This window comes from Carcharodon carcharias, chromosome 2 (genome assembly GCF_017639515.1).
Source record: "Carcharodon carcharias isolate sCarCar2 chromosome 2, sCarCar2.pri, whole genome shotgun sequence".
NCBI classification, from domain to species: domain Eukaryota; kingdom Metazoa; phylum Chordata; class Chondrichthyes; order Lamniformes; family Lamnidae; genus Carcharodon; species Carcharodon carcharias.
Window position 1 is genome coordinate 184,230,069 of NC_054468.1, and position 72,089 is coordinate 184,302,157.

Here is a 72,089-nt window from a genome sequence, read left to right on the forward strand (position 1 = left end):
TCAACATGCCACTTGCCTTCCTAATTGCTTGCTGTACCTGCATGCTTTCTGTGTTTCTTGTACAGTTATACTTAATTCTCTCTGAACATCAACATTTACCATTTTCATGCCTTTTAAAAAATATTCTGCTTTTCTATTCTTACTATAAAAATGAATAACCTCACACTTCTCCATATTATACTCCATATGCCACCTTGTTGCTCATTCACTGAACCTGTTTATATCTCTTTGTAGCCTCTTTTTGTCCTCCTCACAGCTTACATTCCCCACCTAGCTTTGTATCATAAGCAAATTTAGTAACATTACTCTCTGTCTCTTCATCTCAGTCATTAATATAGATTGTAAATAGCTGAACTCCCAGTATTGATCATTGCAACATTCCACTAATCACAGTTTACCAGCTTGGAAATGCCTCATTTGTCTCTTTGCTTCCTGTCCATCATCTAATCTTCCAACCATTCTAATATATCACCTCCAACTTCATGAGCCTTTATCTTGCATATTAACCTTTTGTGTGGCTCCTTGTTAAATGCATTTTGGAACCCAAGTAAATTACATCTACTGGTACCCCTTTATTTACCCAATGAGCTACATCCTCAAAAAGCTCTAATAAATTTGTCAAACATTTTCTCCCTTTTGTAAAACTATGTTGACTTTTGTCTCTGCCATTTCCTCATTCCCCATGATAATTTCTCCTATTTCTGCTTTGAATGTACCAATGTTTACTTTGGCTACTCCCCTTTATATATACTTGTAAAACCTTTAACAATCTGTTTTTTATATTTCTAACTAGTTAACTCTCATATTCACTTTTTCCCCATTTTATCAACTTTTTGGTGGCCCTTTGCTGGTTTCTAGAACATTCCCAATCCTCAGGCTCCCTATTATTTTTTGCAACATTATCAAATATACTCCTTAACTTCCATGTGAAAACCATGGATGGATCTTTCTTACTGAGTTTTTAGTTTTAATGGAATATATTATTGTTGAACATTTTGAATCATTACCGCCACATCTTTTAGTCTATTTACCAAATCAAAATAGCCAGCTCTCCCCTCATACCTATGTAAATAGTTTTGTTGAAGTTTAAGATTCAGGTTTGTGATTGGAGTATGTTGCTTTCAAACTTATTATGGAATTCAATTGTATCGTGATCACTTTTTCCCAGACGATCTTTTACTATGAGATTATTCATTAACTGTGCCTCATTACACAATAACAAATCTAAAATAGCTTTAACCTTAGTTAGTTCCTCAATGTATTGTTCCAGGAAACTGTCATGAAAGCATTCTATAAACTCATATTCAAGTCGCCTTTGCTAATGTGATCAGTTGAGTCAATATAAAGATTAAAAGTCTCACACAATTACATGACTTTGCTACAAGCTCCAATGATTTCTTGTTTAATGCTCTAACTACTGTTAGGGGGCCTATAAACTACTCCCACCAGTATTTTCTGACCCTTGTTATCCCTAATCTCCACCTATACTGATTCTACTTCTTGATCTCCTGAGCTGAGATCCTTTCTTATTACTGTCCTTATGTCATCCTTCAAAATCAGGGATACTCCACCTCCTTTTTCATTCTGCCCATCTTTTCAAAATGGTGTGTACCCTGGAATATTTGTTTCCCAATCTTGGTTACCTTTTAAGCATGGGCTGGACTTTACTGTCCCTTTTCGGGACTGCACGGAGTCAGGAAATAGAAAAAAATGTTGTTGAGTGGCAAAGCTGAAGTTTCTGCCTCCATTTCCATCTCCAGCTAATTTAATCAGAAAAAGGGGGAATCTTACATGGTGCTGTTTAGAAGTTGCCGGCACAACTCTGCAAGTAGGCATTCCAGAACTTTTACAATTTGTAGCAGCATTTTGGAAGCACAGCTGGAGAGTGGAGATGTAAATTATGGATTAGAGGAAGAAAAATCTAAAAGGTGAGTAAAAATATTGTTGCCTCCTTTACACTTCATCATGAAGTACTATAATCCGAGTTATAGTATACTAAAGTGTATTAAAGTGAGTGATAACAGTGCTGTGATTGGAAAAGGTAATTGACCATTAAATAATGTGGTTGCCAGGTTGTTTCCTCTGATAACTGGCAAGCTGTCAAGTGAAAGAACAGCACTTAAAAGTGGGAGAGTTTTCAGAAGCATAGGACAGTTTATCCACTGGGGTAAAGTGCTATTCTGGATTGCACAATATTGAAAGGGTAGCCTAGTTGAGATCTAAATCTAATTTTTGCCATTGTTGCTATTCCTTCTTTGCAGATCAGCTCAGCCATCTGGTTGGTTGTTTTAAAATCTTGACAAATGTATGAGAATTTAGCTGCCTTCAATGGCAACAATAGATTCTATACAGCAGAGTTTGTTTACACAGCTGTCCTGTGGAATGGGAGTTTATTTATCTTGACAGATTTATGAGCTTCTGAGGAGGATAATGATTTTAAATGCCTATTGGAGTAATGTTTGCTTATATTGACAGATTAATGAGCTTTTCAAAGACTTCCAATTGTGATTATAGGGCTTGTGAATTCTGTTTATAAAATGGATACAGGGTGAGGGAATTAGGGGAGTAGGGAATATGGATGAATAAGAGGGTAGGGGCAACGGGGTGGGAAGAGGGTGTGAAGGGATGAGGGGTTTGAAGGTGAGGTAGGAATGAGGAGGGTGGGGGACTAAATAGGAGGAAATGGGATAAAGGCTTGAGAATGAGGGCGCTTTAGATTGATCTGAAGAACTGGACATTGTCTCTGGGAAGAGAGGCAGACCTTTTCACCTGGCCTCTTGGCATCAGCCTACCTTACTCTCCGTCTCAAGCCTGGCACCTCCAGGCAATCCCGCACTCCAGGAGGTGAAAATCCCACCTGCCAGCATTGCTCAGACAGAAGCACGATCACAAAGTCCCAAAAATTCCCGGCTCTATTCCCACCTCCATGATGAAAATCTGGCTCCCTAACTCTGTAATGGCAATTAGATGCAAACCATTTATCTCTATCTGTGCTACTAGATAATCTAACTTACTGTGAACGCTTCACAAATTCAGATGAAGGGCAAGGTCACTGGGATGACAATGGGGTCCACTCCTCATGGCTCAGAATGTCTTTGTCAATTCTCAGTAGGATGGAAACCTGGCTGATCTACATTCTCCATTCCAACTTACATCCTCCACCAAACTGCAAGGAGGACAGAATTATGTTCCTCAGAATCATGCAGCTTCTGAGCTCTAGGATTTGGGAGCAGAGACAGCCAGGACCCCAAAGTACTGAAATCGGCCAGCATAGTGGTTTTCTGACCACATTCCTAGTATTGTCTATTTTGATTGAGGCAAATTTTGGGCTGGAAATGGATCAAACTTCTGTTTCCCATTCCCAAAGTGAAAACTCAGCCCCCAATCTTTATCCAGTGCCACATCGTCACTAACTCTATCTAACCCCAGGTGAAAATAATTGAGCTGCTGCACGAGAGTGAAGAAGCAAATGACATGGATGGGGTTGGATAGAGAACCATGAGGCAGGAACTCATGGGTGGACTTCAGTCTTCATCTCCTTCTTATTCTTCCTTCTCGTCACCTAAATCATAAGGAGATAGCTGAGTCTAACTTCTTTCTCCTCATCAGCCTCCTCCTCTTGTTGCTGTAGTGGATCCAAATGGGAGGAGGATAGATGAGCATGTATTGTGATCTTAGGATTAAGGAGATAAGAGAAAATGGTGGTAGCTTATTTTTGTGCACTTCATTGCAATATTTAAACCAGATGTATTTTGATAAACGTGTTCTTCACAGGGATGCTTAGGTCCTGGCTGTCTCTGCTCCCAAATCCTAGAGCTGAGAAGCTGCATGATTCTGAGGAACATAATGTTTATGTTTGTGCAGTTCTTCACAGGGATGCTTAGGAACAGTGTGGGTGTTCAGTCCCTACCTGGTGTTGACCGTATGGCCCCAACCTCGCCATAAGCTTCATAGCCTTGTGTGGTGTGTGGTGTTTAAATATGCAGTTGTGCCCTCTAGTGCCCTGCCTCTGGCTGGCATTGTGAACCAATTTCTCCCCCAAGGAGACTGAGTGAATGACTGGAGAACATGGGATGAGAAAGTTGAAGTAAAAAATGTGGGGTCAATAGCTTGTTAAAGATCAGGAAGAGGGTTTTAGTGTACACTATTAAATATAATCAGGAGAGATGGGTAACCAATGTTAAATTTCATGAGTTCAAGCCCTGGGGGTGAGAGAGTTTTCACTCAGTGCCAGTGGCACCACTATCCAGGTGACACAAGTGACATTTCTGGTTGATTTGCTGCCATGAACAGTCAGCAGTCTGTGTCTCCTGATGTCAGTTTCCTTGAGGAGGGCTTATAGGCCTGAGCCTGTAACATTATTACATTTCCTCCTGTGTTGTACTGTTCTGTTTGGCCAGCTGCCCCTTTGATACATATTCTTACAAAGCATTAGAACAAGATTACAGAGATATGAAGTGAAGTGAGTTGAGAGTCAGTGCAGCAACACTAGCACAGCTCCTATCTAACTTGCTATTCCTCGATTGCTGCCCAGCCAGAAATGTCTTTTTAAAGGCTCCTCTCTGATTTTCATGGATTTAGCAAGATACGCACATTCTATATGGGATTTATGCTAAATATTACTCCAATAGAACTGAGCTGATCCAGGAAACTCTCCTGTAAATACATTTCCAGACCATCAACAAATGGTGCAGCTTACTACAGGGAAACTCACCCCACTTCCCTGGTCACAGAGTGGGGCAAGAATTGCGCTGGGTCGACTAATTGTGGTCAGATCTTTTGTGGATCCACTTACGATGTTCCACTAAAAGCAACCAGCCTTCCGTGCCCGGTGGGCACCGTGGGGACTGGGATGCTTTATCAACCCTCTTAATCACATTTTGATTTGATGTTTGTAAGTTTTCTTTAAACTTTGTCTTTGGTTTTACAGCTATCCTAACTTAGGGGCTGTGTTTACTTTATCCTCATTTTGTTAATTCAGTTTAATTGTTTGACTTTGAAAGAGTTATAAGCAACCAGAGCAATTGGTTTTGCAAAGGCAATGTTGTGAATTAAGAATGTTTTGAGAGTTGTGTTCACCATGGTTTTGGGATAGAGGTGGAAAAAAATGATGGTAAGTAAATTCTTTACATAGTATGTTACCAGTCCTCATGAACAAAAAAATACCCCTGATGTAAGAAAGCTTAACTCTCATAAAGCAAACACCAGCACCTCTCAAATACTGGAAGCTGCATGTTACAATAGAAAACGAAAAAGGAACCAATGAATCCCCAAAAGTACACTGTCTGCTCATACTCTGATAATGAATAACTCTGATGTTGAAACACCTTCTTTAACTCTTTGCGTACTGCGTATCTTTTCCACACTTTCCACCATATATTTGCGCACATAGTGCTGCATAATTCAAGTAGAATTAGAGATGTATAAAACCACAGAAGAGAAATTGGAGAATCAGTCTTTTTCTATCTACTCTGCCCTATCCCTTCATGAATTTAAATACATCTATCAAATTACCCAGGAATCTCCTCTCTAATGAAAACTGCACAGATTTCTCATGTCTTTCTTAGTTTCTTCCTTCAAGAAAAAAACAGATAAAAAAATTTTGGGCTGAATTTTCCGCTCTGGAGACTAAGGCCAGAATTTTTCCCTTTTTGGGTGGGCGGGCCCAACTGACTCGGAGGTGGGCGGGCAGCCAATTGCCACTGCCGAAACGGGCCACGCCGCTATTTTCCACGGGCTGGCCAATTAAGGCCTGCCCAGCGGGTTAGCGACTCCCATGGAGAACAGGAAAATAGTCGCGGAGGCGGGCATGCTCAGACCGTCAGTTCCAATGGGGAACCGGCAGTCTGTATAAAAAATGGCCAGGTAGCCTGCTTGAGGCAGTGCACCATGGCCATTCGGGAAAAAGAGAGAGGCAGCTGTCACAGGACAGGAGAATGAGCAGGAGGAGGGGGACAGGCTGCAGGAGAGGCCAGCAGGGGGCCAGTGTGCCCCTCGCTTCTCTGATGCCTGCCTTGCTGTCCTTCTCCAAGAGGTCTCCAGCTGTCGGGATATATTGTACCCGGAGGATGGGAGGAGGGGGGCCCCCCATGTCACCAGGCAGGTGTGGGAGGAGGTGGGTGACACTGTGTGTTGATGTGCGGCGCACAGGCACGCAGTGCTGCAAGAGATTCAATGATTTGCTGTGCTCTGGAAGGGTGAGTACCATGTTGGCCTTGGCCATTTAACCCAACAGGTAGCCTTAGCCTTTGAGCCCCCCCACCCCCACCCCCACATCTTGCTGTCGTTACTGCATTGGGCATTTGGCGCACGCTGGGTGGGCAAACAGGTAGTGACCATGCTTTCATCAGCCTTAGTGGTTGAGGAGAAGATGGCTTCTCCCCGCAGCGTATGTTGGTGTTTATTGCATTTGAGTAGTCTGGGGGCAACCTGCAGGGGATGCTGTTAGACACATACTCAGAATCCAACACATGTCAAATTGATGGTGATGAGATGGTGGAAGGGCCTCAAAGTGTCGTGGCCAAGTGCTATCTGCTGGCCTTGGCGCCGCACTTAGTTGCGCCTCCTTGCCATGGGTGCTAAGACCTGTTTGTTATTCCAAGTGATGGACGCTGAATGCGTCCAAGGTGTCCATTGGGGGAGGGGGTTGGGACCTGCCGTAATATCTTCTGGGGACTGATCACCAGTAGTATGGACAAGAGCTGCTGGAGGCCTCAGATGGGCCACTGTGGTTGGGGTGCGGCGTGCGCGTGCAGAGTACAAGAGTGATCAGCCCCAATAAATCTTCTTCTCTGTTCTGCAGGCAAAAACTGAACACAATCAGCGGGAGCGCCAGAGGACTGGTGGTGGGCACGCCCTGCTCCAGTGCCTCACGACCTTCGAGGAGCAGGCCATGGAGCTGGGGAGGAGGCAGGCGGCCAGGGCGGCAGGTGTCAGTGAGGCTGGGGTCCAACGGCCAGATATTTGAGGGCCACAGTCCCATCCACTCTGTCTCCCCACCATCCAAAGCACTGATGGTTGCTGCAATCATTAAAATTGCAACACTGCTCATTCACAGACTGAGACACTCTGACGTGTGGGTCATACACAAAGGTCCTTGAGCGCCTTGAGGATGCGGGTCTCCAGCATCTTCCAAAGTCACCTTATCCCATTTATGACCACTATCCCCATGGCCTAACATGCCATGGCATCGCTGCTGCACAGCCAAGGACTTATTGCATCTTAGGAGGGTAGGAACCTCCACCACTCTTTCAGCCAGTGCACCCCACATTAATCGGTCCAAAAGGTCCTCAGCACCTCACCTGTCAACCTCACAGCACTCAACTTAAATAAATGCCACCACGTTACTCGTCCCTGTGCCAAGGGGAAATGTTGCCTTCTGACCACCCATTCTATGTCCTCATAACGGTATGAAGGTCAATAATGTGACCTGTCAATCTCCTGTACTCCACGGCAAATGTCACTACTGTTTGCGATGTTTCCTCAGCCCCGCACCTATCCAGGCCAGCATGCATCCAGGTCAGGTACCTCTCCCCACTCCAATAGTACATAACATTCCATGTGGCATTCCTGAGGCCCTGTGACCAGCCTGTCTGTACGCACATCTAATGTTTGGGCATCCTCTTGACTCTTTTCCACCCCACCAATGTTCGTCTCCTTAGGGTCTTGAAGGGTGAGCGACTTATGAGGCTGGGGGGGCGGGGGGTGGGGGGGGGAAGGGATGAAAGGTTTAACTGACTGAACGCTAACTGATGCACTGTCTTTGTTGTTAATTTCAGTATCACCACTGCATGGCCACCCCAACAACACCGGAGCCCCCCCTCCATACCTGAGGCCCAAGACGTGCAACTTGCGGCACATCATTTCAGCCAACCAGGCACCAGTGCAGACACAAACACCTCAGTGGGGAATTTACAGTCGGTTAGTGTCCCGGGTCACAGTGGAGAGGGCACTTCACAATCGCTGGAGGAGATGGTAGGGACAGAGAGTGCCGATGGCACCAGCAGACGGAGGGCTGCAGGGGACCAGGCACATGCTGAGTCCGGCACTGATGATGTGCCTCTGGAGTTATCACCAATGCAGCAGCTGCAGGACAAGCGGCAGGAATCACGCTTGCATTTGGCAGAGTTGCATGAGGGTGTTCTTCAGTTGGTCTCTGTGGTGGAGGAATCCAGGCAAAGTGCAACTGAAGGCATGAACCTCAGGACAGAGCTTCACGCTTCCTCCACTGAGAGACTGGAGATTCTCATGGACAGGGGGTTCGATCGGATGGAGACTCTTCTGATTGGGTTATGCTTTGACCTGCAAGCCCTCACAGTGGTACTGGCCATGGGTGGTCATTCCCAATGTGGGAGATGTTCTGGGCACCAGGTGTCGGCACTCGGTGACCATGCATCTGCGGTGAGCAGGGAGGTCCAATGTGACCTCACATCGGCGCAGCAGCTGCTTGTCGTCACTGCGAGCTCCTCTCAGGGTGCTCCAGATGAGGGCAGTAGCTCCTCCGCCCCTCTGCCAGTCAACATTGCTTCCGTTGAGGCTGTGACAACTGAGGAGATGCCAGTTCTGGAACTGGCCGCTCCCTCCCAGGCGGGGCCATCACAAGCTCCAAGGGCCAGAGGACACCCACCAAGGTCACCGAGGCCAACAGGACAGCAGAGTCAGCAGGCTGCCTCACAAGCCACTCCGAGCGATGGGGTGGCACCTAGACGTAGCACCCACAAACGAAAGCATAATGCACGTTAGGCACTTAATGGGTATATCACTGGTGATATTGTGTTGGCCTTAGAATAGGGAAAAATATTCTTATGTTTGCAATAGAGATGTTTCTGTTATATGTTGGACATAATAAAGTCCACTTTTCTGACCATGGCTGAGGGTGTTTCCTTTGTGCTGCATTTGTCTTTTTCACAGACATATCGAGTGTTTGAGTGGACATTGATGTTTCTGTACTAAGCCCTTAGTTGCAGCTGATAAGGTGGAAGATGTAGCACCTAAGTGCCAGGCAATGCTGCTCCTGCTGATCCATGTATGTGGAGCTAGCTGAAGGTTTGTTGGATTAAATTGTCCTGGGTGTCCTTGCCTCCTTGGTGTAAATGCGGGTCGGCGTGCTGCCCCTCATAATCATCCTGTGCTCCCTCATCCTCTGAGCCACTGCTGGATTCATCATGTGCAGCCTCATCCAGGACGTCAAGGACTTCATTGTCAACTGCATCCCCCCTTTCCAGCGCAAGGTTTTGCAGAGCGCAGCACACTACCACTGTCAGAGAGACGTGACCTGGGAGGTACTGGAGTGCGCCCCCTGAGCAGTCCATGCAACAGAAGCACATCTTGAGAAGACCAATGTCTCTCTCCACTACAGCCCTTGTGGTGCCCTGGCTCCTATTGTAGCGCTGCTCAGCTTCTCTTCTTGGATGGCGGAGAGGCATCATGAGCGACCTTCTGAGGGGATAGCCCTTGTCACCCAGCAGCCAACCATCCAGCCGAACCGGAGCACTGAAGAGCCCCGGCACCTGGGAGTGTCTGAGGATGTAGGCGTCGTGGGAGCTGCCTGGGTACCTTGCACAGACTTACAGGATCTGCATCCTGTGATCACACACTATCTGCACGTACATGGAGCGGAAGCCCTTCCTGTTGACAAAGGCATCAGGCTCACCCGGTGTGCAGTCTTTTGCACCCTGTACACGGGGGAAGCCAGCAATGGCCGTTAAGCTTCTGGCTCGCTGTGCCTGACTTGCCTGGTTGCAGCGGAAGTGGAGGAAGGTCAAAGCTCGTCTGAACAGAGCGTTTGTGTCCTGCTTGACACAAGTGTGGACAGCTGATTGGGAGACACCACAAAGATCACCCACCGAGCCCTGGAAGGAGCCAGAGGCATAGAAGTGGAGGGCAGCTGTGACCTTCAGAGCCGCTGGCATTGGGTGTCCACCTACACAGTTAGGGGAGATCTCAGGGCCAATCATCTGACAGATATAGTTGACTGTCTCCCTTGACAGTTGGAGCCTCCTTCGGCACTGCACCTCAGTCATATTGAGGTAGCTGCTTTGCCACCTGTAAACCCTGGCAGTAGGATAATGGCATCTTCTACGGCTCCTTCCACCTTGGACAACCTCTTGGCCTTGCGCCCCTTGTGCCTGCACCTGGCCTCGCAAAACTAGCTCCCCTGGAGGCTTATTGTCCTGTCCTGGCCTCCTCCTTATTCTATCCCTCCCTTCCTCCTCAGAGGAGCTGCCTCCGGTGGAGATGTCAGAATCCATATCCCCAGGCTAAACAGAGGCCTCCAGAAAGCTCCAGGCCCGGGAAAGATAACTGTCTGCAGACTGGTTTCAAAGTACACAGAAAGTTCTTGGAAATCGATGTGAACTGCTAACAATCACAGACAAGTTTAAAACACTTTCTGCAACTAAAACTTTGTGGAAAACATGAACAACCCCTCTGAGTCCACATATCCCGCCAGTGCATGACTTATTAAAAAATCTCCTACCCGCCTTCCCGTTGGGACTATGCGCCAAGCCGAAGTTCGCAAAGGCCCCTCAAAATCCTGGACAATTGGCAAGTTAAGGGCCTTAATGAGGCCTTTAATTAATGGCAGGCGCGTGTCCCACTGCTGTGTGCGCCCGCCGACTGAAATATAGCGACACCGCGTGCTGATGTCCCGCCGCTCATGCAACATTTTAAGCGCTGACGTGCCGGCTCTGCCACCTGCACGTCAGCCAGAAAATTCTGCCCTAAGTGCGGTGGCGGACGGGAAGGCGGTGTGTGGAATCCGCCGGCCATCATAGTGGGTTTCTGTGCCAGATCATCTGCTTTTTAGCCCATTATATCTGCATGAATGTGAAGTATATCGTATCTGTTGGAAGAGCGGATTGGGGTTCATCTGCCCTGCTGTTACCTCATCGGCTCTCATTTCCGGTTGCCATGTTTAAATCGCAATCATGCACACATCACTCTTTGCAACCCAGGACTTGCTGTGCCGACCAATCGAATGGCCCCCTAGGAGAATCAAGCATGCTGCTCCGAAGTTTAACGCCATTGCACTTGGGGCACTCCTCCAGGCAGTGGAGAACTGGCAGGACATTCTTTTCCCCCATAATGGGAGCTGGAGGTTCACCAAACTCACCATATCCAAGGCTTGGGAGCAGGTCGCCAGTGTGGTCAGCGCTAATGTGCCCCAGAGGAGAACCAGCATCCAGTGCAGGAAGCAGATGAACTATCTCATCTGCTCTGCTCTCAACCCACACTTTCATAAGCCCATCAGGCATTTTTAGGATTACAGTCCTCAGGGATTTCACACACTACCACCACAAGGGACACCACCACTGATTCTCTCATATGCACTGCAAAATCATCACCTCTTGTCAGATCCAGCACAACTCCTAACCTCAGCCCTTACAGAGGTCCAGTCAGTGCACACAGAAGTCAGGCATGCTTATCATCTGCATTGGCATCTATCCTGTGCACAGTCTGTCCAGACCTCTTTATGCAGAAAAAGATCACCCACAACTACAGGGAGAGATCCCAGACAGGAGGAGGGAAGCCTGAGCTCTGGCCATTCACTAAATTTGAGGAACAAGTAGCACAGCTGGCAGCAAGGACCAGGACCGTGCCTGTGCCAAGGGTGAGATCAATGTTTCCCAAGCCAGTGGGGATCCATTAGCAGCTCCTTGGAAACTGTGAATGCTTTGTAATGTTGGTCACTACGCAGCCAATGACTCATTATCTCTTCTTTCTTTAATAGGCACACCAGCAGGAAGAAGATGGGTGTCACCAACAGTCAGTCCATCAGCCCCAGCTCCCAGACCACCTCGGATGAAGATCCTGAGGACCCACTAGATGTAGATCCTTAACTGCATTCACCTGCACCCTCCACCAGCACAGAGACACACACCTCGTTGAGACCAAATTTTAGAGCAGACCCGGGGTCACCACCTGGTGAGCACTGCACATATTTGGGTCAACAGCAGGTGGAAGCAGGGTCATCCAATGTCACTGGCACTTGGAGGACTGCTGGAGGCCAGGATTTTGCAGAGTCCGAGTCAGGTGACGAGCCTATGAACTCAGCCTTAACATAGATGTTGGCGCTGCAATGACAAACATGGGAACATCAGGCGGGGATGTCAGATGCCATCATCAGATTGCAATGGACGGTGAAGGAATCTGTCTGCATTCAGTCTGATGTCGTTGTGCCAATAAGCCAGCCCACTGAGGTCAATGTTGGTAGAATGGCAACCGCCATCGTGATCTTGGTCCAGGACTTTGCACCTGATCCATGCCAGGACCTGCACTCCATCACTCTAGGTATAGGTGGGATCCATCGGTGGCTGGGCAAGAGGGGATGAGGCACCTCGGCCTTTCTCCAACTGCCCTTTTTCTTAAGGAATCAGGCAGGGCCCTCGGGCACCCAAAGGGAGGAGGAGCGTCAGCTGGACACCCCAGGGCCATCCACCCAGGTGATTCAGAGAGTGTCCAGCCCCCTCCAATCCCTCTGCCTGTGCCCCATCACGTCCAGCTCCACAGACAGAGATGGGAGCACCTGCCTAACAGCAGGAGACTCAAAGCAGGCTGGGGCCCTCCAGGCCTCAGGCCTCCAGAGGACGCTCACCAAGATCATCCCAGACAACAGGGCATAGCAGTCAGCAGGCTGCCTCGCCCTCTCCTGGGATGTCGGGGATGCACATAGACTCAGTGGTAGGGTAAGGAAAATTAAGAATACTGAGAGCACCAAGGTGACATGAGTGTACACAATCTGTGTATAATTTGCACACATGTAAATAGAATTTGTTAGTGTCAGTTTCTCCTCTGTTAGATGTGTCTTCCATCTGATGATGTGCTCTGTGGTCAGTCAAGTATAAGATATGCCCCCCTCCTCACAGATTTCACATCATGTGCCTCAGTCTATGGGGTCTCATACCATCTCACCAAAATGCCTGACCAGTCTCTGTGCAGTGTCGACATGAATGAAGCCTTTGGCTCTAAGAACTTGGTGGTTGGGTGAAATGCATCGCTGAGACTTGCTTCAGAGGTTCACATAATGATACCTCATGAGTTTAGAAGCTGCAGGCTAGTTTAGTCTCCTGATGCTTCTGCATTGAAGAGTGCTCAATGTGGATCCTAGAGGATTGAATTTTGATGCACATTGCAGCCAATCACAGTCGGTGCATCTTTCATTGGCCTCCATGTAATGTCCATCAGCTTTGAGTGCGGTTTACATGTCCACCAAAACTCAGGCCTCTCATGCGCTCCTGGTGGCTGCAGCATTATCTCATAGCTGCCAGTAAATCTAAAGATCACCTCAATAGTTATCCACCTTTCCACCTTCATGCTGCAGAGCTATGGACCTCGTTGATACCTGTTGAGCCTTGGTGATTCCTGCTAAATGGTTGAAACTTTGGGCAGAATTGTCTCAGATTTGCACTAAGTGCGGTATTGGGTGGGTAAAATGACGTTTTATGCGCCAGCCATAATGGCGGGTTTTCAAGCCATGTTGTCCCAAACCCGCCGCATTAATTATACATTCCCAGGAAACACGTCAGCTCCATGTCAGGGGGGACTCTCATTTACTTGCCACACCATCACTTCGCCACTTCATCACACCAGGCACCACATTTAAAGTACAGCCACGCTCAGTGCTTCCAGCCCAGGACTGCAGCAAAGAAGGCATGGCCCCAAAAAGCAAGACGACAGCAGCCCTCAAGCACATTTTGGTTGCCGTGGAGGCCTGTGTGATGTCCTCTACCCCTACTCTGGCTGCAGAAGGGGCAGCTACATTACCACTGTGGCTTGGTAGGCGATCAGTGCCAATGCTGCACAGAAGAGGTTGGCCATCCAATGCAGATAGAGGATGAATGATCTCATCCATGCAGCCAGGGTCTGGCCTCATCTCCTCTGGAGGCTGCCTCCTCAGCCCTCACCATCTTGAGGCCACTTGTACAGATCAACGTGTGCCCCCACACACCCTGGGATACCCTCCTTCCCCAGTACCGCTCTGACCCTACAGCCCCTTCCCTTGCCTGAGGCCACTTCTCCCCCTTCCCCAAGCTAGCCCTAGCCCTGCAGCCATTGAAAAGCCACCCACATATGGCTGACCTGGTAAATAGAAACCTATCCGTGAGCTCTCCTAAAAGTGATGTGGTGCTGTCTGTGAAGCCTGGTCCTGATGACTGTGAGTGCTGACTGAAGCAAGGTAGGCAAACAAACCTTGAAATCCCAAGCTAAGTGCAACCTGCCAATTGCATGCCTTATATATGCTGTTGTGAAACATGTCAGCGTATTTTCCTGCCGATGTGGGTGGACGATCCTGTGGGAGGGATGAGTCCGGCGGGCTGGCCTTATAATGATACGCTGATGCATTACAGTGAGGTTCCTGATGTCTGATGGTGGGGAATGCGACCTACCATTAGCAGGCAGAGTGAACAATTGCAAACTGGTTTCACCACGTTGTGAAACTGATTTTTGGCCTTCTCACCATATTGTCCACTCACGCCACCAAAAACGCCTGACACCAGCTGGCATGGAAAATCCAGGCCAATGAGAGATCAGGGAGGAGGGGGTGGGTGGTGTAAAGACTACAGGTGCCAGACTTTGACATGGGAGAATGCTGTACTGGGCCAGAAGGTCTGGCTAGCATTTCTTGACATTAACCCTGTGCCAGCACTCAGATGGTCAGTCGACATGGTTATGTGCTCATTACAATGGCATTGGTGTGCCTGGTTTCAGTGTGGATATGTCAGACTAGTGGAATGAAAATGTGACCTCATATGGGATCAGAGTGAAGCTCCAATACACCTGATGTGTTCTTTTTATTATCAAAGATTTGAGTATTTAATGCCTAGATGGAGTGTCAGCATATTCAAGCCCACAAGTGCCAAGGATAGGCTGCACAGGAAGTTGGGAGACGCCAAATGGAACCGTGGTCATGAGTGCTTGATAAAGATCAGATATGATGTTGCTGAAGCTTTCACTGTCCACTGAAAGGTGAGCTGTAGTGCAGTCTCACATCCATTACTGAGATTTACAGATGGCTGGGTCCTGAAGATTGGTCTCACCATGTGGACTCAGTGTGATGATGAGGCTTGAACATTCGTCTTACATGGCCAATTGTCTGTGCACAGATACTGCACTCAGATTCAAATCAGGCCTCAGACATCAAGGCGAGAAGCATTGAGTGATGATTGTCCTCCTTAAGGCGCCTTGTAACACTATAGGAATACTGCCACGAGTGCACTGAGGATTGCAGTGCTGGTCCTGCCTCTTGACGGCATTTGAATGTTGGCAAGAGCTTAAAGATGCTGCACCATGTCTACTCTGTTCACAAAACATGCTGTTGGAGTTTTTATCCCATAACGAAAGGCCACAGGCTCCAGAGACTGCCTTACCTTCCAAGGATGAGGACATTGTGATGTGAGTAACTACTCATTCTGAGATGGATGTGCTTCACTGAGATGACTAGGATCGCAACAAGGGCATTAGGTGGACCCAGCATGGAAGGCACTGGTGAAAGAAGCTCGTATGAGCTAGTCATCATCATGCTCCTGGAACCTGATGACAGTAAACATCTCATGTGCCACACCTGCCTTGTCTGGCCCATCAGGAGCCTCAGCTTCCTCATCCTTGTCGAGCTCAGCCCTCTCGACATCCTCCTCATCGGGGAAGACATGCAGCTCCTCTGTCTCCCATTCTGCCAGGTCATCCCCATTTTGGAGTGACAGGTTGTGTAGAGTGCAGCAAGCCAGGTGATGCGGGAGAGTACTGGAGAGCACCACCTGACCTGTCCAGACATCAAAAATGCATCTTCAAGATGCAAACAGTCTGCTCGATCAATGAGAGTGTTGCAGAATGAGACACATTGTAACTCTCCTCTGAAGCACTTTACGACTGCCGAACAGGAGTCATCAGCCATGTCTTTTGCGGGTAAACTTTGTCATTGAGGAGCCAACCCTGGATTCACAGAGGGCCCTCCAAGATCTGCAGCACCTCCAAGTGACTCAAGATGTAGGAGTCGTGGGAGTTTCCAGGGTGTCTCACACATACCTGCATAATGTGCTTCTGTTGGTTGCAGACTAGCTGCACATTGAGAGAGTGGAAGCCTTTCCTGTTTATGAGTTGTACTGGCTGCTCCCAGGGAGCTCGTAAAGCCACATGTGTGCTGTCGATGGCACCCTGCACCTGTGGGAATCTGGAAATTGCTGCAAATCCCATTGCTCTGGCAGCCTGGCTGGATTCATCTAGGGAGAACAGGATGTAATTGTGCACCTTGCTAAATAAGGCGTTGGTAACCTCAAGCTGCATTTGTGAGCAGATGCTTGAGATGTTCCATAATAATCCGAGTGGAGCCCTGGAATGAGCCATTTACTAAAAAGTTCAGAGCGGCGGTCACTTTGAGAGGCACTGGCAATGGATTGCCCCCCCAATCCCTGCAGCATCATCTCCTCCCAGAGAATGTGACAGATGTGAGCCAAGGGAAGGCATCTACGGCACTGTCCCTAGCTCATCTGTAGATATGAGACATCAAGACGAGAAGCATTGAGTGATGATTGTCCTCCTTAAGGTGCCTTGTGACACTACAGGGTTCTGTAGGGTACCCTTGGTCGTGCAAAACGCCTCCGTTGAATGGGTCTGTCAGCCTCAGCTCCAGGGTTTTGAGGGTGCACTGCTGGTGCTTGTTCATCAGGGCGAGGCTCTTCCCTTTGCCCAGCCTAACAGCAATGGGCCCTTCTCCTCCTCCTCAGTTGCCAGGATAAATGCAACGCTGGTTGCTCCATCCATTACACACTCATGCTTGTCTCTGCAGAAGCATTAAACAGATACATAAATGCACAGAGGGCTGCAATGGTTACCTTCCTGTTGCAAGACAGGGAGTCATTGTGAAGCTCATGGATTGCATTCATCCCAGCCTTTCCATACCCTCAGCTTCCCTTGCAGTGGTATCACAGCCTTAAGAATCACTGGTAGGGCTTCCCCCCCACAGCCCTCCACAACTCCACAGGCATGACAGGACTTTCACACAGAGGCTTGGATCTGACTGAGTGCTGCCAGGTGATAGCAGCCTCAGTCAGAGCACTGTTAGACTCTATCCTTTGGATTACTCGGCAGCCTCAACTTGCATTAATATTATGACAGTATTCGGGGGGTGGTGGGATGCAAAGGCTGAACCTGGCAGCTACAAGGTCTACAGGTATTTGGGTCATTAGGCAAATGCATTTTGTCCCATTGCTCCTTTACAGTTGCTCCTTTACAGTTGGATTCTTCTGACACTCATGATTTCCTAAGAGTGGGTGAAAGAGTCTTTGGAAGCCAATCCAAAAATGGCCCCAAGTGAAAATAGGCTCTCACAAGAATGTACAACATGTGTTAAGGTGCCACAATCCCTGAATTGGCATTTTATTGTTCCTAATATTTCTTAGCTGTGCCTTCTTCTCCATTTGGAAAAGCAGTAATTAGTAGGTTACCCCTTCAATCAGCCCACAAGTGCGGTGGTCGACTAGTCCCACAAGCCCTAAGTGCCCTCCCCTCTTGCACTATTGCCAAGGACTAGCTATACTTTCTGGCCAGGACTAATTTCCCGCACCCACACCCCACCACCAACTCATGTGTCTCTGTGCTCTCTTCTTCAGTCATCCACCCTCTATCATGTGTCTCTGTGCCCTCTGCCCCAGTCAATATTCCCCAATCATGTGTCCGTCTGCACCCTTCCACTCAGGTTCCATTGCCACACACCTCCAACTACCCCCTCCCAGTCAAGCCTTCCGGCCCCTTCCCTTGCCTCTGTCTTATGTAACACCACCCCAGTCAAGCCTTTACCCTCCAACCCATCGCCCCTCCCCAGCCTTCCCCCTGGTCTCGCATGAGAAGCCTAGGCTCTGACCCCCCTCGCCTTTATGCTGGTCTTGTCTGAGCAGACTTGGCAGGGAGACGGAGCAGCGGTTACTGCAGTGCAGTGAAATGTAGGCGGGAGCTGTGCACACACCATGAATTGTGAGTGAAGTGCAGTTTGCCAGGTGAACATTACTTATATGCAGTCTAATTACCTGATGGCATGGCCATTTGATCTGGAGTGGGGGCGCGATTCCAGCGAGCTGAATTTTGATCCGCCATGAAATTTGGGATTGGAAAATTTCAAACAATTTTTATGCTGGTGGGAAACTGCCTTTTGGCCACATTCCGAATTTTCCAGTTCTGACCGCCATCATGCCTGCCACTGGCGGGATCGGAAAATCATGCCCTTTGTCTTTGTACAGGACATTGGTCGGCTCCCATATGTCTTGGTTTTCCCATGAGGTGGGTGACATAGAAACTTTCAAAAACATTCACAGGAAGCACACAAGAATGATTTCCAGCTTAAACAACCTTAGTTAGTCAGATAGGTTTAAGAAGATGGGCCTAGTCAATTTAGAGATTGGTAGACTTCAAGGTGATTTTATGAAGCATATAAAATAGCTACGGGTTAGATTATGTTCCTTCTGATAGATTAGTTTCGTATACAACCCTAATTGTCAATTTTGATTTGATAAGTTAGGGATGACGAGGGGTTATGTAGACAAATTACACAAGGCTAGGACTAGTTTAAGTGGTTTTTATTTTCCAAGAGCAGAGTAGAGCTTTGAAACAAGCTCCCAGCTAATGAGATTCTCTGATGACTCTCTGCACACCATTAAAAGAGAGTTGGAGAGCTTCAAGCTGAGTGGGAGGTGCCTTTAAGGATCATATCTTATAGGCAAATACTAAGTTTTGGTGTATTCGCCTATAAGTTTTGATCACTTAAGGAATTTTCCAGATTTTTTTTTCCTAATTGGTCCTGGGTTTTTAACCTTTTTTTTATACCTCTCCTAGGAGATGACATAGCTGGTATTAGGTAAATGTTGTCTAATCAGGTATCATGACTGTGTGCGCGAGGTTTGATTGACCAGGTGGTATTTTTGCTGCCCATCACTTTTGTGTGTTCATATTTGTATTCCCTCATACCAGGCAACATCATAGTGAGCCTGCACTGCACGACTCTATTGCCCCAACATTCTTACCTTGTGTGTTCCCAAATCCTTTTATCCTTCAGTTGGTAGTCATGCCTTCAGCTGCCTAGGTCCTAAGTACTAAAGACCCCCTGAAGTGACCAAGATGGGGCTTAAGCTGTAATGCTAGTATAGCCCACATTTAATGCAAGACACCATTTTGGTAAAGGAGTGGAAACCTGTGCTAAGAATGGCTGCCCAGAGGATCGTTAAGGAAAAGATTGACAATTCAATTGCCTGCTAGTGCCCATTAAGAAAGTGCATGCCATTTTGGTTGCTAATGCTTCAGTTAATGATCTTTCCTAACAACGACAGCTGAACTGGATTTTGTGCACTACTTAGAACCAGGCTCGATTTTCAACGCAAGCTCCAACAACTCATTGACACCAACACCCATCTAGGACCCTCCACCCCTGCCTGTCCCTCCGTCCCAACCCCATCTTTCAATCCCAGCCCCAGCCGTGTATTCACTATACCCCCTGACCTTCCCCTCTCCGATGCTGAACGTTCAGTGCTCAACAAAGGACTTAGTTTCATACCCTTACGCCCTCATCTCAATGAATTTCGGGCTCGGCACGATGCTGAACTCTTCTTCCGCCGTCTTCATCTCCAGGCTCACTTCTTTGGGCAGGAGCCCTCTCCCCGTTCAATGGATCCTTTTACCCACCTCCAATATTCTCCTTCCTCCTGGACCCCTCCCTCCGGATTCTTACCTTCTCTTGATCTTTTCATTGAGAAGAGTCGGCGCGACATTAGTCGTCTCAATTTCTCTGCTCCTTTTACCGATTCTAATCTGTCTCTCTCTGAAATTACTGCACTCCATTCTCTCAGGTCCAACCCTGACATTGTCATCAAACCCGCTGACAAGGATGGTGCTGTTGTTGTCTGGCGCACTGACCTCTACCTCACGGAGGCTGAGCGTCAACTCGCAGACACTTCCTCCTACTTCTCCCTGGACCATGACCCCACCACTGAACATCAAGCCATTGTTTCCAGGACTGTCACTGACCTCATCTCCTCTGGAGATCTTCCTCCTACAGCTTCCAACCCGATAGTCGCCCAACCTCGGACAGCCCGCTTCTACCTCCTACCCAAAATCCACAAACAGAACTGTCCCGGTAGACCGATCGTGTCAGCCTGTTCCTGCCCCATGGAACTCATTTCTCGTTATCTTGACTCCCTTCTCTCTCCCCTTGTCCAGTCCCTTCCCACCTACGTCCGTGATTCCTCTGACACCTTACGTCACATCAACAATTTCCAGTTCCCTGACCCCAACCGCTTCCTCTTCACCGTGGACGTCCAATCCCTCTACACCTCCATCCCCCACCAGGATGGTCTGAGGGCCCTTAGCTTCTTCCTCGAACAGAGGCCCGAACAATCCCCATCCACCAGTACGCTCCTCCATCTGTCTGAACTTGTTCTCACACTGAACAATTTCTCCTTCAACTCCTCTCACTTCCTCCAAATAAAAGGTGTGGCTATGGGTACCCGCATGGGCCCCAGCTATGCCTGTCTCTTTATGGGGTATGTGGAACATTCCTTGTTCCAGTCCTACTCCGGCCCCCTTCCACAACTCTTTCTCCGGTACATCGATGATTATTTCGGTGCTGCTTCATGCTTTCGTCGGGACTTGGAAAAATTTTATTAATTTTGCTTCCAATCTCCACCCCTCCATCATTTTCACATGGTCCATCTCTGACACTTCCCTTCCCTTCCTTGACCTCTCTGTCTCAATCTCTGGTGATAGACTGTCCACCAAATCCATTACAAGCCTATCAACTCCCACAGCTACCTCGACTACAGCTCCTCACACCCCGCTTCCTGTAAGGACTCCATCCCATTCTCTCAGTTCCTTCGCCTCCATCGCATCTGGTCTGATGATGCTACCTTCAAAAACAGTTCCTCTGACATGTCCTCCTTCTTCCTTAACCGAGGTTTTCCACCCACGGTCGTTGACAGGGCCCTCAACAGTGTCCAGCCCATCTCCCGCGCATCCGGGCTCACACCTTTTCCTCCCTCCCAGAAACATGATAGATTCCCCCTTATCCTCACTTATCACCCCACCAGCCTCCGCATTCAATGGATCATCCTCCGCCATTTCCGCCAACTCCAGCATGATGCCACTGCCAAACACATCTTCCCTTCACCTCCCCGGCGGCATTCCGTAGGGATCGTTCCCTCTGGGACACCCTCGTCCACTCCTCCATCACCCACTACTCCTCAGCCCCACCTATGGCACCTTCCCATGCCCACGCAAAAGATGCAACATCTGCCCCTTCACTTCCTCTCTCCTCACCGTCCAAGGGCCCAAACACTCCTTTCAAGTGAAGCAGCATTTCATTTGCATTTCCCCCCAACTTAGTCTACTGCATTCGTTGCTCCCAATGCGGTCTCCTCTACATTGGAGAGACCAAAAGTAAACTGGGCAACCGCTTTGCAGAACACCTGCGGTCTGTCCGCAAGGATGACCCAAACCTCCCTGTCACTTGTCATTTTAACACTCCACCCTGCTCTCTTGCCCACATGTCTGTCCTTGGCTTGCTGCATTGTTCCAGTGAAGCCCAACGCAAACTGGAGCAACTGCACCTCATCTTCCGACTAGGCACTTTACAGCCTTCTGGACTGAATATTGAATTCAACAACTTTAGATCTTGAACTCCCTCCTCCATCCCCACCCCCTTTCTGTTTCTTCTCCCTTCCTTTTGTTTTTCCAATAATTTATATAGATTTTTCTTTTCCCATCTATTTCCATTATTTTTAAATCTTTTATGCCTCCCCACCCCCACTAGAGCTATACCTTGAGTGCCCTACCATCCAATCTTAATTAGCACATTCGTTTAGATAATATCACCAACTTCAACACCTGTGTTCTTTTGTTCTTTTGTCTGTGACATTTTTTGATTATCTGCTCCTATCGCTGCTTGCTTGTCCCTACAACCACACCCCCCCTCCACTTCTCTCCCCCCCACCCAACCACCCCCCCACCAACTTAAACCAGCTTATATTTCACCCCTCTCCTTGGATTCACCCAGTTCTGCTGAAGGGTCATGAGGTCTCGAAATGTCAACTCTCTTCTTCTCTGCCGGTGCTGCCAGACCTGCTGAGTTTTTCCAGGTAATTCTGTCTTCGTTCTCAATTTTTAATGTTCACTTGCTGCTGAGGATCGACTGATGGCACAGAATTTCAATAGCACTTTTAAGACACGTCGGAGGACTTCCAGGGACATTTTGTCAAGACTTCATCAACTCTCTATCAAGATTTTCCAAAGAATTCTCTCAACTTCACATAAAAAGTGTAAGTGCTGTGCTGCTCTATCTTACTGAACACTGTGTCGGAGTCACCAGAAGAAAATAAGTATTTGACCATAGGGGTCTTGCTAGTGGTTGTCTTACTCTGCTGGAAGAACAGGAGGGGGAGATGAGACCAGTGGTGAAAGTGGGAATTCGATGCAGAGGGAAGGAAGTGCTCCTTCTTGCCTCCAAAACATGCAGTGGTTCATGTAAACTTTAATTTTCTTGTCCAGGACTTTCGTGCCAAGTGCAAGGTGGTGTACAGAAGTGAGAAAAAGAACTTACAACAAACTAAAAAGTAGATATAAATAACATACATATATCAATGATACTAAGACATGGCAGAGCAGGTTATAGGTTGTAGTATGTGTGGGTCTGTGAACAGTGAGGCTGACCTGTACAAATGCATTTGCAGTAAATGTCTCCGGTTCACAATAATTGAGTTGCAGACAATTTGACACATAAGGGAGGGGGAAATAAATTCTTGACAGTTTGCTCCAGATCTTGGTAGTACCTCCATAGAGAGGTGTAGGATCAGAAAACCGTTGGTGTGACTATAGTGTACATAGTAAGGAGAACTCTGGTGAGATAAAGAATGAGGAACCGCAGAAATTGATCCTATCCAACAGGTACAGCATACTTGCTACCTGTGAGGATAAGGATAAAGCCCATCAGAAGGACAGTTAGAAGACAGGCTATGGCATTTGCAGAGGCAGCTGTCCAAAGGCAGCAGTCCAAGGGTGGTTATGGGGAGGGGTGGGAGTATAATATGATAGTTGTAGGGGATTTAATAATTAGGGAGGCATATAATATAAGCTGAATCGAGAGTCCCACTTGTTACCTACCTCATGCCTGGGTGAGGCACATCCTGAAATGGTTTGAAAGGATATTGGAGATGGACGGGGAAGATCCAATCATTGTGGTCCAAGTTGATGGAAACAACATATGGAAGAGTAAGCAAGAGGTCCTCTTTGGAAAGTACCAGGGAATAGAAACTGTGTTTAAAAAAAAATAGGACCTACTGCAGCTCTTAAGCTAACTGCAGTAAAAGCAAATACTGCAGATGCTGGAAATCTGAAATAAAAAGAGAAAATGCTGGAAATACTCAACAGGTCAGGCAACATCAGTGGAGAGAGAAACGTTTCAGGTCTTCGACCTTTCATCCGCCCTGATATCCTGAAACAGTAAATCTATTTCTTTCTCCACAGATGCTACCAGGCCTGATGAGTATTTCCAGCACTTTCTGCTTTTATTAAGCTAACTGGCCTGTAATTACCTGGGTTAGCGCTGTCTCCCTTTTTGAAAATGGACGTTACAATGGTTACATGCCAGCCCTCTGGCACATCCTCGCTTAATATAATCATAATATATAATTTCTAGAGCATCTGCTATTTTTTTTCCATTTCTCTCAAAATCCATGGATGTATCCCATCAGGTCTTGATGCTTTGGCCTGGAGTTTCCATTAGGTTGCACTGGTTTTTTCAGCACAATTCTCTTGAAATTATGTAAAAGAGCAGAAAATGTTGCAGAATTTCAAGCACAAATTGTGCCCAATGCAAATAGAGTCCCCACAATCTTTTCCATTGGTTTAAAAAACATCATGCTACAAACTGGCCCTACCCACAAAACTGGCCATGACCCAAATTGAATTAATCACGATTGAGAGTTTCCACTACTTGAAGCCATCTGTGGACTTTCAAAGAGGATCTTAAATATAATCTTTTTGGTGCAAAAACACCAATAGGTGCATTTTAAAGCTTTTAACTATTTTTAAAAATAGTTTACTAAGAAATAGACACCAATGAAACTATGAAATGATTGTGTATAGTTTTATTTTAATGTAATTTTCCATTATTTAGAAGGGTTACCTACCAGTGGCAGACCAGATACTCTAATTAATAAATCTTATATTTTATGATAAACCTATTTTCAACTATATTAATAAAACTCTATCAGGTTACTACCCTTACAAAATGTTCCTTGATATATTAAATGCAAAATAAAGCTCAAAATTGCCCAATTGCATTAGTTCAAGATTTTAGTTTTGGTGCTATGCAAATGAATTTGAGGGGAAACTGGAGCAAAATATTAAACTCTGGCAGCTAGCACAATTTTGAGTACAATTTGCATTTGGATCATCGATTGAGCCCAAAAAGGAAATTCTTTTTTATTAATACAGTTGAAAATAGGTTTATCATAAAATATAAGATTTATTAATTAGAGTATCTGGTCTGCCACTGGTAGGTAACCCAACTTCTAAATAATGGAAAATTACATTAAAATAAAACTATACGCAATCATTTCTCCACATTTTCTTCTTTTAGTGTACTTAATTTTCAAAATATTTCTTTATTATTATAGAGTATAGAAATAGGAGGTTGGTCCCGATGAATGCGTGGCTGGGGAGATAGTACAGGAGGGAGGGCTTTAGATTTTTGGGACATTGAGACCATTTCTGGTGGCGGTGGGACCTGTACAAGGCCCCACAGGTTACACCTGAACCAGAATGGGAACAACATACTTGCGGGGAGGTTTGCTAGTGCTATTGGGGAGGGTTTAAACTAACTTGGCAGGGGGTGGGATGCTGAGAGGAGGTTCAGCAGGGTGAAATGCACAGCCAAAATTAGAAGAGAGAGCAAATGAGTTTGGAAGGCATAGAAATTATAGGCCAGTTAAGGCACAAGGGAGTTTGGCAAGGTTGGATGGTATTTATTTTAATGCAAGGAGTCTGACAAATAAGGCAGATGAGTTGAGGGCACAAATTAACACATGAAAGTATGACATCATTGCTGCCACAGAGACATGGTTGAGAGAGGGGCAGGATTGACAGCTCAATATTCCAGGATATATGGTCTTCAGGCAAGACAGGGAAGGAGGTAAAAGAGGAGGGGGTTTCGCAACATTAATCAAGGAATCAATTACAGCAGTAAGGAAGGATGACATCTTAGAAGGCTTCTCAAATGAATCCATATGGGTAGAACTTAAAAACAAAAAAGGAGCAATCGCATTGCCAGGAGTGTACTATAGGCCTCCAAACAGTCAGAGAAAAATAGAAGAGCAGATATGTAGGCAAATTTCAGAGAAGTGTAAAAATAATAGAGTAGTAACAGTGGGAGATTTCAACTTCCCCAACATTAACTGGGTTAGTCATAGTGTGAAAGGTTTAGAGGGAGCAGAATTCTTAAAATGCATCCAGGAGAGCTTTTTAAGCCAGTACCTAGCAAGACTTAAGTCCTGGACTTAATTTTAGGGAATGAAGCTGAGCAAGTAGAGGTTATCAGTAGGGGAGCATTTTGTAGATAGTGATCATAACTCCATTAGGTTCAAGGTTATTATGGAAAAGGACAAGGATGGGCCAGAAATCAGAGTTCTAGTTTGAGGGAAGGCCTATTTTAATAAGATCAGGTATGATTTGGCCAGAGTGGACTGGAAACAGCTACTTTTAGGTAAATCTGCATCAGAGCAGTGGGACTCATTCAAGAAGAAAATAGGGAGAGTACAGGGCCAACATATTCCAGTAAAGATAAAGGGCGGGACCAACAAATTCAGGGAATCCTAGATGTCAAGGGATATCCAGGATTGGATAAAGAGAAAAAGGGAGGGTTATGGCAGATACCGAGGGCTCAAAACAGCGGAAGCCCTAGAGGAGTATAGAATGTGTAGGGGGGTCTTTAAAAAGGAAATTAGGAGAGCAAAATGGGGGCATATAAAAACAATAGCAGGTAAAATAAAGGAAAATCCTAAGTTATTTCACAAGTGCATTTTAAGAGTAAGAGGATAACTAAGGAAAAAGTAGGGCCCATAAAGGACCATTGTGGTAATTTGTGTGTGGAACTGGATGACATAGGTAGGGTTCTAAATGAATACTTTGTGTTGGTGTTAAGCCTTAAGGTAGCGGGACAGGTAGATAAGGCAGTTAAGAAGCATGTGGGATATTTGCCTTTATTAGCCGAGGCATAGAATATAAGAGCAGGGAGGTTATGCTGGAACTATATAAAATTCTGGTTAGGCCACAGCTAGAGTATTGCATGCATTTCTGGAATCCACATTATAGAAAGGATGTGATTGCACCAGAGAGAGTGCAGAGGAGATTTACAGGATGTTGCCTGGGCTGGAGAATTTTAATTATGAGGAGAGATTGGATAGACTGGGGTTATTTTCCTTGGAGCAGAGGAGATTGAGGAGGGGATATGATTGAGGTGTATAAAATTATGAGGGCATAGATAGGGTAGACAGGAAGGAACTTTTCCCCTTGGTGGAGGGATCAATAACCAGGGGCATGGATTTAAAGTAAAGGGCAGAAGGTTTGGAAGGGATGTGAGGAAGGATTTTTTCACCCAGAGGGTGGTGGGAATCTGGAACTCACTGTCTGAAAGGGTGGTAGAGGCAGAAACCCTCATAACATTTAAGAAGTATTTGGATGTGCACTTGCAATGCCATGGCATACAAGGCTATGGGCCTAGTGCTGGAAAATGGGATTTGAATAGTTGGGTACTTGTTTGACTAGCGCAGACTCGATCGGTTGAAGAGCCTTTTTTTGTGCTGTAGACCTCTATGACTCTTTGATTTATTCCATCTCTCATTGTGTTTTTAAGCATGTCAGAATTTAGCTCCTACCTAATATTGTTCACTTTTGCAAACACTAAAGTGCAAGTTAAGTGTCAACTCATGGCGAAGGAACAAGGGCTGGGGTTCCATCAGCCTAATGGGGGTCTTGCCCACTGGTCAGAGAACAGGCCAGGAAACACAGTCTGTGTTTCTGTGGGGGAGGTGTGACAGAATCAATTGCCTTTCAGGTGCTTAAATGGCCATCATTGGGCCTTCCATGCAATGGAGGACCCTGATGGCTAAAGTCCCACCTGCAGAGAGCTGCCAGCCAATCATAGGTCAGCAGCTCTTCATGTCACCAACACCAGTGGGAGCTGTGGCAGCTGGTGGCAATGCACCCACCAGAGGCCCAGGATCACCAAGGGGCTCCAGGCCAAAACTGATTGAATGTGGGATGGGGATCACAGGGTGGGAGTTGTGGGAGGGGGTGTGGGAGTCAGAGACAAGGGCAGGGAGGTGGATTTCAGCACCGCCAACAGCCCCCCTCTCACCTACCCCACCTTTCCAAGGCAAGGCCCTTCAATCAGGCACAGAGTGTCTGATAACGAGTGATGCCTGGGGGGCCACTGGCTAAGGGCAGCCTTCAGGAGGTATGGGAAAGCCTTGTAGCCCCCATTTAAGCCCCGAGCCAGCATTGAATTGCAGTGGGCTCAGGGATAGTGGGTGTCATTGGCTCATTAATGAGCCTAATTGACATCCCACTGCCGGTGGCTGGGAATCCTGTGTCAGCCACTTCCACCCTCCAACTTAATCAGGGGGATGATCCAATGGAGACAGACAAGAGCCCTCTCCTGTGATTAAATGGGCCTGGCTAGCATGTTTCCTGCAGTGATGGGCTGCATTAAATTCAGCCCAATGCTGAAATAGGAATGCAGTGAATAACAGCTTAACATAAAAATGTGGAAATAAAAAGTTGGTATCAGTAGAAGTGACTATACAGCTGTCTGATTTGTTATGATCCCCATAGAGACTGATTTCTTTTAAAAGAGAGGAATCCCCATGATACCAACAGAAAGAAAATCACTGGAAAAGATTTCTCTTCTTAAAACTTTTACTGTAACAAACCAATTAAAATCAACACAATTTAAACATTAATTAGCAAGTGAAGGGTATTTCAAATAAAAAGATAAATTTCACTTTAAGTAGTCATTACAACAAAGATGCACCTCAAGGAGTTTCAAGCACTTGCATTACTTCCTGCACAAATGTGGCATACTGTGGAATCAGTCTTTCCAACTCGGCTTCCACCATGTAGGATCTCTCACTTTCCACTTGAGTCGTGTTCAACAACATGGAAAAACCTACTTGACCTCATCCTTACCAATCTACCTGTCACAGCTGCATCTGTCCATAACAGTATTGGTAGGAGTGCCCACTGCACAGTCCTTGTGGAGACAAAGTCCTTTCTTTATACTGAGGAAAATCTCCATCGTGTTGTGTGGCACTACCACCATGCTAAATGGGATAGATTTTAAACAAATCTAGCAATTCAAAACTGGGCATCTATGAGGTGCTATGGGCCATCAGCAGCAGCAGAATTGTATGCAACCACAATTTGTAACCTCATGGCCCAGCATATCCCCCGCTCTACCATTACCATCAAGCCAGGGGATCAAACCTCATTCAATCAAGAGTGCAGGAGGGCATGCCAGCAGCAGCAAGTATCAGGCATACCTATAAATAGGTGTCAACCTGGTGAAGCTACAACACAGGACTACCTGCTTGCCACTGTTCAGCACCATTCATGACTCCTCAGATACTGATGCAGTCTGTGCTCATATACAGTAAGACCTGAACAATATTCAGACTTGGGCTGACAAGTGGCAAGTAACATTTATACCACACAAGTGCCAGGTAGTGACCATTGGAGAGAATTCAACCATCTCCTACTGATATTCAATGGCATACCATTGCTGAATTCCCCCATTATTAACAATCTAAGGGTTACCATTGACTTGAAACTGAACTGGACCAGCCATATAAATACTGTGGCTATAAGAGCAGGTGAGAAGCTGGGAACCCTGCAATGAGTAGCTCAATTCTTGACTCTCCAAAGCCTGTCCACCATCTACAAAGCACTAGTCAGGAGTATGATAGAATACTCTCCACTTGCCTGGATGAGTGCAGCTCCAACAGCACTCAAGAAGCTTAACAGCATCCAGGACAAAGCAGCCCACTTGATTGGCACCCTATCTACTACCTTCAACATTCCCTCCACCACCGATGCTCAGGACAGCAGTATGTACTGTCTACAAGACACACTCCCGCAACTCACCAATGCTCTTTCGACAGCACCTTCCAAACCTGCAACCTCTACCACCTAGAAGGACAAGGGCAGCAGATGCATGAGAACACCACCACCTGAAAGTTCCACTCCAAGCCAAATACTATCCTGATTTGGAACTATTGCTGGGTCAAAATCCTGGAACTCCCTCCCTAATAGCACTCTGTGTATACCTGGACCACATGGACAGCAGTGGTTCAAGAAAGTAGCTCACCACCATTCTATCCAAGAACAATTCAGAATGGGCAATAAATGCTGGCCTAGCCAGCAATGCCCACATCCTGTGAAAGAATGAAAAAATAAACTCACCAGCAGCCATATTCCATCTGAAGTCCCTGGACACTGTCAATCTGACAAAATGTATATATATGTACCCTCTCTCGCTCAGGTCATGACAGTCCTGATGGCACAGAAGCTCCAGAGAATCCCTTCTCTGGTCCCTTTAAATGGTCCAGTGGGCTCTGGCAACACTGTAACAGCAACAGTGGGCCATGTGCAATCCACAATCCCTTGCTCTTTCTATCTTCAGCTCTCTGTCCTTTCCAACTGTATAACACACACAGTCTCTGCTATATTCTCAAGAGCCCTGCTTCAACACCAAGATCTGTTCTAAACTGCCAAACAGAAAACTGATCCATTCATGGAGATTCTTGCTTGTTTCTACTCTCACCAGTCGGTGCGTTCTGAGCTGCCTGCCACCAGACAGACTGGAATTCCACCTCTGCAATTAACTTTCCATTTATCTTTTTACTACTTAGCTTTTCATCCCCATGGCAACCTCAGATCACATGGGCATTTCGTGGAATCGAATTATGTCACAATCGTGAAACTAATTAACTCTCTTTCAGAATACTCTTCAGATCACTTTGGTCTTAAGAAGGCCATTACACAAAAATAAACTACAAGCTTTTCCCAAAGCACATGGCTCATCACAGATTGTTATAAATTCCAAATGGGTTCATTAGTGTCTCTTATGACTTAATGTCATCTTCTGAAGAACTGATGAGTTATTCTGAATGTCCTGGCCAATATTTATCCCTCAGTCAAAACTGCAAATAAAAGCGGACATGGCTGTTTTGGAAACTTACTTTATGCCAATTGGCTGCTACATTTCCTACATTTACAACAGTGACTATATGTCCTTTGAAAGTACTTCATTGACTGTAATGCCACTTTGGGATATCTATTGGTTGTGAACGCACTATACAAATGCAAGTTTTTTTTCGGAAACCTACTGTCCTTATCTGCTCGGGCCTAAATTTGACACCAGTTTTGTACCAATGTGGTTGACTCTTAATCAGGACGATTTTCTTAGTCAGAGGACCTGAAATGGCCTGTGTTTCGTATCATCCTACCACCTTCTTAGGGCAACTAGGCATGGGCAATAAATACTGGCATTGTCAGCAACATCCACAATCTGAGGATGAATTTTTTAAGAGTAAAGGTTAGGTGGCAAGTGTTTTAATTAAGTACAGTCCTTCTATCCCATTGGATTTTTCACTTTTTTTATCGATTACACCAGAATGATTTAAAAAAGAATCTTTTTGCAGTTTACAATTAAGAGATTTAAGGAAAAGCTTCCTCTATGCACATTCCATACCTGGTCTATAACATATAGGCTTACAATATCTTTACATGCTGCATACAGAGAAAATATTGAGTTTATTTTTAGAAGTTAAACTTTTTTGTTCCTCTAATGTCAGCTGTTTTAAGAGATTTCTTTGAGTTAATTCTTTAATCTGAAAACTCCCACCATGAATTGATGGCTATTGTCCTGCCAATCAGAATATCAATCTTTATTTAACAAAATATTAATAGCTATTTTCGCTTAGTGAGAAATCATAATTGGCACCAAATGACTTATAAAAGACATTGGCATCAAAGAATCATTTTGCAATTCTTGGACAGTCCCTTGCTGAATACAGAACATTCAGCATCAGAGAGGGGAAGGTCAGAGGATATGGTGAATACACAGCAAGGGCTCAGATTAGAAGAAGGAATGGGGTCAGAAGGATGGGAAGGTTTGGAAGGTCCTGGATGGGCATTGGTATCAGTAAATTGTTGGAGCTTGCATTCCTTAATACATTCACAAATTGCCAGGTTAGAAACCTTGCACCAGATCAATTAGATCAAGATGGGCAAAGAGTCTAGAGCATCATTGGAGTGTCTTTCTGAGTTTTGTTTGCTGGAGAGTTAAGTTCAATTCTGCTTATTTGTTGTAAATCGTTCTTCATTTGAAATGATAAAAATGTGAAATATATATCCCATCAAATTCTATTCATTTCATAAAGCACAGAGCAGGTTTTTCGCTGGACTCTGTGGGCTGGTCAGAAGCAGCATGTGGATGAAATTGGTGCCCAGACTAATGTCTTTCAGCTTTCATGTTCCCTCTAATATAAATGATGATAGAACTGAAGAGTAAGTACCACCAGACCAATTGTCCTGAGCTCCCTTTCTCCTGTTAAAATTGATCCATGTGCAAATGAAAGTTTTCTTTAAAAAATGATTCAGAAGATTGAAGAGTCATAGAGGAGGCACTGTCAGTCTTGATAAAATTGTTAAGCAACTAACTTAGAGAGGCAATTGCAATGGTGGTGACCATGATCATTGCCCCTGCTGATTTTGCCTTAAACACTTGCATTATTTGCACTGAATGGGCCATAACCTTCTCGAGCTCCCAAAAAAGTTTGGTTTTCTTTCAGTTAAGATATTGGAAAATGCTGTATTTTAATTGACAACTGAATTAATTTGGCCCCTATTTACTTCTATAAATTAGATTATAAACCAATTGGTCTATCAGCAAGTTCTGTAGGGAAGCTTGTAATGACTGATAGGCTACATCTCCTTTTACCTCACATGATTACCACTACTTTGTTTAGAAATTTTTTTTCTGTGAAGTTATTTATAAATTTTAAGATTTATTCTGAATTATGCTGGTTTCACTGTTTTATATTTGAAGCACTTGTTTTCATTTTTTTTCTCAAATAGTCGAGCCTTGATTTTAATTTGGAGCAGAAATCAAGCCATTGAGGGCCAAGGTGATCGCTAAATCATCTGACCTTGGCAATGAGAAGCTCAGAAGATTTTAATTTTTGGCCCTCATCTGGCTGTCCACAGTCAATTTCCTGGTGGAAATTGGCTTCCAGTCCATGGGTCTGAGTGGAAGTTTGAGCGGAAAAAGGCCGTAGGCTGGGAGTGAAGGAAAGGAACTCATTCTTCCAACCTCACTTATAATGGATGTCTGGGCATAACCCTTCTGTTTCCCATTTTGTGGATTCCCAGGAGATCTCTGATGAAGGCAAAGGGGGAAGAAGGCTGGCATAGCACTTCTTTATCTCTTTCCTCTGCTTTGTGCTCGGAAAGTTCTTTTGGCACGCAGCTGAGGAGAATCAGACCCAAGGGGCTAGAGTTTCTGCTGTGGTTACAATCAGGAAGATGTGCCAAAAATGCATTTGAAATTGCACTGATTCAGTTAAGTTTCTACTAAAATGTTACATTTGCAATTATGCAAATAAATCTTCCTTGAACCAGTGTAATCAGGTAGTACATGAGAGTGTCATTGTTTTGTTGTTCTCCTTGCATTCAGAGTTCTTGTTGGGTTTAACATCTGTAACCTGGTGCATCTTTACTAATATAGCTGAAAATGGATTATAACCAAAAATAATTTTAATGAAGGTGTTCAGTCCTTTTTTAAAATTTATTCACAGGAAGTGGGCTTCGCTGGCTGGGCCAGCATTTATTGCCCATCACTAGTTTCCCTTGAGAAGGTGGTGGTGAGCTTTATTGCCCATCCTGAGATGCTCTTGAGAAGGTGGTGGTGAGCTACCTTCTTGAAGCTTTGCAGTCCATGTAGCGTAGGTACAGACACAGTGCTGTTAGGAAGGGAGTTCCAGAATTTTGACCCAGCGACAGTGAAGGAATGGTGATATATTTCCAAGGCAGGATGGTGAGTGACTTGAGGGGAACTTCCAGGTGGTGTGTTCCCATTTTATCTGCTGCTCTTGTCCTTTTAGATTGTAGTGGTCGTGAGTTTGGAAGGTGCTGAAAAAAGGAGCCTTGGTAAATTTCTGCAGTGCATCTTGTAGATGGTACACACTGCTGCTAATGTGTGTTTGTGGTGGAGGGAGTGAATGTTGGTGGATGTGGTGCCAATCAAGTGGTCTGCCAAGTCCTGGGTGGTGTCAAGCTTCTTGAGTGTTGTGGCAACTGCACTCATCCAGGTAAATGGAGAGTATTCCATCACACTCCTGATTTGTGCCTTGTAGATAATGGAAAGACATTGGAAAGTCAGGAAGTGAGTTACTCTTTGCAGGATTCCTAGCCTCTGACCTGCTCTTGTAGCCACAGTATTTATATGGCTAGTTCAGTTTCTGGTCAATGGCAAACCCCAGGATGTTGATAGTGGTGGGTTCAGTGATGGTAATGCCATTGAAAATCAAGGGTCGATGGTTAGATTCTCTCTTGTTGGAGATGGTCATTGCCTGACACATGTGTGACACGAATGTTACTTGCCACTTATTAGCCCAAACCTGGATATTGTCCAGGTCTTGCTGCATTTGCACATGGACTGCTTCAGTATCTGAGGAGTTGCGAATGGTGCTGAACATTGTGCAATCATCAGCAAGCATCCCTACTTCTGACTTTATGATAGAGGGAAGGCCATTGATGAAGCAACTGAAGATGGCTGGGTTGAGGACACCACCCTGGGAAACTCCTACAGTGATGTCCTGAAGCGGAGATGACTGACCTCCAACAACCACAAACATCTTCCTCTTGTGCTAGGTATGCGTCCAACAAACAGAGATCTTTCCCCCTGATTTCCATTGACACCAGTTGTTCTAGGGCTCTTTGATGCCACATTTGATCAAATGCTGCCTTGATGTCAAGGGCAGTCACTCTCACCTCACCTCAGGAGTTCATCTCTTTTGTCCATGTTTGAACCAAGGCTGTAATGAGGTCAGGAGCTGAGTGGCCCTGGCAGAACCCAAACTGGGCATCAGTGAGCAGGTTATTGCTAAGCAAATGGCACTTCATAGCACTGTTGATGACCCCTTCCATCACTTTACTGATGATGGAGAGCAGACTGATGGGGCGGTAATTGGCCGGGTTGAATTTGTGCTGCTTTTTGTGTACAGGACATACCTGGGCAATTTTCCACATAGCTGGGTAGAAGCCAGTGTTGTAGTTGTAGCTGTACTGGAACAGTTTGGCTAGGGGCACAACAAGTTCAGGAGCACAAGTCTTCAGTACTATTGCTGGAATATTGTCAAGGCCCATAGCCTTTGCAGTATTGAGTGCCTTCAGCCATTTCTTGATGTCACGTGGAGTGAGTTGAATTGGCTGAAGACTGGCATCTGTGATACTGGGGACCTCCGGAGGAAGCCAAGATGGATCATCCACTCAGCACTTCTGGCTGAAGATCGTAGCCTGGCTGAAGATTGTAGCAAATGCTTCAGCCTTATCTTTTGCACTGATGTGCTGGGCTCCTCCATCATTGACGATAGGGATATTTGTGGAGCCTCCTCCTCCAGTTATTTAATCATCCACCACCATTCATGACAGGATGTGGCAGGACTGCAGAGCTTAGATCTGATCCGTTGATTGTGGAATCGCTTAGCTCTGTCTATCACTTGCTTAAGCCGTTTGGCACACAAGTAGTCCTGTGTTATAGCTTGACCAGGTTGACACCTCATTTTTAGATATGCCTGGTGTTGCTCCTGGCATGCCCTCCTGCACTCTTCTTTGAACCAGGGTTGATCCCCAGACTTGATGGTAATGGTAGAGTGGGGGATATGCCAGGCCTGATGTTACAAGTTGTGTTCAAGTACAATTCTGCTGTTGATGGCCCACAACGCCTCATGGATGCCCAGTCTGGAGTTGCTAGATCTGTTTGAAAACTATCCCATTTAGCACAGTGATAATGCCACACAACACAATGGAGGGTATCCTCAATGTGAAGGTGGGACTTAATCTCCACAACGACTGTGCGGTGGTCACTCTTACTGATGCTGTCATGGACAGATGCATCTGCAGCAGGCAGGCTGGTGAGGATGAGGTCAAGTATGTTTTTCCCTCTTGTTGGTTCCCTCACCACCTGCCGCAGACCCAGTCCAGTAGCTATGTCATTTAGGACTTGGCCAACTCGGTCAGTAATTGTGCTACCGAGCCACTCTTGGTGATGGACATTGAAGTCCCCCAACCAGAGTACATTCTGCGCCCTTGCGACTCTCAAGTGCTTCCTCCAACTGGCATTCAACATGAAGGAGCACTGATTCATCAGCTGAAGGAGGGTGGTATGTGGTAATCAGCAAGAGGTTTCCTTGCTCATGTTTGACTTGATTCCATGAGACTTCATGGGGTCTGGAGTAGATGTTGAGGGCTCCCAGGGCAATTCCCTCCCGACTGTATACCACTGTACCCGCCACCTCTGCTGGGTCTGTCATGCCGGTGGGACGGGACATATCCGGGAATGGTGATGGAGGTGTCTGGGACATTATCTGTAAGATATGAATCCATGAGGAAGACTATGTCAGGCTGTTGCTTGACTAGTTTGTGAGACAGCTCTTCCAATTTTGGCACTAGCCCCCAGGTGTTAGTAAGGGGGACTTTGCAGGGTCGACAGGGATGAGTTTACCAAAGTTTTCAGTGCCTAGGTCAATGCCAGGTGGTCCGTCCAGCCTCCAGCCTCCACCCTCCACCTGTGAGTAACCTAATTGTAAATTACTGAACATGGCTTTTAAAAACATTGAATCATTTAATAGTATTGTTGGTGTGCACTAGTTAGTTCCTTAATAAATTAAATATTTTCCAATGGGAAAATGTTTTGACACATGCCTGCTATTGTCTATCTGCTTACAAAAATGACTGTGATTTGAAAACTTTCCCAAACCAGCACAATCAATGGGATCTCAGATTAGATGTGTGGCCAGATATGTGTACTGGCGTAGTTTGGGTGAACTGAATCTTGAACCAGTAGTAGATCACAGATCATGGACACAACTTACTGACGTATAAAACTCTAGGATGTTAGCACAGGTTTGGTCAATTTTCATCTGGATTGGGCTGCAGAGTTTAATGACCAGGTAAGCCAGAATCATGTACCAATCTGATCCCAATATAGTGCAACAGGCTGGAGAGAAGAATAATTAAAATCTAAAGAATGCTGTACGAGTGGTTTGGTTTGTACATGACTGGAGATTTGTTTTTAAACTTGAGGGGTGAGATATTCAAATTCCAGGAAATCCTGGCAACTGTTTCCTAGGATATAAAAATTGTAATTCTGTTAGAATCCATTTGAAAATGTCAGAAGGATTCTATTAGTTTAAAATTTATGAAAGAGGAAATTGGTATGAATTTCCAAGAGACTTTCTAGATTAATTAAACTTCCACAGTGCTGAAAAATTCAAGGAATTGATAAACTTTCACATAAAAGCCATCTACAAAGAGTTGTACTCGTAGAGTTGTGATCCTTTTCTTCCCTAGTTCACTTCAAAGGAGATAAATGAAAGGATAACTTCTGTAAATGTATAGCTATCTGACCCAGCTGCTACTTATTTGCTTGTTCATCATTTGCAAAAATAAATCTGTGACCACTTGATATTTTAAACTTAACTCTAAGTCATGGTGTAATGCTCTACGAGTTTCAGAGACTGCAGTGAGATCTTATAGGAGGAATAAGGTAAGTACCGTGTCTTTAAAAAAAATTACCAGACAGCATTTGCTGTTCCCCTACAGGGCTTTACTGAAAGCTTACTTAGGTCTCAAGGCATATGCACTTGGAGATTTGGAGAGTTGAAACTGATGAGAAGGATCTAAGGTATGAGAGCCAATCATAAAATAAAGTAATAGAGTAAAAAAGTTAGAAATGTTTGTAAGGTACAAAATAAAACAATATAATTATTTCTATATAGTGCCATTGTACTCCATTATATTTATCTAGCAGAGTGCCTCACAAGGCAATTGCCTGAGATAATGACAGTTTTAATTCCAGGCTTTGAAATAATTACAGCATTGAGCAGTATCTTATTTCTCCCTTGGAGGTGAGTTCTGAGCTGGGGGTTACCATTTGATCAGGCAGCAGGGTGAGGGTTGGAGACCCCACTGCCTTCCCAATGCCGCCCCCTGCCCTGATCAAACTCTGGGCAGGAAGGGTGGAGGGCAGCTTAAGGGCCACTTAAGGACACTGCTGGAATTCTACCAGCAGGCGATAAGGAACTCGCCATGTGGGACAACCGCACAGGATATTCTGTCGGGTTTGCCTTTAGCCTACTAAGGGGACCCTTGAACTCGGGCTGTCTGTGGCCTATTGAGGACCTTGACATTGAGAAGGGGGGCCTGACTGGGAAGGCGTTGGTCCGTTACACTGAAGAGCTCCAGCCATGGCCACTGAGCTGTTAAAAGCACTTGTTTCCTCAGAGAGTATAATCACTGCATGACAGGCGATTGTCAACATCTTGGACGGCACTTCATCTCTCCAGCGCTTCACCCACCTTCAGCTGCACTTCCTGCTACCAACCATCAGAGTGGCACAGGAGCAGGTTATGCAGTTCTACAGTCCACCTCTGTTGAAGGGCAAGGGCAAGGGGCTGATTACTGCCAACTGCTCAGCAGCAGCAGGAGTAACAGCAGCAGGAAAACTATCTGCCTTCTTCTTAGCGACATGCCCCTCTGCTGAGATTCAGATGGAAGGAGGCCAGACCGCTAACAGGGCCTATAGGCTGGGACAGCTCTCTCATCATATCTGAGCACCAATGCCTCAGGCTTTGATGTCAGGTCACTACTGACAGCTGCATCCTCATCTGCTTTCCCATTGGACCAGGTGGACTCAAAGCCAGTGATTCTCCCACCACTCTGAGTCTCTGCCTCTCGCCAACTTATCTGCTCTCTTCTGCAAGGAAAGAAAGCAGAGAGGTGTGAGTACTCATAATGGCTTGTGTGTAGAGGAGGTAAGGATACCATTTGTGGAGGGTCACTGTGAGGCATGGATGTGAGAGGGCAGTCAGCTGAGGGTCATTACAAGGCTTCTCAGATGGGGGTGTGAGGTACTTGCAGAGAAAGTAGTGAGTGGATCTGCAAAGTGCGGAGGCATGTTGTGCAGAAGAATATTGGGTAAGTCAGAGTGTGGGGCTTGGCACCTGACGGTGTCATGCCACTCAGCTGTTAAGCCGTCCTGAGGTTCTGGATCCTTTTGGTGCATGGTCTCCAGGTTGGAGGGGACGCATTTCAGCTAATGACTTCATCATCCACTTCTATGTACCCCTGCTACAGTTAACCTCACTGCACTCCTTCAGCTCCCTTAGCTGGACTCCAGGTAGGAGCGAGAGACTCAAGGGATGAGATCAGCCTTCCCGGGTCTCCTCCCCATTCCTGTGGGGGCTGCAGTCTCAAAAATTCAAGTGTCCTTGAGAGCTTTTATGAAACATGCCTTGGTCCCTATTAACAGAAATCCTTCCTTTGGCAAAATGATCATGTCATCCCACCCAACCTCCTAATTGGTCAGGAAGCCTGGAGGCAAGCTCTTAATTGGTTTGCTCTGGCAAAGAGTAATTGCATGGAGATCTTGTGGTCCAATGGGTAGTGTCCCTACCTCTGAGCCAGGAGCTCTGGGTTCAAGCCCCACCACAGGACTTGATGGCCAAGGAAAGCGTGTTAATAATGTAGCCAAACAGCTCAAGTATCAACTTGTAAATCCATCCAGCACATGACAATTGATAACTGATAGAAGTGATGCAGCCAACATGCAAACTTCATGGAGCCTGCCAGTTATATTGATTTGGGGCTTGCAGCCCCCAGTGTTGAATGTGCCACTGAGTGGCTGCACACCTCAGCAGGGGATCCAAGATCATGCAAGGATAATGCCAATGAAAGCTAGCCTGCATGGTCGCCTCTTTGTTTTATCATTCTATGATCCAGACAGCACCTTTTAAAGGTGAGATGTATTCTGGCTGCAGCTGGAGCCAATTGAAAAAAGGGTGAGTTGAGGAAGAACCTACCTGCCCTGCTGGAGCCTTTGGTGCAGGAGATGTATCATAGGAGAGAGGTCCTCTTCTCACATGGGACTAGGAGGCCATCCAGGCAGATGCTAAGAAGGCAGAGGGAGCAGGTAACTGTTGCAAGCAGTCTAGACCCATGGATATAGATGCAGTGCCAATAAAAGCTTTGTGACTTCACAGGACTGATCAAGGCCAGTGAATGCATATTCAAATACCATATCCACCCAACTAAACCAACAGCCTCACAACATGCTCCATTCACCATAACCCCTTCATTCATCTAGCAAAAGCCCCTCAAGAACAATTCATACCTCACAATCATAGACACCTCACCTTCACACACTTAGACCTGCTGAAAGAAAGACGCTCACATCTCCAATTTGCAAACACTGCCAGCTATTCAATTGTGGGAGTCAAATCATCAGAACACATTGTCCGCTCACTGACACATTTCCCTCCCTCTTGCAGGACAACATGGCCCATAATAGGCAGCAGCAGTAGCAAACTGGCATCAGACAGTCGGGGCTGCACATGCTCACCCTGACGGAGGAAACAATGCTAGCCGTCATTGGAGTAGCTGTCACTGAGGACATGGCCATTGGTGGAGCTGAAACCAATGAGGCTGATGGTATATTCCTGCCTAATCTGACTCCTCACATTTGATTCATCCCTATCCAACAATGATTTACAATCTTCAGATGGAGTAACTACATACCCCTTGCTTTCCACCTTCCCTTAACCCATCCCTGCCCTTATGCCTTTATGCCTTCAGATAACTAAATAACTGCCATTGGGCCAGGCAGTGATGCAGGAAGCTGAAGGCCTAGATGAAGAAGCAACCGGTCAGGACAGGACCACTGCCACTCAATCTCACACCTGCAGCCACCAACACAGACACTTGCGTTGCACATAATTTAAAGGGTTATTGAGGCAGAACCTGCATTTGGTGAGTCACTGGACATGAGTGGCTTTCAGCCAGGACCAAGTGAAAGGACTGTATGGAAGCCAGCTTCCCAGATCGCAACATGGTAGATGAGTTCTGCTGCAGAGGATTTGGATGAGGATCTTGGTGGAGCGGTGAGTAGAAAATGGCTGATGCCTTTACACGCAAAAATGCTTGATGCATTGTCACTGTTAAAAAGCTTGGAGGAGCCTGGCTCTAACTTGGTACCGAGCTTTGTGTGAAGTTTGGAGCCATCTTTGCCAGTGTGGAAGTGGTGGCCAACTCGACCTGCAGACCCGACCATGATGCAACATCTGATGACTGATGCCTCAGATTCAATTGTAACACAGGTAGAAACCATCTAACATCTTAGTGCTTTAGTGGAAGCTCAAGCTTGAGGTCATGAAATCTCAGTTTATTGCCATACAGGCTCAGATTGATTCCATCTGTACTCAAAGGGGCTTTCAGAGTCCATCAAACCGTCCTCCAACAGATTATTAGAATTGCTAAGGCGTCACCCTGGGGAGTGGCATTGTCTCTGTGGAGCAAGAACCTGCTATCCTTTCTCAGGATGACAACATCCATGCTCCCACCGCTGTCACGATTGCCTCTCAACCAGCCAGCCCAAGCTGCTGCCACCTATTCCAACAGGGTGGATGTGGAAGGGATGTTTTCTCTTGTGGGGAAAATCTAGAATCAGGGGGTCACCGTTTAAAAATAAGAGGTTGCCCATTTAAGACCGAAATGAGGAGAATGTTTTTCTTAGGGGGTCGTGAGTCTTTGGAACTCTCTTTCTCAAAAAGTGCTGGAAGCAGAGTCTGAATATTTTTAAGGCAAACGTAGATTGATTCTTGATAAGTGAGGGGGTGAAAGGTTACAGGGCGTAGGAATGTGGAGAAATCAGGGCCATGATGATCTTACCCCAGAAGGAAAGAACAGTAAAAACTGGGAAAAAAGAATACTGGCCCGAACTGTTTATCCATCTGGGATTGCTTGGGAGGCCTACTCCTGCTCCTAATTCATAAGTTCATATCCCAAGGCGGTGTAGTCCAAAGCTGGGCACTTTAGACCCAGAGCTGCTTAGGTCATCCTGTAAGGCCATCTGTAGTCTCCATTGTTGAAAGTCAGGAGCCTTTACCAACTATTTGCAGTCACTGGGGTGGCACTGAGTAGAAGCTCGAGGAAGGCAATGGCACCTGCAAGACAATCACTAAAGGAATATTCAAAGTTGATTAATTGTTTCTATGGGTTATTAGGTGTTCTATTGCATAAACATGGTATGGAAAGGTTCCTTAGTGCTGGCTTTTATTTCAGGAATGTGGCCAGGTGGATACTGTTATGATCTGTAACTGAGGGATGATAAGATGTGAGACTGTTGGACACAGTGGATCATATTCACAGTAATCAGAGCGCCCAAACCCTAGTGTGCCAGCTGCCTAATTCATCCCTTCTACATTCCTCCTCCTCCTGAGATTGTTTCCAAATCCATGGTGGCAAGGACTATATCCTCATGATAGCCAGGTGGAGAATGTAGCACAACAACATGAATTGGGACACTTGCTCTAGTGAGTGCTGGAGGGCTCTTTGATTCAACATCACAATAGTCTGGTCAATACGTTCCTTGTGGCACATTGGCTCTCATTACATGAACGCTAGCCATGTGTGGGTGGGTTGTGGAAGGGAGGCATCAGCCAGGTATAGAGTGGATAGCACTTGTCACCCAATAATCACCCTCTGGTTCAACATTGTGGCTGATTGATTATTGGAATAGTGGGCAGGTGCAAGGTGAATGCATCATGACTGCTGCTAAGATATTGAGCATTCACCAGCGGCTCGGGGAGGTGGTGATATAGAGGTATTGTCACTGGACTGGTAATCCAGAGATCAGGGTAATACTCTGGGGACCTGGGCTCAAATCCCACCATGGCAGATGGCGAAATTTGAATTTAATAAAAGTCTGGAATGAAAAAGTCTGACTATGAAACCATTGTGCAAACCCATCTGGTTCACCAATGCCTTTTAGGGAAGGAAGTCTGCTGTCCTTACCTGGTCTGGCCTGGATGTGACTCCAGAGCCACAGCAATGTTGCTGACTCTTAAATGCCCTCTAAACAAGAGCAATTAGGGGTGGGCAATAAATGCTGACTTGCCAGTGACCCTCACGTCCCATAAATGAATAAATAAAAAAATGTGGAGTGTGCCGTGCATGTGTGTTGATCAAGTGGTAACTTCTGCAGGTTGGATACATCTCAGTGTGTCATGTGGCTGTATTTGGGCATTGGTGTGATTTGTTTCCTCACATTTGCTGCACAAATGTGTAGTAAGAACTAGAGAACTTGGAAAAAGTAAGCCATATGTCATCACTCAGTGAAATCTCCTCCTCTTCTGGGTAGCATTCTGGGACTCGTTTAATTGTAACTGCTTTAGAGTAAATAAAAACAAAAATGCTGGAAATAATCAACAGGTCAGGCAGCATCTGTGGAGGGCGGAATTTTCCGTGCCCGCTGGCAGCGGGTGTGATATGTGGCACGTGCAGACAATATGGCACGATCTGGTTCATGACGGTGGGAAGGCAGGTTGTGATTGTCCGCTCAGCACACCGATAGTGGGCCACGTTTCCCACCAGTGGTCGTTGGGGAGCTCATTGTAATACATCAGCATCTCATTAAAAGGTGATCCGGCCGGATTGTCAGTCCACGTCGGCGGGAAAGCACGTCAACATGTTTCACAACAGCACACAGGCGACATGCATTTGGCGGCCTTCACTTAGGGGGAACTGAGGTGAGTGAACAGTGTCGTTTTCCACAGGTCGCCAGGGCCACCTAGTGCTCTGCAGGCTTCAGGGTTGCTGGGCGGCTGGGATGAAATGCCACCCAGGCCCGGGGGTGACTCTAGTCAGTGGGTGGGGGTGATGATCGGGAGCAACTACTGCCTGACCCCGAAGGTGACAGTACTCTGTGTGGGGGGAAGGGTGGTGTCTGGGGGCAACTATTGCCTGTCCCGGAGGCGACTGTACTCGGGTTGGGGGGTGGGGTGGTATCCGGGGCAACTGCCTGGCCCTGGAGGTGACTGTATTCAAGTTGGGGGGTAGGATGATATCCGAGGCAACTGCCTGGCCCCGGAGGCGACTGTACTCGGGTTGGAGGGTGGGGTGGTGCGGGAGCAACTGCTGCCCTGGCGTTGGATCCTGTGCACAAGCAATCAAGGTGGGGGACAGGGTAAGTGAGGACGTGACCTCACAGACACCTGTATAAACTGACCATTCCTCTGCAACTGAGGCAGTTCAGGCGCAGCCACAGTGATCTGATTGGGTTCGGGCTGCTAGCTTGCCTGCCCACGCAAGCAAAGCTGAGGCACCAATGTGCCACCAAGCTTTCCAGACCTTACCCCCCATCACCCTGGCACAGACTGCGAGTCTGTGACCACTTCGCTGGAGTGTGCAGCAGTTGGACTGCACAAGTCAGGGCAGCCATGCAGCCCACTCATCTCTGGCCATCCGAGGGGTCTCCAGCACTTCCTGGGAAGTGTTAAGTGGAGGGGGGAGGTTACACAGGGCCAGGAAAGGATGCTAAATACACCAATGCTAACCACATCTCTCTCTTTCTCTCTCTCTCTTTCTTTCTTTCTCTCTCTCTTTCTCTCTCTTTCTCTTTCTTTCTCTCTCTTTCTTTCTCTCTCTCTCTTTTCTCTCTCTTCTCTCTCTCCTTTTCTCTCTCTCTCCTTTTCTCTCTCTCTTTTTTCTCTCTTTTTTTCTCTCTTTTTTCTCCATCTCTCTTTTTCTCTCTCTCTTTCTTTCTCTCTCTCTTTCTATCTCTCTCTCTTTCTTTCTCTCTTTTCTCTCTCTTCTCTCTCTCTCCTTTTCTCTCTCTTTTTCTCTCTTTTTTCTCCATCTCTCTTATTCTCTCTCTCTTTCTTTCTCTCTCTCTTTCTTTCTCTCTCTCTCTCTCTTTTTCTCTCTTTTTCTCTTTTTTCTCTTTTTTTCTCTTTCTCTTTTTTCTCTCTCTCTTTTCTCTCTTTTTTCTCCTTTTTCTCTCTTCTCTCTTTTTTCTTTTCTTTCTCTTCTTTCTCTCTCTCTTTTTCTCTCTCTTTTTTCTCTCTTTTCTTTCTTATTTTCTCTTTTTTTCTCTTTTCTTTCTATTTTTCTTTTATCTCTCTTTTTTCTCTCTTTTTTCTTTCTCTCTTTTTTCTCTTTCTTTCTCTTTTTTCTCTTTTTCTCTCTTTTTCTCTCTCTGTTTTCTCTCTTTTTTCTCTTTTCTCTCTTTTTTCTCTTTTTTCTCTTTTCTCTCTTTTCTCTCTCTTTTTTCTCTCTCTTTTTTCTCTCTCCTCTCTCTTTTCTCTCTTTTTTCTCCCTCTCTTTTCTCTCTCTCTTTTCTCTCTTTCTTTTTTTCTCTCTTTTTTCCCTCTTTTTTCTCTCTCTTTTCTCTTTTTTCTCTCTTTTTTCTCTCTCTTTTCTTCTCTCTTTTTTCTCTTTTTTTCTCTCATTTTCTCTCTCTCTCTCTTTTCTTCTCTCTTTTTTCTCTTTTTTTCTCTCATTTTCTCTCTCTCTCTCTTTCTCTCTCTCCTTTTTTCTCTTTTTTCTCTCTCTTTTCTCTCTCTCTTTTTTCTCTCTCTCTTTTTCTCTCTTTTTTCTCTCTTTTTCTCTCTCTCTCTTTTCTCTCTCTCTCTGTTTTCTCTCTCTCTTTTTTCTCTCTCTTTTTTCTCTCTCTTTTCTTCTCTCTTTTTTCTTCTCTCTTTTTTCTTCTCTCTTTCTCTCTTTTTTCTCTCTCTCTTTTTTCCCTTTCTCTTTTTTCCCTCTCTCTTTTTTCCCTCTCTCTCTTTTCTCCCCACTCTCTTTTTTTCCCTCTCTCTCTTTTTTCTCTCTCTCTCTTTTTTCTCTCTCTCTCTCTCTTTTTCTCTCTCTCTTTCTCTCTCTCTTTTTCTCCTCTCTCTTTCTCTTTTTTTTCTCTCTCTCTCTCTCTCTCTTTCTCTCTCATGCTGCAGGAGGACCATGTCAGGATCATGAATCCTGGTCACCTAGCTGTATGCCTGATGGACTACAGAGAGCAAAGAAGAAGGAGGAGGGAGTGACTGAGGCTCCTGGCTGTGCAGGAGCAGCAGCCTTGGGAAGAAGAGGCAGCTGGGGCTCCCACACACGCTGCCCAGGAGTGAAGGCGAGCTCTGGCTGGTCAGCACCTAGCGACACCCAAGGTCTATAAATGCTGCCTGCCATTCCTGCAGATGATCGAGAACCAGTGTCACTGATGACTGCACGTGACTAGGGACCTGTTGACTCATACCTGCCACTCACTGCAGGACTTGACACTAAAGGACAAGGAGGGCATCCACAGCCAGTGGCTGTGACAGTGACCATGGTGCTCAATTTCTATGCCAGTGGCTCTTTTCAAGGATCCACAGGTGACCTCTGTGGATTTCACAAACCGCCACCCACAAATGCATCCATGAGGTCATGGATGCCATCTTCTTCATGGCACACAACTTTGTGCTGGGACAGACAGGATGCAAGGGCCATTGGATTCGCCCAGATCTCAGGATTCCCACAGGTGCAGGGTGCGGCCAACTGCACCCATGTGGCGCCCAGGTCTCCATCACTACATACAGCAGACTACATCAACTGCAAGGGCTTCCACTCACTGAGCATGCAGCTGGTATGTGACCACCAGAAATGCATCCTGCAGATGTGCACATGGTTTCCAGGGAGTGTGCACAATGCCTACATCCTCAATGACTCGCAGATCCCTACAGTCTTCCAGGGTCCACAGAAGCTGCAGGGATGGCTCCTCAGGTACAAGGGCTACCTGCAGAGCCATGGCTGATGACACCCATGCGGCGGCCTTGGACTGCAGCAGAGCGAATGTATAATGAGGCTCATGGTGCAGATCGCAACTTGGTGGAAAAGACAATTGGGATGCTGAAGATGCAGTCCTGGTGCCTGGACCGGTCCGATGGAGCCCTGCAATGCAGTTCGCAGAGGGTATCACGCATCATCATCGTCTGCTGCGCCCTTTAAAACATTGCATTCCAATGGGGAGACAAGCTGGTTGATGACAGATGGAAGAGCTGGAGGTCTCCTCAGAGGAGGAGGACGGCAGCAGAGATGAGTGTGTGGAGGTCCTCAATGGTGTTGATGACATGGATGAGGCTCTCGCACTGGCTAGATGAGGCAGGCGCACTCGGGAGGCCCTCATTGTTGCCAGATTTGTGGAGGGTGATGACAACATGCAGTGAGGTGACCCCATAGATCCTCACATTGCAGAAAGGTTTCACATTCAAGTGACAAAGGCACTGCTCATCAGAACAAGGAGCAACAGACAGGGAGACATTCTTAGGAGTTTATGGACAATAACGAACAGTATGTACAAGTGACCAACACCCTTGCCCAGGCTGTGCACCTACTTTTCCTTAACTGCCCTAACCCTGCCACTCTGTCCTGGTGCTCCCCAGACGTCCACAGCGGAGGTGGAGGTAGCCTGCTGACTGTGACACCCTGTCTGTGATGAATCTGGTGGGCATCCTCTGGAGGACTGAGACCTGAGATGGAGTTGCCTGGCACCCCTCTCGCGTAAACACTGTTGGAGGCCAACTATGGCATCAGCGATGGAGTTAAGTCCACATAGCAGTGATGTCCTGTATCAAGGTCTCCATGGTGGCCGCCATCCTGCCAGTGTTGACCTTGGTGCGTTGCAATGCCGGTGCTATCACCTCAGCCTGAAGATAGACGAACTCCTCCATCATACCTTGCAATCTGAGGAGTGCAGTGGACATCCCTTCCTAATGTTCCCTAGCATGCCTTTGCAGCTCCAGCAACTGTGAAATGTCTGACTCCAGAGGCTCATCAGCTGACTTTTGGGTAGGATGTCATTTTGCCCACTCGCTTCTGCACTTAGTGCAAATCTGGAAACATTTCAGGGCATTGTGATTCTGATGAAAAGTCAAAGTTTGAGGTGTAACAGTTTTTAAGCAAGTAGAGGCAGGGAAAGGAGAGAGGGGGGAAAGAAGAAAAGAGACGTTCTATGATAGGGTGGAAGAAAGGTGAGATTAAATGACAAAATGGATGATGGCACAAGCCAAAACGGGATAAGCAATGAAACAAAAGAAGGGTCTCGAGGATGTGGAAAGGGGGAGTGCTAAATTATCACCAACAACTAGTGTCTCAAAAAAATAATGAGTGCACAAATCAAGTCCAAAAGACCGTCAAGGAAATTACAATCACCATGGAAGTGATACTGAGCAAATTGTTGGAGCTGCAGACTGACCAGTCCCTAGGTCCTGATGGACTTCATTCTAGGGTCTTAAAAGAAGTGGCTAGTGAGATAGTTGATGAATGGGTCACTTTCTGGTTGGCAAGATGTCACAGAGATCAGTGCTGGGCCCTCAACGTTTTACAATTCACATAAATGACTTGGATGAAGGGACCGATGGTATGGTTGCTAAATTTGCATGGTGACATAAAGATAGGTAGGAAATTAAGTTGTGAAGGGGACATTAGGAGACTACAAAAGGATATACATAGGTGAAGTAAGTGGGCAAAAACCTGGCAAATGAAGTATAATGTGGGCAAATGTGAAATTGTCCATGTTGGTAGGAAGAATAAAAGAGAAGCAAATTATCTAAATGGTGAAAGATTGCAGAGCTCTGAGATGCAGAGAGATCTGGGTGTCCTAGTGCATAACTTGCAAAAGGTTAGTATGCAGCTACAGCAAGTAATTGGGAAAGCGAATAGAATGTTGTCATGTATTGTGAGGGGAATTGAATATAAAAGTAGAGACGTTATGCTTCAGTTGTACAAGGCATTGATGAGACCACATCTGGAGTACTGTGTACAGTATTGGTCTCCTTTTTATTTAAGGAAGGATGTAAATGCATTGGAAGCAGTTCAGAGGTGGCTTACTAGACTAATACCTGAAATGGGTGGGTTGTCTTATGAGGAAAGGTTGGACTTGTTTCTGCTGGAACTTAGAAGAGTAAAAGGTGACTTGATTGAAACATATAAGATCCTGAGGGGTCTTGTCAAGATGGATGTGGAGAGGATGTTTCCTTTTGTGGGAGAATCTAAAACTAGGGGTCACTATTTAAAAATAAGGGCTCACCCATTTAAAACAGAGATGAGAGGAAATCTTTTCTCTCATAGGTTTGTGAGTCATTGGAACTCTTCTTCAAAAGGTGGTGGAAGCAGAGTCTTTGAAGGCGGAGGTAGATAGATTCTTGATGAGCAAGGGGGTGAAAGGTTATTGGGGATAAGCAGGAATGTGGAATGGATGTTGCAATCAGATCAGCCATGATCTTATTGAATGGCGGAGCAGACTCGAAGGGCAAGTGGCCTACTCCTGCTCCTAATTTGGAAGTTTGAATGTGCCTAATTGAAAGATGAGGTGCTGTTCCTCAAGTTTGCATTGGAATAGCGTAGGAAACTGAGGACAGCTTTAGAATATAAGATTGTAGGCAGCCTCAAGCTCAGCCTTAATTCCACTTGGCATGAAAGAAAGAGTAGAGGGAAAGCAAGTAATGTAAGGAGCGAAAGTGAATGGAATGCAAAGTAAACAACAGTTCTGTGAATTGATCTGCTACTGTCATGATAATAGTTGATTGTGGTAGTGGGCTCCAGGATTAGATACTATACAGTACTGTGTACTAGCTAGGGGGTCACCTGACCTGAGAGTTGAAGGTGATCCAGCACATGTTGGAGCCTGTCTTGATAGAATTCAGTTACTGCAGATACCTGTTGGTGTTAAGAAAATGTGTTATCAATAAATAGCTGAGCTACAATGTTGACGGCCTGTGTGCATCATTGAAACAAAAAAACAAGACAGGGTGTCAGAAGTAAACTAAACACAACAATGAAGGTACTGAAAACACCAACAGAGCTCCACTTGGAGGGAAATCTCACCAAAAACTGGAGGAAGTTCTGGCAGCGATTCAAGCTGTACCTCACAGTGACGGGCAGTGATTAAAAAAGACCCTCAGGTACATTCTTCCATCTTTTTTCACGTAGCAGGGGAAGAAGTCCTCAAAGTCTATAACACACTCACATTTGAACTAGACGAGAAACAAAATGACTTGAAAGAAATAATGGAAAAATCCAAAGCTTACGCAGTCCTAAGAAAACCATCAGGTATGAAAGATTTTGATTTTTTTTATGTGCACGCAAGACAGTGACAACATTAGTCAGTTCGTAACTGAGCTGAGAAAATGAGCAAAATCATGTGAATTTGGAGAGCGTGAAGAATCACTCATCCCAGGTAGAATAATTTGCGGGACCACAAATGAGTCTCTGAGAGAACGGCCTACGAGAGAAGTTGATCTTACACTGGAGAAAGCAATAAATATCTGCAGAGGAGCAAGGACAATGAAATGCCAGATTAAACAGATGACAGAAGATGATAAGCCGCACACAGTCAAGCAGTTAGGTGCAATTAAACAGAAACAGCCCCAGGAAAGAACAAATAGACAGTCTGTACGTAAAAAGAACAAAACTGCTATTTAAATGCAACCAATGCGGAACAGAGCATTTACACCTAGTTGTCCAGCCTACATAAAGCAGTATAAGAACTGTGACTAAACAAAATCACTTCACTAAGATGTGTAAGTCGAAGAAAGTGCACACAATTGACATGGGCACTGAAACTGAACTTTTATTTGGTGCAGTAACAACAAATTCCAAAGAAAACAAATGGAATTGCCAACATGGTGAATTTCAAGCTTGACACAGGTACACAAAGCAGATGTCATTCCCATAAATCTGTATTATAAGATATGCAAAGAAAAACAGCTAGCTAAAACAAAAGTGAAGCTGTCTACTTATACAGGTGAAAACATTGTTGTAGAAGGCAAGTGCACACTTAAAGTGAACTACAAAAAAGTCTCAAGCACTTCCATTCATAGTGGTGAAAACTGATGTAAAACCCATTCTTGGAATCAAAGCTTGTGAAAATCTGAAGCTAGTCAACAGAATAATGACTCTCACCACTGATGACATCCTGAGCAAGTATAACAATGTATTCCAGGGGATTGATGTCTAAAAAGATAACACACCATCAAGATTGATGAAACTGTGATACCCAAAATACACCCACCCTGGAAAATACCAGTAATGCTGAGAGATTTGATGGAAAGCAGAGTTGGACAGAATGGAGAAACTTCACATCAAGAAAATTGAACCGACAAGTGGGTTACTCCAGTTGGAATTGTAGAAAAATCAGATCGGAATCTGAGTGTCTTTCTGGATCCCAGAGGCCTAAACCAGGCAGTACAAAGAGAGCATTACCAGTTGCCAAAGTAGAAGAGATCACAAGTAAGCTAGCTGATGCTAAATACTCTTCAATCTTGGATGCGAGTTCGGGCTTCTGGCAGGTCAAGCTGGATGAATGCAACTCCTATCTCTGTATCTTCAACACACCATACAGGCAATACAGGTTTTCATGCTTATCTTTTGTTATTAAGTCAGCTCCAGAGGTGTTCCACAGAACAGTGAAGTAGCTGTTTAAGGGTTCGAGGGTGTGGAAACCTATGTCGATGATGCGCTGGTCTGGGAAGCCTCATGAGAAGAGCATGACCACAGCCTGAGGCAGGTGCTGGCCAGAGCTAGAGAACGGAACCTCAAGTTGAAGAAGAAAAAGTGAAAAACAGGTCTTCGTGAAATCAGGTACTTGGGACATGTGCTAACAAGTGAGGGACTGAAGGCAGACCCAAGTAAAATCGAAGCAGTCATGAACATGCCACCGCCAGGTTGTAAGAAAACCTTGAAGAGGTTTTTGGGAATAGTGACCTATCTTGGGAAATTCATTCCAAACATGTCAGACCTGACAGCACCTCTCAGAACTTCTACAAAATGATATAGAATGGCACTGGGACCAAAGTCACCAGGAAGCTTTGCCCAGTTTGAAGAGAACACTGACCCAGGCACCAGTCTTAAAGTATTACGATGTCAGTCAGCCGGTCAAGATTTCAGTGGATGTTTCAAAGGCTGGCCTGGGAGCTGTCGTCTTGCAAGATGAGGCACCAGTGGCAGACACTTCAAAGGCAATGACTGAAACACAGCAGCGGTATGCCCAAATAGAGAAAGAAATGCAAGCAATTGTGTTTGGCCTAGAACACTTCCACCAGTTTGTCTATAGCAAAGACATGGAGGTAGATTCTAAGCCTTTGGAAGCTATAATTAAAAAGCCTCTGAACTGTGCACCACCAAGAATCCAAAGATTACTGATGCAGCTACTGAAGTACCAGGTCAGAGTTAAAAACAAACTGGGAAAGGAAATGTACATCGTAGACACTGCATACCTACCATCATTGAAGAAGTGGATAAAGAAACGGAAGCACAGGTTCACATGCTGACAAAGAACTTATCTGTGGCTGTAACCAAACTGGTTGAGATCCGGAAAGCGAGCAAGAATAACACCACCCTCTGAAAACTGCATCAGGTTGTGCAAACCGGCTGCCCCACATATCGGAGCCCCTTCTGCTGTACAATAGTACTGGAACTTTTGTGAGGAGCTTCATGTAGCAGAAGGAATACTTTTCAAGGGAGAAAAGATCATAATTCCTGTAATACTGAGGAAAGAAATGCTGCAGCACATACATGAAAGTCACCTCGGCATTGAAACTTGCAGGAGAAGAGCTTGAGGGGTAATGTATTGGCCTGGAATGGGAGCACAAAGCGGGGAAATGGTGAATGTGTGTGCAGTGTGCTAAAAATACAGTAAATTGCAACAAAAAGAACCACTTCAACCATAGTGTTCTAGAGAGGCCCTGGCAGCAAATTGGAATGGACTTGTTCATATTTGACAACAGTGAGTACCTATTAGCGTTAGATTATTACTCCAAGTTTTTTGAGTCTCTGCTGCTGAGAAGTGATAGTAAAAGCATCACTGTAATAAATCATTTAAAATCAATTTTTGCTCACCACGGCATACTGAAGTGCTCATCTCAGATAATGGTCCACAATTCTCAAACACTGAGTTTTGTAAATTTGTTCAGGACTGGGAGTTTTGCCACATTATGTCAAGCCCCAAATATCCACAATCCAATAGAATGGTGGAGTGTACCATGCAGACCTTAAAACACCTGTTGAAGAAGGCAAAAGCAGATGGAAGAGACCCCTTGCTGGGTCTGCTGGATTTCAGGAATACTCCATTAGCGGGCATTGGATTATCTCCAGCACAGCTCCTGATGGGGAGAAGACTAGAAACCAAGCTTCTAACTGCACCCCAACTGTTATTTCCACAGTCAGTGAGCTACAGTGTGCAGGAGCTGCTCAAGCTGAGACAGCAGAAGCAGAAACAGTACTTTGATCGAGGCACCCAACCTGAACATGGGACAGACAGTGAGGATTCAGCATGAAGGGGTCTGAAATCCTGCTGTTGTCACAGGAGAGCTAAGGCCTTACATCTTGCAGACTCCAAATGGACAACAATACAGGAGAAACTGGAAATTCTTACGGAAAACAAATGAAACACAACCCTGCTCTGAACCAGAAAGTATAGCTGATGATCAAAAAACAGAATGCACCAGTGAAGCAACAGATAACCAGAAAAAGCCTGACAGGCTTGAGAACTATCCAAGGTGTGATAGTGACACAACTGCAGAAGGCCCCTTGTCCTTCAAAGTCACTTCTGTCACCATTCAGAACATACTGTGGAAGAATTGTGAAAAACCACAGATACAGAGATGAGTAAAAGACAAAACCGACTGATCAAAATAGCATGAGAAAGAATAGAAAAGAGACTGTGTACTTGAGTTGTATGAAAGTATCTTTTTAAAAAGGGAAATGTTATGATAATAGTTGATTGTGGCAGTGGACTCCAGTATTAGATACTATATGGTACTTTGTACGAGATATGGAATCACCTGACCTGAGAGTTGAAGGTCAGATAGCACATGTTTGAGGCTATCTAGATACAAATCAGTTACTGCAGATATGTGTTCATGTTAGGAAAATGTTATCAATAAAATTTAACTGAGCTACAATGTTGACGGTCTGTGAGCATCATTGAAACAAAAATCAAGACAGCTACTTTGTTGCAGCTGCAGCTTTCTAAGAGACTAGTAAGGAGATGTAACGGACGAGGGTTGAGGTCAATGTTGCGAGAGCAACAAAGTCTTAACAAATTTACAAGTGTCTTAGCTGTTATTATTGCACTCTAATAGGCCACTAGGAAGTACACTGTACCTCCTTTTCCATAAAGCAGCATTTCAACCTAACTGCTGCCCCCACTAAATGTCTTTCAACAAAGCCATTGTTTTGAAACTTTGTAAGGAATGAAAAGCCCTTCCATGATACCCTACAACACACTAAAATAACATAATCAGACCTTCAGTTTTGTTACTATTCGCTTTTCTTCCTCGAAGCTCATTGAAGGTCGTTAAAACTGGGGAAATTTTCTTTCTGCAAGTTCCCATACTGCTTGCTTAATCTGCAAAAATGCACTTTTAAAAAGGAAAAAAATAACTTTCTTAATCAACAAAACTTTCAGTTGGTTAAAACCAAATACCACATCTTCCTCCAGAAAGTTCCCACCCCAAAATTCTCTTTTCCTCTCCTGTTCTAAAGTGAGTGTAGACAAAGACAATGGGCTGGCAGGGTGAGAGGGTGTGCAGCAGTGAGCCGGGTACCCGTTTGTTCTATTGGTGGACATTGCTGAGGATCTTTAACTCAGATGCAGATGTAGAGAACACGGGGAATCTGTGTGCTGGCTGTGTAAAGCCTGGATTCAGGATTAACTTCAAAGTTAATTACCTATTTGCAGATTTTAATGACTTTCTTGATAGCTGCTTAGAGGTTCCTTGCTCGCCTGCAACCCTGCCTGGACCAAATCCAGAAGTGATGGGACCATTCTTCAGGGATTCAACCCCATACCCACATCTGAGCTCACCTTTGCTTGACAGTTGAAACTCTGCTCTGACTTTTAGGTTGGGACAATTCCACCAGATGCAATCTGGCTGGTTGGTACAGACTGGATATTGATGTTATTGGCTTAATCTCCCAAATATCATTATTGCTCTACAATAGCAACAATTATTTTCATGTAATAAAACCTGTACTTTATTGAACAGAAAGGACACAATTAATTGAGTGCTAAATAATATGCTCCCAGATCGGGAGCGTTCATCGCTTTGTGGAGCGTAATATGGTGGGTCATAACGTCGGGTGCTGTTTATGATGTCATCCTGCCGGTTTGCAACAATATGGTATGCGGGACAGTCAAAAATCAGAAACCTGCCCGTGTCATTTAGATTGCAATTTTGAAAAGGCAATGAAGGTCATTAACGACCCAACTCTCCGCTATAATATTTTCAAAATACAATAATGCGCCTCCAGGGTGGGAATCACAACAGGTGGCAAATCCATTTTCTAATGGCAAGCTTGTTTTGGTGGGTATTAAAACTGCAGCTGAGACCAGAGTCTCAGCTTTGCAATTAACACTTAATGGACTGCAGGGACTGCTCATGTGAATGGGGAGAGGAACCTTTTAGAGGTTGTTTCATAGGGAGGACTCTCCTCTGAGCCAGAAAGCTCTTTTGATTGAGTGTTTTTTCCTGTCCATTACCCAAGGATGAAAAGTTTCTGAGACAGATGGGCATTCTGGCCTCCATTGGAGACATCACCTCCGGTGAGGAGGAGAGAAGGAGGAGGAGAAGAGTGAGAGGAAAAAGGGAACACAGGAAGGCTCAGGATGCTTTGGTTTTTCAGGAAGGGGACAGAGCAGCGCCAGACCCCAAGAGTCCAGAGGAATTCAGAAACCCTCAGCAGAGGCACAGTCAATCTTATGCTGCCCCAAGAGTATACAGGCAGACTGACCGAAACGCAATGCAGGAGAAGCCTCAGGCTTTCAAGAGCCACAGTAGCATCACTTTGTGAGATGGTCGCAGGGGAGATATTATCCAACTGCGTAGGGGGCCACCCGATACCTGTCTCATTGAAGGTGACAGTTGCACTGAACTTCTTCGCAACAGGTTCATTCCAGACAGCCTGTGGAGACCTTTGTGGTATTACACAGCCTGCTGCACACGATTGCATAAAGGTCTATGCAGATGCCGTGTTCTGATGGGCTGGGAATTACACCTTCTTCACGCAGGATATCATGAGTCAAATGGATAGAACCCAAGGATTTGCAGCGATTGCAGGTTTCCCCAGAGTGCAGGGAGCCATTGAATGCATGCACATTGCCATCAAGGCTCCTGCTGGACAGCCATGCACCTTCATAAACAGAAAGGGGTTCCACTCGCTGTGTCCAGCTGGTGTGTGACCATAATCAGCAGATCATGCAGGTGTGTGCCAGGTACCTGGGCAGCAGTCACGACTCATATATCCTTAGGAACTCACAGATTCCAGACCTTTTCACCAGCTCAGATTCCTTGGAGGAATGGCTAACAGGTGACAAGGGCTATCCACTGAAAAGGCTAATGATGCCTGTGAGGGTGCCCAGATCTGATGCAGAGAGGAGGAACAATGAGAGCCATGGCAGCACCAGGGCTAAAGTGGAGCAGACCATTGGTCTCCTAAAGATGAGATTCCAATGCCTGGATAGATCTGGAGGAGATTTACAGCATTCCTCCTCATGTCTGTCCCTGATGGTCATGGTTTGCTGTGATGGATGAGGACACACCAGATGGGGCCCAATCCTCTGACAAGGAAGGTGATTATGAGTTGAGGGACCATGGCGATGCTCCTACTGATGGCCCTAGCTGTGATTGACTGGATGGGTATGACACCAGGGATGTCTTAATACAGTAAAGGTGTCTATAGTGTGTCTTGTCACTGCTACAGAAGGGATCTGGTGAAACTTTGGCCCTCCTTTTCCCATGTTGCTATGAGAGAGTCCTGTAGCCCTTATATGAAAACATTCACCATCACACAAGAACACGATTGCTCTTGCCCTCCCTCAGTCTTTTATTTCTTCCCTAAGCCTTTAGACACCAGTCATACAGCCACAGCAATTAATAACAACATTAGCTGGGGAATATGAGATTTATTTTAATCCACAAGCTTGCAAGTTTTAACAACATTAATAAATAATAACCTCACCCATGTGCCCCTCTTTGTGACTTATGTGGGTATTTAGTAATGTGTTTACATGTGCTTTGGCACAATGCACCCCACTTGCTTGCAACTGCACTGGAGAGAAGCGGCTGATCTGCCACCCCACTTGCCCTGGATGACCTTGGTGGGTGCCCTCTGTATGGCGCTGGCCTTGAGTCGCAGGCCACTCCAGGAGACTCTTGCTGACGTGCATGCGAGTCTTCAGTTGCCGTGGCAATGGTCAAGGCCTGTGTCAATGGCTGATGGATGGAGGAGATGCTGCCCCCATCAGAAGTGTCATGAGAGGAACTTCCAGATGGAGGCAGCTGCTGCTCCTAGGATCGGCTGGTCCTCTGGTGAGGCTCCAGGAGCTGGGTGGGTAACCAAGCTCCAGTTCCTCTGTCGCCCTGGGTCTGTGCCCCTGGGCAATAGTGTGCAGGTCAGAGGGCAACCCGCCAATTGTGTTGGCAATGCTCTCAGTTTGCCCCTCCAGTCGTCAGCCTGTCCATAGAGGAAGCTTGGCGCTCTAAAGAGTGGGTGATCACAGTGCTCATGGCCTGGTTGCACCAACCTCCACAGTCCATGCCAGAGCACGCAACCCCTCTGGTATGCCCTTCAAATCTTCATGGACCTCACACTGAAGATCCAGCATCTGCTGCCTTATGGATGACTCCAGAAGTTCATTATCTGACTTTGAATCAGTCTCTAGAACACCCGGGACACTCCACCAACTGCCTGAGGCCTGCTCCACCACACTCTCTGGCAGCTACACATGCAAATGTGAAGTTCCCTCACCAGCGTGTGCATGATCCCTGTCTGACACACAAAACACTGCTGAGGTGCTAGTATCTGCGATGGTGCTGGGTGCAGAGAGAGGGTGTGACACTGCACCTTCCAGGGGCTCCTCTTCCTCGAAGGAGATAGGTTTGCTGGATGATTTCTGGTGCAGCATGCGCTGAAGAGGCTTCTCCTGTAACAGAGAGAATTCAGTAAGGAGGTAGTCGGTATCTAATGATCTGCCATCTCAGCACTATCACACGATGCACACCAACTGTTTCACAGTCTGACATGAGTGATTAAAAGCTGCAGACACCATGAACCCTTGAACGATGATCTGAAGCTTGAGATCATGAAGCTTGTCAAGGTGCCATTATGTGAACTCTATTCACCAGACACATTACGTAATTTCTAACCTCCATTAAACCATCACTAGCCATCTCTTAACAACCAGTCGAACACTGTGGACATCACACCAGAACCAGGCCTTCCCCCAATCGCACTACTGCCTATACTCCTGGAGGAGTCAGGCTCCAGCAGGGCCAGCACTTGCTTCTCATAAGGAGTTAGGGCCTCCAGATTGGGTAGACCCCTCCGCCTGTACAGTTTCGCTCTCGGACATTGTGGGCTCACTTCTCCTGAAAAGATTTGACAGATTTCATTAAATTTCAAACTATCACATGGTATGCCTCCAACCCATTATAGCTCAGTGTGTGCCAGCCTGAAGCTTATGCTCATGTATGATATGGTGATCCTACCAAACACCTGCTGTATAGCTAGACCATTGCCTGAAATGAGCAATGGCCTGGTCTAGAACAGCTGTCTCCTTGTGGAATCATGCTATTTTTGATGAGTAGCTAACATCAATTACCTCCTGCATTTGCGAGCGAGACCTGTACCACACTGGATCAAGATTTCTCATACTGATGCCATACTCACCCTAACCAACCTCATGAGGTCATTGAGCCTTTTGTGGCATTGGTACCAAGTCCTTCTCACCACACCCGCACTGCTGACCTCTTCAGCCACCTCCTCGCACAAGTGTGGCTGGGCTTCCTCCTCGTGCCAGCACTTGGCATGAGCTGGTCATGTTGATCATATACTGCACGCCTATAGTTTCCTGCTTTTTGTCTCCCTCCTTTCTTGAACTGAGGTGTTATATTAGCAGTTTTCCAATCCACTGGGACCTTTCCAGAATCTAGAGAATTTTTGAAGATTGCAACTAATGCACTCACTAGAAGGCCATTAAGTCCAGCCTTTAGTTCCATTAACTTACCAAGTACATTTTCTCTAGTAATAGTGTTTATTTTAAGTTGTTCCCTCCCTTTTGCCTATTGATTTTATACTTATGTTGGGTTGCTTTTTGTGTCTTCTATCATGTGGACAGATACAAAATTCTTGTTCAAATTCTCTGCCATTTCCCCATTTCCCAGTATTAATTCCCCAGTCTCATGCTGTAAGGGACCAAAATTTACTTTAGCTACTCTCTTTTTATATACTTGCAGAAGCTCTTACTGTCTGTTTTTATATTTCTTGCTAGTTTACACTCATATTCTAATTTCTCCATCTTTTTAGTCATCTTTTGCTGGTTTCTAAAATTTTCCCAATTTTCTGGCCTACCACTTATCTTCATAGCATTGTACACTTTTCTTTCAATTTGATACAATCCTTAACTTCTTTAGGTAGCCACCAATGCTGCATCCTTCTCAATGAGTCTTTCTTTCTGGATGGAAAATATCTTTGTTGAGAGTTCTGAAATACCTCTTTCAATGTCTGCCACTGCTTATCTACTGTCTTACCTTGTAATCTAGTTTCCCAATCTTGTAACCAACTCTATCTTCATACATTTGTAATTGCCTTTATTTAAGTTTAAGACACAAGTTTCAGACCCAAGTGTTAGGAAACGCCAAAAATACTTCCTTAAATCGGGAGTTCAGAGTTCAGGAACTACAGTTCCCAGTAGGTCTCGGGCTGCCTGCGCATGTGTCAGCTGGATGTTGGCCACACCTGCACAGTTCGTTGAGTTCACACATGCGCTGGCGGGAAAGGGGCTGCCAATGCATAAGTCATCCATTTTCCATGTCTTCAGGCCAGGAACCGGCCCTGCACACATGCGCAGAAGAGAAGTGAAACAGTGTGGAACTGGAGGTCAGGTGACTTGAAGAGGAGTTCCATTTGAGAGAAGGTGTCCCAGGGAGCAGGACACAGGGAGGGGGACTTGGAGGAGAGTGTGAGAGGAGGACCCTGGGACGGGCAGTCAGCAGCACGTAGAAGAGAGTGCGAGAGGAGGACTCTGGAACTGGCAGTCAGCAACACCTAGAGGAGAGTGCGAGAGGAGGACTCTGGGACAGGCAGTCAGCAACACCTAGAGGAGAGTGCGAGAGGAGGACTCTGGGACAGGCAGTCAGCAGCACCTGGAGGAGAGTGCAAGAGGAGGACCCCGAGCCACGCAGTCAGTAGCACCTAGAGGGGAGTGTAAGGACGACCTGTTTCTACCTATCAGATCCAAAGGGTCAAAGGAAAATAGGCAGGTGATTGGTGGGTATCTCTTCCATGTCTCTTTCAATTGTCCAAGTGGTTTAAATCAGGAGACATTATTACAGCTAAGAGTATAGTTAAGAAATTCACTTTTAAAATATTCAACATCCAAATTAATTAATTAAATTAAATAGAGATGGCTGGACAGGCGACGTGCTGCAGCTGTAGTATGTGGGAACTGGTGGATGCCGGTGCGATCCATAGTGACCACATCTGTAGCAAATGTTGGCTGCTCGAGGAACTTTGGTTCAGAGTTGATGAGCTGGAGTCTGAGCTGTGGATATCATATCAGGGAGGGGGAGAGTTACCTGGGCACTGGGTTTCAGGAGAAAGTCACACCCCTTAGTTTAATTACATCAAATTTGGACCATGGTCAGGGACAGGTGGGTGTGACTGTGAGTAAGGCAGGTATGGGCATCCAAAATTTAGCTTTGGAGGAGCCTCAGCCAGTGCCCTTGTCCAATAGGTAGGAGGGTCTTGTGCCCAGTGTGGATGAGGGCACAGACTACAGGAAGGATGAGCGAACTGATCACAGCACCATGGTACAGAGCGCTATTCAAGTGGGGGGAGAAAAGAGAAATGTAGTAATAATAGGGGATAGCATAGTTAGGAAAATAGATACCATTATCTGCAGAAAAGACATAGTCCCAAAGGCAGTGTTGCCTACCTTGTGCCAAGGTTAAGGACATCTCTTCTGGGCTGGAGAGGAACTTGGAGTGAGAGGGGAAGGATCCAGTTGTCATGGTCCATGTAGGTATAGGTAGGACTAGGAAAGAGTTTGTGCTGAGGGACTATGAGCAGCTCAGGGCTAAATTAAGAAGTAGAACCACAAAAGTAATAATCTCCGGATTCCTACCTAAGCCACGTGCAAATTGGCGAAGGGTGAATAAGATTAGAGAGGTAGATATGTGGCTCAAAGATTGGTGTGGGAGAAATGGGTTCCGATTCATGGGGCACTGGCACCAGTACTGGGGAAGGAGAGAGATGTTCCATTGGGACGGGCTTCATTTGAACAATGCTGGGACCAGTGCCCTGGCAAATCATATAACTAGGGTTGTAGATAGCACTTTAAACTAATTGGTTGGTGGGGTGGGGGGAGGATTCAATTGAAGGGAAGTTTAAAAAATCAAAAAGAAACAAGAGAGCAAATGTGCAGGGTAATGAAGAGGCGAACGATAATCAAAATGTGACAGGAATTTTTTTTTTATTCATTCATGGAACATGGGCTTCGCTGGCTGGGCCAGCATTTATTGTACATCCCTAGTTGCCCTTGAGAAGGTGGTGGTGAGTTTCCTTCTTGAACTGCTGTAGTCCATGTGGTGCAGGTACACCCACAATGCTGTTACGAAGGGAATTCAGGATTTTGACCCAGCAACTGTGAAGGAATGGTGATATATTTCCAAGTCAGGGTGGTGAGTGACTTGGAGGGGAACTTCCAGATGGTGATGTTCCCATCTATCTGATGCTCTTGTCTTTCTAGATGGTAGTGGGTTTGGAAGGTGCTGACTAAAAAGCTAATAAAGAGGGAGAAAATTGATTACGAAAGTAAATTGACAAGAAATATAAAAACAAACAGCAAGAGCTTCTACGGGTATATAAAAGGAAAGAGAGTAGCTAAAATGAGCGTTGGACCCTTGAAGGAAGCAACAGGACAATTGATAACTGGGAACAATGAAATGGCAGATAATTTAAACCAATATTTTGCATCAGTCTTCATGGTGGAGGACACTATAAACATCCCAAAGATATCAGATAAGCAAGGAGCTAATAGAAGGAAAGATCTCGTAACAGTCTCTATCACAAGGGACAAATTATTTGACAAACTAATGGGGCTAAAGACAGACAAGTTGCCTCATGGCCTGCATCCAAGGGTCTTAAAGGAAGTGGCTGCATAGATAGTGGTGGCATTGGTTGAAATATTCCGGAACTCACTGGATTCCGGTAGGGTCCCAGCAGATTGGAAAACCGCTAATGTGACGTCCCTGTTCAAGAAGGGAGGGAGACAAAAAGCAGGAAACTATAGGCCAGTCAGCCTAACATCTATCGTTGGAAAAATGCTAGAGTCCATTATTAAGGAAGAAATAGCAGGATATTTAGAAAAGCTTAACGCAATCAAACAGAGCCAACATGGTTTTGTGAAAGGGAAATCATGTTTGATAAATTTGCTGGAGTTCTTTGAGGATATAACAAGCAGTGTTGATAAAGGGAAACCAGTTGATGAAGTGTATTTGGATTTCCAGAAAGCATTTGATAAGGTGCCACATTTGCACAAGATAGGAGCTCACGGTATTGGGGTAATGTATTAGCATGAATTGAGGATTTGTTACCACACAGAAGACAGAGAGTCAGGATTAATGGCTCTTTTTCAGGTTGGAAAGAGATAACAACTAACCAGCCTGCTTACACCTGGAAAACTCATCACATAGGATGGTAGACCCCAGGGGAAAGTTGAAAGAAACCGTTTTAAAATCTGTCCTAGGGCCTCAATTATTTACTATCTATATCAATGACTTGGAGGAGAGGGCAGAGGGAATGTATCCAAATTTGCTGATGTTACAAAAATAGAGGGGAGGGCATATTGTGATGAGAACATAAGGAATCTGCAAGGGGATATACACAGGTTGAGTGAGTGGGCAAAAACTTGGCAGATGGTGCTTAACAAAGGAAACTGCGAAGTCATGCACTTTGGTAGGTCCGAGTGGGAGGACTGTTTGGAGAGAATGTCAAGGTGAGCTCTTCAAACATGGAGATTAGAAATCCTTGTGAAAGACGGAGGGCAGAATTGTCCAATCCCTTGAGAGGTGGGCATCATGGTGGGCGTGAGCGGACAATATGGCGAGAAGGCCAAAAATCAGTTTCACACTGTCGTGAAATCTGTTTGCGATTGCCCGCTCCACCCATCAATGGCAGGATGCGTTTCCTGCCGTCCATATTGGGAACTTAATTTTAATATATTTGTGTGCATTATTGTGCCCTCACGCTGGAATCATCCCCCCATGTCAGAGTAACCACCCACGGCAATGTGACTTCAGAATAGCTTGCTTCATGACTGTCTTCAAAAGGTGTGCACCTGGCAAACTGAACTTGGAGGGGAACTCGGAGGGGAGCGTGCACAATTTCGTGCAATGCCTGTGGGACATCAAGGAAGAAGCGCCACGCAGTCAGGGGGGAACAGGCAAATTGCTTTTTCCCAGCTGGTGCTGGGGCAAGGGCTCCAGTGCTAGTGAGGCTGGTGGGATTGGGAGGAAATGGGTGCACAATAGCACATGAAGGAAGTAATCAAGCACATGGCAGGGGTTGGGGGGGAACAGGGGATGAAGGAAGAGGCCGCATACTTGGAAAAGCTTGTCACAAGTGAACATTCTTCCACAGCTGAGATCGTTCGGCACCAGCTCCGTTGACATGATTGGATTCGGGCCTCTGAAGCTTTTTTGCCCACTCAAGCAATGCAAAAGCATGAATGTGCCACCAAATGCTCCAGAACTATTCACCCCTCAGCCATGGACTGCAAATTAATGTGCGTTTTAGGGGGTAGCCGAGCAATTGGCTGGCTGGGCAAGTTGTATAATCCTTGTGAAAGGTGGCCATGGCGCAGTCACTGGTGGAGGTGCTCATAACCCTTTGCAATGTCTTTATTAAAGTGTGGAGCAGTGTCCATTATGGTTCAAGCTAACAGTGCAGCCTTGCAGTGTGGGTTAGGCGAATGCCTGCGCCTGAGCTGAGAGCACAGCATGCAGTCCAATGGGCAAGGCTGCTGCCAATCAATCAAGTGGAGTGGGGCGGAGACGGGTGGGATTTCGGACAGACATGAAGCGCATTACACACTGGCCATCCAACTGGTGGCCAGCACTCTCCGGCATGCATGAAGGGTTCTTCAGGCTTAACCAAGAGAGGTTCTTAGGATACATCTGCTAACCCACGCATCCCTCTCTTTGACCCTGCAGGAGGAGGCAGGATCATGGAGCCTGGTGATTTAGCGGTGTGCCTCATGACTTACAGGGAGAAGAGAAGAAGGAGAAGAGAGTGTTGGAGACACCTGGCTTGGTGAAGGGAGGAGCATCTCCCTCAAGATGAAGGGACGGCAGGGTCTGCTGCACATGAAGCTGAAGATCCACAGCAAGCTGTTGCTTGTAGGCACCTCACTAGACCTAGAGTCTATAGCTGGTGCCTAACATTCCTGCAGATGACTGAGAACCAGTGTCGCCGAAGACTGAACACGACTAGAGAACTGGTCGGTCACATATGCCACCTGATGCAGGATTTGGTGCTATGGGGATGGAGGGCATCCACTGCTGCTGGCTGTGAAAGTGATAGCAGCACTCAACTTTTATGCCAGTGGTTTCCTTCAGGGCTCTACATGTGACCTTGTGGGATTTCACAAGCCTTCCCTCAAGTGTATCCAGGAGATCACAGATGCCATCTTCACAAAGGTACAGAACTTTGTGTATTTTGCCTGGGATCAGGAAAGCCAGGAAGCAAGAGCGCTGGGATTTGCTCACATCTCTGGTTTTCCAAAGGTGCAGGGTGCCATCTCTGCACTCATGTGGCACTTAGATCTCCAAGGCAACAAGTAATCAACTACATCACCCACAAAGTCTTCCATTTGCTGAATGTTCTGCTGGTGTGTGACCACCACAAATGCATCTTGCAGGTCTGCACACGATTCTCAGGGAGCGCCCACGACTTCTACATCCTTAGCAGGTCTCAGATCCCTGACACCTTCCAGGGTCCAGAGAGGCTGCAGGGTTGCCTCCTCAGGGACAAGGGCTACTCACAGAAGATGTGGCTGATGACGCCTGTACGGTGGCCTCAGACTGCAGCAGAGCGACAGTATAAAGAGGCTCAGGCCACGAACCAGACTTTTGTGGATCAAACGATAGGCGTCTTGAAAATGAGGTTCTTGTGCCTCAACAGGTCCGGTGGAGAACTGCAACATAGTCCACTGAGGGTGTCACACATCATTGTAGCTTGCTGTGTGCTACACAACCTGGAAATGCATAGTGGGAGGACCTGACTGAGGAAGAGATGGAAGAGCTGCATGTCTCCTCCAACGAGGAGGATGTTGAAAGAGATGATGGTGATGAGGTCCTTGAAGGCGAAGATGCCAGCGATGAGGCCATCGGACTGGCCAGATGAGGCAGGAGCATGCCTCATAGATGCAAGATTTGTGGAGGATGATGATGAGATGCAGTGAGGACAGTCCTGACATCCTTACCTTGCATCTGTGAATGTTTGACTCCTGTGCAGCACATATATCCTCAGTGCACAGGCTCATGTCATGGAGATGCAGCAGAGGCTCTTTATTCATTCATGGGTTGTGGGCGTCGCTGGCTAGGCCAGCATTTTTTTTGCCCATCCCTAAATGCCCTTAAGAAGGTGATGGTGAGTTGTCTTCTTGAATCACTGCAGTCCATGTGGTTTTCCAGGATTTTGACCCAGTGACAGTGAAGGAACGGCGAAATACTTCCAAGTCACAATGGTGAGTGGCTTGGATGTGAACTTGAAGCTGGTGATGTTCCCATGTATCTGCTGCCCTCGTCCTTCTAGGTGGTAATGGTCCTGGGTTTGGAAGGTGCTGCCTAAGGAATCTTGGTGAGTTTCTGCAGTGCATCTTGTAGATGGCACACGCTACTGCCACTGTGCATTGGTGGTGGAGGGTGTGAATGTTGGTGGATGTGGTGCCAATAAAATGGGCTGCTTTGCCCTGCACAGTGTCAAGCTTTTAGAGTGCTGCAGGAGCTGCACTGATCCAGGCAAATGGAGAGTATTCCATCACACTCCTGACTTGTGCCTTGTAGATGGTGGACAGACTTGTGGGGAGTCAGGAGGTAAGTTATTTGCTGCAGGATTCCTAACCTCTGACCTGCTCTTGTAGCCACAGTATTTATATAGCTAGTCCAGTTCAGTTTCTGGTCAATGGTAACCCCCAGGATGTTGATAGTGGGGGATTCAGTGATGGTAACACCATTGAATGTCAAGAGGCGGCAGTTAGACTCTCTCTTGTTGGAGATGGTCATTGCCTGGCATTTGTGTGGCGCAAATGTTACTTGCCACTTGTTAGCCCAAGCCTGGATATTGTCCAGGGTCCAGAGAGTCTGCAGGGTTGCCTCCTCGGGGACAAGGGCTTGTCCAGGTCTTGCTGCATTTGGACATGGACTTCTTCAATATCTGAGAAGTGATGCTGAACGTTGTGCAATCATCAGCGAACATCCCCACTTCTGACCTTATGATGGAAGGAAGGTCAGAAACAGCTGAAGATGGTTGTGCCTAGGACACTATCCTGAGGAACTCCTGCAGTGATGCCCTGGAACTGAGATGATTGACCCTCAACAACCACAACCATTGTCCTTTGTGCTAGGTATGTCTCCAACCGGCCGAGAGTTTTCCCTTGATTCCCATTGACTCTAGTTTTGCTGGGGCTCCTTGATTCCACAGTCAGTCAAATGCTGCCTTGATGTCAAGGGCAGTCACTCTCACCTCAGTTCTGGAGTTCAGCTCTTTAGTCCATGTTTGAACCAAGGCTGTAAAGAGGTCACGAGCTGACTGCCCCTGGTGGAACCCAAACTGTGTGTCAGTGAGCAGGTTATTGCTAAGCAAGTGCTGCTTGATAGCACTGTTGATGACCCCTTCCATTAGTTTACTGATGATGGTGAGTAGACTGATGGGGTGGTAATTGGCTGGGTTGGATTTGTCCTGCTTTTTGTCCAGGACATAATAGTTGCTAGATTCCAGGAGGATGATGACGACCTACAGTGAGGACACTCTATAGATCTTCACATAGCCTCTGTGAACGTCTGACTCCTGTCCGGCTGAGGGCAGCTTGCTTGAACTCTGCGATCAAGGTCATATAGCGGAGACACAGCCATGAAACTTTAAATGCACCCGATCCTTTGTCAGCCTTCATCACCTGTTCCCTTCAGGAGCAGAGTGCCAACGGACACAGATGCTGCAGAGATGGAGGACCAGCTCCACCTCAAAGTGCTGAGAGCCCACAGTGAGAATGACGGAACTCTGTGAAGCTTGCCCACAACATCTGGCAGCAATGACAAGCATGATCGAGGTGTAAGCACGAATGTGTCCAGTGAGTGTGAGGCTGGAACGTCACTTTGGTCTGAAGGTTGCACAAAGCCCAGGGTAGACGACCTGGACTGAGACACCTCCTTTATCTTGTGCAGGAACCAAGGTTTCACATCTGAATGACACAATCTGTTCATCATAACAAGGAGGTATAGGCAAGGAGACATTCTTGGGAGTTTAATCATGATAGTGAACATTATATACAAATGATTAATGCCCATGCCCAGACTGTGCAAGTACATTTTCTCTGGCCAGCTCCAACATACGACTCTCAAACAGAGTGAGGACTTTGATGTCTGGCACTCCGCCCTTGGTCTGGGATGTCTTTCTTTAATTGTGCGCGATCTTGTGCTGCACGAAGACAGATGGAGAGAATGTGGGCCAGGTGCATGCCAAGCCAAATGATAAAGATGCCAGGCATGCGTGTGTGCTGAGTGGAGCCATGGACAGGTGAAGAGGCAGTCTTCCGAGAAGATAAGACCAGATGGAGATGTGACAATGTGTGAGAGAGAGAGTGGTGATGTACCTTGAGCTGGCACTGAGTGAGATGCCAGTGAGTGTGTGACGGGCATGTGATTGGTTGAGTTGAGATTGCTGAGATGGTTGACTCACCTTGGCAGCACAGATGAGATCATTCATCCTTTTTCTGCACTGGATGGCTGACCTCTCATTTGCAGCATTGACCTCCGCTGCCACATCCGCTCAAGCCAGAGTGGTGAGACTGATGGGCCTCCTGTGGCCACGGCGGGGGTAGAGGATATCACAACAGGCCTCTGTGGCATCCAGAAGGCATCCCAGGGATGTGGTACCAAATTTGGTGGAGGGCCCTCTCAGGGCCATGTCTTCTGTACAGCAGTCCTGGGCTGGAAGTACTAAGTGGTGTGTGTGCGGCTGCACTTTAAATCTGGTGCCTGACGTGAGGAAGCAGCATGGTGACAGCGTAACAGACAGATCGGAGGCCGTCCACCGTCAAAAAGGCTTGTTTCCCGGGAATGCATGATTAATGAGGCAGGTTTGGGGCAATTCAGCATGAAAAGCAGCCATTGTGGCCAACGGGTAAAATGTCCTTTTTCCCGCCCACTACTGCACTTAATGCAAATCTGGGATGATTCTGGTCCCAGTGATGCTCCACTCTAGGCAGATGGCGAGCCTCAGGTGTCATCAGCAAAGCTGCATATGATTCAGAGTAAGCATCAAATGTGTGAAGATCTGTTAATAGTTCCCAGAGATAGTGATATCCCATGAACAAAACGATGGAGGAGTCCATCCCTGCCATGAGTGGCTCCATATCCCTGGCTTGTGAACACATGGTGTCCTCCATTTGAGATAGTGGTGCCTCTCATGAAGAGACACATGGAGAACAGCACCAAGTGGCTGCATGGGATACAAACAGACATCCATAGCATGGCCTCATCCATAATGTCTATGGGTGGTCAAGAAGCGCCAACACCACATCTCCCCATTGACAGAAGTGTGAGGTCTGAAAGGGCAGAGGAGAGGCAGGCTGAAGGCAATGGGCATCCTCTCAAGGGCTTTCATAGTTGAAGGCAGATCCTTGGCTTCTTTGACATTGGTATTAATGCTGCATGCTGCTGCTCTGATGACTGAGGTGGCCTCTGTACAGTTACAGATGATCCCAAATGTGCTGGGCTCCAGTAGGGTTCAGACACACAGAGGATGTAAACCACAGTGACCTAATGTACCAGAGTGAGAAACGCAGTAGCCTGCCCCACATTAATTCCAGGCGCAGGGTGTAGATACATTGAGCAGCATGAGAACTTAAGAACATAAGAAATTGGAGCAGGAGTAGACCATTGGACCCCTTCAGCCTGCTCTACCATTCAATATAATCATGGCTGATCTTCTGCCTCAACTCCTCTTTCCCACCCACTCTCCATGTCCCTTGATTTCCTGAGAGACGAAAATTCCATCTCAGCCCTAAATATATTCAACAATGGAGCATTTGCAACCCTCTGTGGTGCAGAATTCCAAAGATTCACAATCTTTTGAGTGAAGAAATTTCTCCTCTGCTCAGTCCTAAAAAATCTACCTCTTATCATGATACTGTGCCCCCGTGTTCTAGATTCTCCAGCCAGAGGAAACAACCTTGTAGTGTTTTGAAAATTGCATTGTGCATTTTGTCCACTTAAGGTATTGATATCCATCTACTAGCAGAGGGAGTCCAGAAGAAGAATAAAAGAGTCCATGTCTTAAAAGCACATGCAGTCTGATTCTGAATGTTCCTTGCTGAATCTTACTGGTGCTTCTTGTGAACTTCACATGCCTCTCAGTGTCTACCCTGGCAAGCCCCTTCAGAATTTTGTATATTTCAATGAGATCATCTCTCATTCTTCTAAATTCCAGAGCATATAGGCCCAATTTACTCAGTCTTTCATCATGGGATGATAATCATAACCCAGGAACCAATATAGTGAACCTGCACTGTACTGCCTCCAATACAAGGATATCCTTCCATAAATGTGTAGACAAAAACTGCACACAGTACTCCACGTGTGGTCTCACCAAAGCCTGACCAGTCATAACAAGGCTTCCTTATTCTTGTACTTTAGTCCCCTTGCAGTAAAGGCCAACTTGCCATTTGCCTTCCTAATTGCTTGTGGCACCAGCATGCTAACTTTCTGTGTTCCTTGTATGAGGACACCCAGTCTCTCTGGATGTCAACATTTACAAGTTTCATGCCTTTTAAAAAATATCCTGCCTTTCAGCTCTTGTTCCCAAAGTGAATAACCTCACACTTCCCCACATTATACTCCATCTGTCAGCTTGTTGACCATTCACTTAATCTATCTGCATCTCTTTGCAGCCCCATTGTGTCCCCCACACAGCTTACATATCGACCTAGCTTTGTATTGTCAACCAAATTGGAATCATTACTCATTCTTTCTTTATCTAGGTCATCAATATAGATTGTAAGTAGTTGAAGCCCAACACTGCTCATTGCACCACTCCACTAGTTACAGCCTGCTAACTTGAAGATGCCCTGTTTATCCCTACTTTGTTTTCTGTCTGTTAACCAACCCTCTATCCATGCTATTGTCCCCAACTCCATGCATACTTATTTTGAATACTAGGCTTATGTGTGGCACCTTATCAAATGTGTCTACTACATTTACTAGTTCTCCTTTATTATCCCTTCTAGTAACATCCTCAAAAAACTCCAATAAATTTGTCAAACCCAAAATCTCTTTTGTAAAACCATATTGACTTTGTCTAACCACGCTATGATTTTCAAAATACATTGTTAAGATTTCCTTAATAATGGTTCTATGTGCCCTCTGCCTTTGTGTTGTACTTGTGTACAGGGGTCTGAAACCATGACATCTGACCACAAAGGCATTTGAGTGACCTGAAGAGCTGAGGCAATTGGGACTGCTTAAGGATGGCAGCTACCAGGAAACTTCATGCACACCTACAGTATCCACTTACTGTGGTCACGGACGATATGAATATTCAGAGTGTGGAACGCTTACCTGTTCACAAAGATGCCAGGCTATCCTGAGGGAGCCTTGATGGCCACAGGTACAGTCAATGACTCTCTCCACCCTGGTAAATCCAACTAAGGGCTTGAAGCCAACTGCCCTCTTGGCCTGACTGGCTTAATTGATTATGAGTGCTATTTTGGCCAACCCGGCAGTTTATAGCATCCATGGCCTTCTCTAAGCAGGGATGGACCACTAACTGAGAGATGTCACATAGATCTCCAGACAATCCCTGGAATGAATCACAGGCCAAAATGTTGAGTGCCATAGTCACCTTTAAGGCTATAGGCATTGGGTGTCCACCATTTCCCATTGGCATCAACTCCTGCTCCAGCATACTGCACAGCTCTGCCACCAGCTCCCAGGAGAGATGCAGCCTTCTTAAACATTGGTGCTTGGACATCTCAATGAAGCTGAACTCTGATACACCCTTTGAGTGGGGTGGCACCTCCTGTATCCATAGAACCACTCTCTTGCTCCCATGCACCGTCCCCATGCATGTCCAATGGCTTCCCTTAAGCTGCTGGAGCTCCCCTGGCCACTGCAAGGGGACATTCCAACTGGCTGCATCTCCATCTCTGTGCTGCGCACCTCCTCACAGGTGGAGAGCCCAAATGACCCCATAGCCTGATGAAGCCTCCACTGCATTGAGCCTCTCAAGAGCCCTTCCTCCCCCCAGTGACCGCTGTGGTGCTGGCTGGCACCTTTCCATAAGCAGCATTTCACTTTGGCCCCAACCTCTGCAGCGCTTTCAAACTTGATAGCATTGCTTCTTCTGCAGACAGCTTCACATAATGGTTGCCCATTCCTTCCACAATTCATCTGCAACTCAGATCTTTCCTCCTTTGGGTAGGCGAGACCCTGAAGCTCCATGCATCTGTATGCCCTTGATAAAATTGGAAGATGGTAGGAAAATACCTTATAATTGGCTGTTTAACAACCTTAATTACCTGCCCTCTGCTGATGTGTCTGGCACTGATCTGTTCTGCCACCCGCATTTTGTAAAAATTGGTCGGTTGTGGAAATTACATCAGAGAGCCAACCCGACATGGGCCTGCACCATTTTATTGACCCCCCCAACCCCCGCCTTCATTCCTGCTACCACATGGCCAGTAGAATTGTGCCCTATACACTGACGGTTTACAAGTAACTGGACACCACAGAGTCATAGAAGATAAGTTACTTAAATGTAAAAGTTCTGAGGTTATCTCATAAAAATTCCAATAGTATAACAACAAATGAAAAGTATTTACTTAGAAGAAATGATTCACTATATCAAGTCCTTTGCCTACCCTAGGCCAAATAATACTCACATTACATTTGACCATTATTTGCTTGTGGGCTGCAATAAGCTGAAAGAACCTCCAAACATGTTACTCACATTAGTCCAGATTTATTTAGAACAGTTACTTATAGACTAATTCAGTGAACACCCACTTTGATGACCTAACACACTGATGCTCCTATTTGTTCTGCATGTCACGCAATCGTTCATAGCAATTAAGGTCATAATTCAACATATCATGAGTCCCTGGCCAGAATATTTACAAGAAGAACAGAATAAAAGTCAGAATATTCCTTAGGGCGAATATGGGAAAATCAATGTGACAAGTTCACTCTTGCACATTTGCTGGTGTTCAACTCATTGGCATTTACAGAGACATTTGGGCAATCGCTTCCCTGCTTTCTTGATCAGGAAATTTTGTTGAGGCCTAAAAAGGAAGAAATATGTAAACTTAATGGAACTAGAGTGCCGTTGATTCCAAGATAACGACCAATTTACCCAATGACCAGCTGAGCTACTTCAAAGAGTTAGTTTCTGCGTTCCATTGCTGGTCTGTGCTGAGTCACTTGATATTAGTTGGGCTGCTGATAGGTATCCTCCAATTGACTTCAGTATTTCTGCTATAGAGAGGGAAGAAGAAGCCAGGGTTTCTGCCTCTATCCCCCAATGGACCTGTTTTAAATGCAGGTGTGTACATACAGGGGCAGGATTTGGCTTGCTGACGACATTCCTCATGAGCATATAGCTTGCCAATATTCACTGGCAACATCAGACATGGATAATCG